The 72,089-nt window shown below is 37.7% G+C and overlaps 1 protein-coding gene across 3 annotated transcripts; it reads left to right on the plus strand.

The window, feature by feature from the left end:
- The first annotated feature begins 8,815 nt into the window (after positions 1-8,815).
- Positions 8,816-42,256, plus strand: BCHE (butyrylcholinesterase). Of its 3 annotated transcripts, XM_040567292.1 has the most exons (5): positions 9,149-9,177; positions 12,234-13,755; positions 33,182-33,348; positions 35,544-35,671; positions 39,738-39,865. In XM_040567292.1, exons 1-4 carry the CDS (start codon positions 9,159-9,161, stop codon positions 35,666-35,668), a joined length of 1,833 nt encoding a protein of 610 aa, XP_040423226.1. In that variant the 5' UTR covers positions 9,149-9,158; the 3' UTR covers positions 35,669-35,671; positions 39,738-39,865. The 3 variants fall into 3 exon arrangements, with proteins under 3 accessions (XP_040423227.1, XP_040423226.1, XP_040423225.1); XM_040567293.1 differs by lacking the exons at positions 9,149-9,177; positions 35,544-35,671 and adding an exon at positions 8,816-9,017 and having other exon boundaries at positions 39,738-42,256; XM_040567291.1 differs by lacking the exon at positions 35,544-35,671 and having other exon boundaries at positions 39,738-42,256.
- The last annotated feature ends 29,833 nt before the right edge of the window (positions 42,257-72,089 follow it).

Genomic DNA, 72,089 nt, shown 5'->3' on the forward strand with positions numbered 1-72,089 from the left:
ACACAGTGGGATCTAAAAGGACAGCGATTTGGGAAAAATAGAAAAGAGCTGGATCAGTTCACTTACATTCCCTCTGGTTATACATCTTGTTTCCTGTCTGTTCTGGTACAATTACCTCACAAACATTTCATCATTGCCCATCTTCTCTTGACATAGCTTCCAGGTTTCTCTATAAAGTGCTCTGACTCTGCTGCTTTTCCTGTTTGTGCCCCAGTGCTTAATGTTTGTACAGATTTATTGATTGTTTTTCTTACTGTTATTTTATTCTGCTATTTTACTGCTACAATTAACATTTATTAGAAAAAAATATTTTTATACCTTGTGTTTAAGGACATCACTGCACATTTTTTGGCAACAATGAGAGTAGCTGACTAAAAATTGGGGGTGAGAATAAAAGGAGTAGGAGAGACAAGGCAGCACAAGAGAGTTAGCAAATTGCCCTTCGCTTTTCGCATGGTTAAATCCTAAACACTGGTAAGTGCCCTTTCACTGGGGAGGAGAGTTCATATTTAAGTACAAGTGTGCTTAATCAGAAAGGAAACACCACAGGCATCTGCATTTCTTTGTGCGACATTTAAAATCTTAGGTAGTTTTCATCAGCTGCTGACAAGATGTTTTGCATGAACATGAAAGTTAAAATTACTTGACTGTCTTCACTGAGCAAACCTCAGCCATTGTACATCACTCCTCCAGTGGCCCTGGGAAATGCACTGACGTTTTATTAAAGCTATGTCCCTGCAGGCTAGGTAATGCTGGAGATGCTGAAAGGCAAACCATGTAAAACCTGCTTAGCGGTGACTGCCTGCCTACCTGTAGGTTGGTGAATGTTGTTTTTTTTTTTCTTTTCTTTTTTTTTTTTTTCCCCCCAATACAAGCGAGTTGCTGCTTCGGCAAAAAATGCAGGCTCTTAATGCCATAATACTCCATCTGTGCCTTTGGAATCCACTTCCAGACCAAATCATCACTACAACCTTTATTATGATTAATTATTGTGCACAGAAGATTCCCAGCTGCAGTGGTGGCTCCAACAACAGGCACTGGCAGCTCCTGGGCAGAGTGCTCAGAAGTGGCTCTCCTTCCCCGTGGTACATCCACCAGCTGAGGTGCCCTGGAGTAGTTGGCAGGAACTTCTTCTGATCGTTGCCTTTGTGACTTTTAGAAAATACAGCCTCTGAATCCCAAAGGATGAATTCTGTTTACTGTGAAAAATGGATGGAAATGCTGCTCTTATTCAAGATTGCTATCAAAAAAAAAAAAAAAAAAAAGAAACAACAACAAAAAAACCCACTTCAATTTTCAGTAATACTTTGAGATAAAACCTATAAAACTCAGGGATTTAAAACAAACCAAAGGTGATGTTTTAATGCTCTGTGTGTCTGGATGCAGTTCAGTCTTCCTTATGATCTTGGGCACATCTTTTAATTTCCAGTATCTCTGGACTGATAAATAGAAAGTCCTTCAGGTTGCAGGCTGTCTCTGTGCATTTTGTACTGAACCTGCCTTCAGGCAAAAGGGAGAGAATTAACAGAGAATCGCAATGTTCCTGTGACTGGTAAAGTGCCTCTTCTGCCAAACCAATGTGCACGGTGCCTGCCTGCGGTGCCACGTTCTGCCTGCGTGCACTGAGGTTTTCCTTTCCTGTTCAACTTGCTGCAACCCATGCTGAAGGAAAATCCACTTGCAGATTGTTTTCAGTGTTAAAATGCTATTGCATGATACGTAGGAAGGGACTGGGAAAAGTCAGCGCTGTTTCAGTCTTGTATGATTTCCTTGGTGCAAAGGTGAGAGGAAGAAGAGAGGAGTTTATCAGACAGGTTAATACACCAGGAAACTGTTTAGGGCAGAATAATAAGCAGAATATACTGGCAAGAAACTAATGGAGGCTACTGATGAAGAATAATTCATGTAAAATAAAGTTTCATAATAGTTGAACATCATTAGTGTTTCAAGAACATTGTTGGACTCAAAACTTTAATTTGTATCCCTACAAAGATGTAGGTATGTAACATCAAATCATACTGAACCTCATATTATTTTTTGTTTACTTTCTGTACTTACTATGTAGTCATACAGCAAAACCTGAGGGCGTTTGTTGTACTTCACCCCTAAGCCACCTGCTCTGACAACTCTGTTTTTCAAGCAGATGGTATTGTGATGAATTACCCAATATTCTCGAATCATGGCATGTTCCTGAAAAAAAAAAAAAAAAAAAGCACAGATGTTTATAACGAGGGTTTCATGATTACACAATGCTTGCACATCCACAGAGCGAAGGGGCCTTCTGTTAAAAAGGCACTCGGCCTAAGAAGGTTGCTGCTGTGAGAGGACCAACAGTGCTTAGCAGTGCCTGGGCTTTCAGGGGCGTAATAATCTCTGGACATGACCTGATGGAAGGGGTCAGTGCGTGCCTCTATGTGTTGTGCCATGGGGCAACAAAATAAGCACAGCTTCTTCCAGGGTCATCTGTTTTTCCTGAAGCTATATTTCTTTTGCAGAACACATAGACAAAGAGATCAAATCAGCTGTGAATTATGGGAAGTAAGCAAAAAAATGACTGGAATATTTTTGAGTTTTGCCCTGATGCATCACAGTGAGGGTAAATCCAACACATGACCTGATGCCAACTAGCATCAGTGCTTCCTTCCCCCTACTTGAGCAGAGCTGTGGGAAAGGCACAGCCCGACTGCCTTCAATAACAGGTGGGCTGCAGAAACCTCTCTCACCTCCTCTCCAATGCACTTCAGACCCATGCAGAGCAGTGACAGGTGGATCTGACGTTTTACCTCATGACAGACACCGAAGTTATTTCTACTAAAACCCATAGCTGTGACACATTCAGGTGCCGTGAACCATTTATTGAAGAGTGGACAAGGGCACACTGAGCTTGTTTCCTCTATAACTCTCCACCATCAGGTCCCAGCAGGTCCCAATGTAAGCCTCAGTTCTTTCATTCACATTTTCAGTGTTCTGGATGAAACTGAAATCTGAAAACAGCAGTGGCTTAAGCTAAACCTTTGGACACCCCTATGACTTTTTTCATGAGAGATATGTATCTCATTGTTACCGAAACTGAAAGATGGAAAATCATAGTAGTGATGAGGCCTAAAATAAAGGGTGATAATTGGGAATCGGGAAGAGTTCCAGCCTTCCCCATTTGAGTACTGCTTAACAGACCCAAATGAGTTAATTTATGCATTGAAATTCTTAGTTATTCACAGAGTTTCAGTCTGAGAGGATGGGTTATCACAGAGTGAACTTCATGCTGCTCTTGGAAGGCGATTACCAGTAGCCAACCTTAGTTTTCAGAGCCACACAGGTGTCATTTCTGCTTTTGAGAGTGGACAGCAAAGACAACTATTTTTATGTATTTAATAGCTGTCAAAAATATTTGATATCTGTTGAATATATTATCACAAGATAACACATAAAATGTTTTTTTTGTCAATGAAGGATCATGTAAAACAATGTCATGCTTTGCAAAACAGCATGCTCTTTACCTTGGGGAAAAAGCCAGCATTAACCCCTAGCTCAGTCCTTCCAATCTCCAGATCCTTTCTTCTTCCACCTGTACATTGGATGAGTTGGACCATTTACCTTTTTTTTTTTTTTTTTTAAACCATTTACCTGATTGAAGTCAGGAGAGGAAAGGCAGACTAATCTGAACTTCCTTGCTTCAAACATACCCACACTAGCCTTGGTGGTGTAAAACACATTTTTACGTAATTTTAAATAAGTAGAGCATTAGTATCCATAGGAAAGAAAACGGAAGCATAAAAATGTAAAACACAGTTATAGGCAATTGATTAATCTTCTTCAGAAATCTGTGAAACCTAGCACGTAATTCAATTAAACTCATCATGTTCACACAATATTTCAGCTTTTTTTTTAACGTTCCAGTTTTACCTGTTTTCTTACAAGCTAAACACCGGGGCTATAATAATGTTATGCAAGACATGCTGTGTATACGTTAATCATTCTTTACTTTCTTTATTGAATCTGATCCCTATATGAGACAAAGTAATGAGTTATGTAAGAATACAATAGGGGATTAAGAGTAAATGAACATTCAAAAAAATAATAATAACAATAATGCGTCTATCTTTCCACTGGCTGTATTTCCTCATTGGCTCAGATTTCTTCAAGAATTTTCTAAAAGTACAGACCATAACTGTGCTAATAAAGAGGAAATTATATTAACCTATAATTAGAGTAATAATAAGAAAGTTACAGATGATCATAACTGAAACAATAAGAGGAAAATATAATTATGTTAATGGCTTATATGAGTGTTTGTGTCTTCTGTATACTTAATAAATTGGTATCCATTTTCATGATATGTACCTAAGACACCTTTCCTAATATTATCAAATTTCCCTTCAAATCAATTGGGTCTCATGACTTTTCTAACTATTTGTTAATAGAAATATTGTTTGAAATTTCTGCTAGTCTCATACAGCAACTGAAGCCTCCTGAGCAGAGTGGACCTGTGTTGTGTTCACTGGCACAATCTGGAAATGCTCACCCTGGCACAGGGTGATGGCATTTCAGAAGGTTCAGACAGTGGAATAGCAGTCATCTCTGGAAATGTTGACTAGTACAGGAGATCAGCCATGTGGATGCTACTAATGTCCCCAGTGAAAAGCTTATGTTGAGACAAACCCCTGCCTCTCAATGGAGCACCGCTGTAATACCTGGATGGCAATAACTCCATCAAGGATATTTTAATCTCTGCTTCATTACTTTGTCAGTTCTGGCAGACACCTACTCCACCAGGTATTTTGTCACTGCCCTGGTGGCATCCTCTTTCTGGAAGCTTCTCTGGAGTGAGACTTCTCTGAATAACCAGAATAATGACAGAATTTCAGACAGGTCTGGTGACCAGCTACAATCAGCCCTAGCAACACTCAGTCTCTCAACAGGCTTCATAATGGTGTCAGTGTTTTACATGAACATTAAAATTTACATACAGGGGTGTCACGTGCAGTGCCAAGGATGAGATTTGCAGAAGAAATACAGGCAGAGCAGGAAGAAGTAACTGTCCTTCTCAGGGTCACTGTATATGGGCAACTACTGTGCAGAGATGCTTTGCAAGCAGGGTAAACTCAACTTAAAATCAAAGGCAATTATTTATTTCATAATATGCCCAGTCAAATAATGTGAATGTAAGCCCCAAAGCTGAGCATTAGTGGATCCATGCTGCTGCTGAGCCCCTGTCTTCTGTTTTTTCACCTGAAAATTTCACAGCTTTTGGCTTCAGTGTTTTTCCCACTGAGTCCTTGAGCTGCTAACTGTCCCCATCTCAGCAATCTTACCCCTGTCTGCAGTTTCACCTTTCTTATCTTGTACAGCTTGAGTTTGTTTTCTTCACAGCTTTTTCTCACGACATAGCAGTTTTCTCAGAAGTGCAAGCCAAGGTCATGCAGCTGCTCTATGGGAAAACTCAGCCTATGATTGGAGACAGCCAAGCCCCCCTAGGGAGCTTACCAGAGCTGGAGTTTAAATAAAACCTCTTCATTTTTTTCATAAAAATGAGATTTCATATAGTATAGCCATAATTTGCCTTTTGAATTTCCTCTCAGCAATTAAAAAGAAGAAAAAAAAAGCTTCCTACCTATCCATATAATTTGTATATATATATTTCCAAACACACTTCACATGTGATATCTTTTACATTGAAGTGACATTTGCAAAGTTTTTCAGCCCAGCTATTCTTATGGGAGCCCAGGTGCTCTTTCTGAGACTGTAAATGGCTTGGAAGGGCAGGGTCAAATCCAGAGCAGGGGACACTTCACATGTGAACAAACCTTGAAAGCCTAGAGGATGTCCTGGGAAAGGGGCCCACGCTTTCTACTTGGAATAGCTGAGGTGCATTATTTTTCAAACAGGTTTTTCCCTCAGAGATTCTCAGCTCTGTTAGGTGACTCCTGAGTATAGTCCAAAATGTGCATCACTTGGGGTATTCGTAAAGGTAAACATCTGCTTCTGTCTAGGTAATATCGTGAAGGGCAGTTTAATAATAAACAAAAACATAACAAAACCATTTGATATTTCTATAACACATATTGTTTAAATTCTCTGAGCTTCTTAGACTATTAAATGTCAATCTTTCCTAGAGCTGGCCTTTGTTTTCATTTCCTAAGAGACCTGGGCACCTCTTCCACCAAAATTCCTGTGTCAGTGTGAGATCTATTTCATATGTATGTGCTGAATGATGAAAAAACTCCTGTCTTTGGTGGCAATTTTTTAAGAACCTTGCCTTAAATAAAGATTTACATGACCTCAAAAAATAGTCTGACAGATAGATGGATAAGGATATATAAAAGTATCATCAGTATATGTAGATGTATATACATACATACATATATAAACATGCTGTTCTATATGTCTGCTGTTTTGTGCCTCCTTTCCTTTAAAACTCCCAAAGGAAAGCTGGGAAAATGACCAGTCTACACAGAATTACTAAAGGCATTAAATGTATTTAATCTCTAATTTTCTCTCAGGTACTTTTAGTAATCTAAGGAATAACTAATATAAGTGTTTCCTCTCGCAGCACACGGTGATGAAACTTTAATTTATATGTTAATTTTTTAATTAAAGGAAAATTAATAGAAGAGGGCTTACTTTTCTTAAAAAGTATAGCATTATATTCTAACATTGGACTAAAGTGTAGTAGTCAATTATAACAGTCTCCACAGTTGGCCTCAATGCCCCCCTTCCCTGAAGACAGCCAGGTAACCCCAAGGCTGAACAGAGAGCCAAAACCAGCCATCCACTTCCCACAGGGTCACCTTGTTGGAGCCCATGGGAATGCTCCACATTTTGCATTTATCAACTGAGCCTGCGTGAGGGTGTGTGGCTGCTCGCAGAGCATTGGGAAGCAGGGAAGAGGAGAAGAGAGAGAACAAGGTGGAGAAAGCAGATGTGGGACAGCACGGCCAACTCTGGAAAAACAATGAAGCCAGAAAGAGCATTTTGTGTATGTCTTCTGCTCATTGTCTACTGCTGAAGACCACAATGAGAGTTGAGAAAACAAGTTTGTCATAAGCATCCAAAATTCCTTGTTTAAAAGTGGCTTCTAACAAATTTTGGGGCTTATGATTCTTTCCTCTGATGTCATGGAAATGAAGCCAATATGTGTCACCTGGCAATGTTCCCAGCAGAGACATTTAAGTCAGTGAATGTGTGTGTCAGAGAAAATGGGAAACTGCCTTAAACAGCACAACTTAGTGTTTCCTGCAGGAAACTGCACTTGAAATGTTTTAATCAGCTGGAGGTGTCTCTAGACTTGATTCCAAATTAACCCTAGGATTTATTTAGGATTTATGTTTACATAAACTTATGTTTACATAACTGCAACCAACATCTTGGCTAGGAATTCTGAATTTCAAACTAGCAACCATATTGGACACTTCCATGCCAAAAATTCTGGGATTTATAATTTGGATTGGGTTTGGAATGGGATATATTCTCTCCAGTGGACATGTCCTTGCAATGCACCCATCGAATGTCTGATCCTGAAGGTAGATTGTAAAATTACCAGGAAAGACCGAATGAACATGCTTTCTTGAGCTTTTCCCTATTAAAATACTATTTCACATGCTAGCTTCTAAAAATCATTTGTAGTCTCCATGTTAAGGTCTATAAACTTCATACTTTTTATTTCTTCTTTATTTCTGTTCTACGTTTTGCCAAATATTGCTTTTGTGTAATTGAAACAGAGCTATAGTTTGATTATTAAACAGAGGGAAGGTAATTGTCTCGAGCTCCAGCAGGGGAAGCAAAGGCCTTGGTAGCAGCTAACCTTGCAGGGTGGGACAGTTGCTTTACTCAGAGCAGTGTTGCAGAGCAGATGCTGCCTGGGGCCAGGAGCCCCGGCCACCAAAGGATGGCCTTCTGGCATCACGCAGTGGCTCAGGGGCATGGCTTTGACAAGACATTTTGTAAGTGGGGTGTATATGATTTATTTATTTACTCCCCTCCATGTCTCTTTTCTGCCTTCATTTCTACCTCACAACATTGGCACTTTACATAAGCTCTCTGGAGCTGTCTCCGTAGCTTGTAGCACTGCGGGTCCTGTTCCCAGCTGGGGATGGGGCAGGCACAGATTCACAAACACCGTGGGCCCCTGCACTGTGTGACGTGTCCCCAGCTGGGCAGCAGCCCCGACAGCTCTGGCACGCAGTTTAGACTGGGTTGGCATCCCCAGCCTCGAACTCTGACAGAAACAATACTTTGCAGACTCAGGAAAAAGGAGTATACTCGTATACTAAAGGAGTATCCTCATACACTAAAAGGTAGGATGATTTATTTTTTTAACCCTAAAAAGAGAGACAGAACTGTGTGTGACGCCATATGGGGACCGTTTTTCACCCTAACATCACTACAGGACAACACAGACGTCTACAGTAGTCCTCAGATGGCCATGAGTCAAGTAATACCAGTGATGCTTGCCGGTTGTTGACATGTCTGTGCAGTGGACACTCCTCTTTTATCTGCCACAGTTGTTTATAACCATAAATAGTGACTTATGTTACAGTGAATAGAAAACTTTGAGATACTTTAACATTGTGCTAATCTTGTGCTGTACATCAGCAAAAAAGAACAGGTAGTGTCAGTGCTCTAGACGTGATGAAGGAAAGAGAGCCAGGATTTTACTATATTTGTAGTTCTGTTTATCTTCCCAGATAAAACTGTTGCCCTGTGCTAAAAACAAATCACTGCCTCTTCCCTTTCCTATAGAAGCTCATGCCTGATTTCCTCCAAAACGAGTTTCTCTCTGTAGCATTTCTCCAACGATACCATTAGCCTTTGAGCAGATGTCAGATACTACGGAACGGCTGCCTGCAGATCAAGTTGCTGCTGCCAACTCTCGCGAGCTTTGTGTCAGAAACAGTTGATTATAATGTCAGTACTGTCCAATTTACGGGCTTAAAGCAGCAGCTGCATACTGCATTTTCCCTGAAGTATTCAAAGAACCTGACTCTTAAAAACTTTGTAGTTCTTGTAATAGAATTGGGGTAAGTGATTCTCTATTTACACGTCTCTGTCTGCCAGGGTAATTTATAGTTCAGCTTGATTTGCACGGGGATTGTGATCTTTTAAAATGTTACGCTCTGCCCATTTGTTGCTCTCTTGGGAAAACTCACTCCGCTCTGCAAATGGAACGAGTAAGCAGGCGTGTGTATCAGACCTTGGTATTATTCAGGGGATCCTGGGCTAAGTAAATTAAACCGAGCCAGAAATCACTTATTAATTCAACCATCTTTTCTATTTAAATAGTGTCTTTATAGTCTTGTGTGTAGATTTTTTGGCTGGGTAAAGATTTGCAGGGAGAAGAAACAATCATTGAAATAAATTGTATTCCCTTGTGGAATAAGAATACAAAAGTGTATTTTGTTTAACTTTTGATGGAGAAAACTACTACAGAAGCAGTTTTTTAATGTACGCAAATACATTATATGATATACGTCTACTCAGTTAAGGTTGATGAGCTAAAGCACTCTTCTGCTCTTTTACTCTCATAGTAATGATAAAGGAATATTTGTTTTTCTCAGTGTGTTTTTCGTCGTTGAGTTTGTTTTAATGCAGCATTAGAAACCTTATTAAATGTAATATTAGTCTTACATTGAAGGTGTAATTATAATCCTCTGTCCCTTGCTACTTTTGTCAATATTAGCAGAGTAACTCGAGACTAGACAAACCCTTTCATTCAGTAGTACAAAACTTCTGCATTTTTCAAGCTTGATCTATTTCAAACTTTTTCTTTAAAATGGCTACTATCCTCTTGCAGAAACCATTAACAAGGTACAGAATTTAATTTGGAGTTAGTTTTTTTTTCATGTAATTCTTGTGTAAAACTTTATAGGATCAAAAGTTATGCCTGCTACAGTGTTTTCTTCCTGTCCCATTCTTTTCTAATTAACAGGGGAAGACAGAGCACAATTAATTTTAATTACTATTTAGATAGTAAAAGCTTTAGGAACTGTAACCTCTCTGTTTTTATTTAGTACTTTTTTTTTTCTCGTTAATGATGATGTTTAAAACCTCTTACCATTTCCAGCTTGTTGTTATTGTTCATTCCTAGGTAATGCATTAGAAGTGAATACGAAGGGAAAAAAAGAAAGTGTCAATGAAACAGCAAACATAGAAATTACTTTTCCCATCTGACAGTACTATGTAGTGGGTGCATGGATACCCAGCTAGGTTCTACTATTACCATTTCTGGGCTGACTGTGAGATAGGAGCAAAGAGCTTGGTTCTAACCTAATCTTAAAATATTTTTTCTCATCCAGCTCTTACAAAATTTTTAATTGGAATGAATGAAAAACCAAAAGGACTAGCACACAGTAAGGGGAGCTAAATAGCAGTCAATGGTGTGAGTCTCCCGCACGGGGACTGTGGGCTGCTGGAACAAGCTTCTGCTTAAACCAGCTCTGCAGGAGTTGCTGGACCACGTGGGTCGTCCAGATTGACTGCTCACATCTGTAAAATTTAGCATATATATTAAACTTAGCATTCGCAGGTTTCTAAACACCAAGCTTACAGCTGGGTGGAGCATTAGACCAGCTCTGAAACCTATTACCCCATTAACTGCTTTTTTTTTTTTTTTTTTTTTTAATAAAAGGACAAGAAAGTAAATGTTTATTTTTCTTAATTTTATCTATTTTCTATCTATTTTGATGAATGCTAAAAATACCATCTCTGAAGGTTCTTTTCTGCATGTTTGATGCTATCTCAAAGTCGGGAACTTCCTTGCACAAAATGTTCTTTTTTTTTTTTCCCTTGCATTTTCTTAGTTTATTTCTAACAATATGCAAACAAGCAAGAGGAGCTCAGATTAGGCGCACAGCTGTACTTTCCACAGAAATTAGCCTCCTTCCTTTTAAGGACACAAGTGCTTCTCATTAACAAAGAATAGCCTGTTTAAAGTAGCTGGACAGAGTACACTATGTACAACAGGGCAATAAGTAAAAAATAGAAGGAAGCTTTGTTGAGCATTTTCAAATATGTAATCCATAGAAATTAGTTTATGTAAATGGTATTTTTCTGGCTTTTCACTTTCAAGAGGATGATACTGGGTGTTTTTAAATAGTATTTGGAAAGGCTGTAGTAAATGGGACCATTAGTATGCTTAAATAGGGTATGTAATCAGTATCTGTACCTTTAGCTTTAAGATAGTATTAATTGTTAGTTTGAAAAGTTCTTAGGAAGCAAAGACAAGGACATAAATTTTGAGGCACCACCTATATATATTTAAAAAATCCTTTTTTTAACATTTGATTTTTTGTTCTATGTCATGGAAATATGACTGTTTGTCATGATTATGATGGTTATAAGCCTGGTTAAGTTGCTTTAGGGAAATAAGATCTTGATGTTTCATTTAGGTCTTGGCGTACCTCTGTATGCAGACACCCACAGGAGCTAATGAGCTGGCACTCAGTTCAGAGGTACTTCATGTACTCCACTTGGTAAAACACTTTCCGATCTGAAGACATATTAGCAATGAGTTTACAGCAATGCCATCCTAATGGTTTGCTTCTGCCCAGGCATGCACAGTGACATGAAAGCGTAGCTCAAAAATTACGTGGACCTGGAAATCCTTGGATTAAAACTTGGTTTCAAATTCTGTTGCACTGTTCATGGAATATGTGTTTATGTGTGGAAAAATCTGTGACTAGCGATGTTTATAATCTCCTGTTATTGATCTGAGAATACAAACTGCCAAAGAACCCCCTAACAGAATAATGGTTAATTGGGCACGGCCTTTTGTGTCACAGATCATAAAATGTTCTGTTCATCATGCCAGTGGAAATGCAAGTGCTTAAGTCACCTGCTGGTGGCATGAGACACTGCTGATATTTGGGAACAGAAGAGGCAAGCATCAGGCTCAACAGTACCCTCAAAACATCTCCCTGGTCACTGCTGTGGATTTATATCAATAAATGGCATGATATATGACTTATGGCCATGTAGTCAGAGACTACTTATTTTCTTTCTCTGGTCTGGCTTCCTCACTTCTATGTTATTTTAGTGACAGACTTTTTCTGAAACACTGTATTAAATACTAGATCCTAAACATAGCTTTTGCAACAAGGCTGACAAAAAGTCATGGTTAAAGACTGCTTGAGTTTTGTGCAGCAGCACTGTCTTATTTTCTGTGCCCTTGGGATGACCTGTATCCTGCTAATACATCAAAATAATAGTCCTGAATTTCTTTTTCTCCTGTGTTTCAGGCATCATGATTTGGGTAAATGGTACAAGTATCCATACCAGATTTCTTATGTGGCTTCTTCTCCTGTATATGTTCATCAGGAAAGTAGTGCCTGAAGATAACATCATTACAACCAAGAATGGCAGAGTAAGAGGGACAAACCTGCAGGTGCTTGGGGGGACTGTGACAGCCTTCCTTGGAATACCTTACGGAAAGCCACCCATTGGTAGACTGAGATTTCAAAAACCAGAGCCTCATGAGAAGTGGTCAGATGTTTGGGATGCCACAAAACACGCGAACTCCTGTTATCAGCTTATAGATACAACTTACCCTGGATTTCCTGGATCAGAGATGTGGAATCCAAAAACTAACCTAAGTGAAGACTGCTTATACCTTAATGTATGGATTCCTTCTCCCAGACCCAAGAATGCAACTGTCATGGTTTGGATATATGGGGGTGGCTTTGAGTCTGGGTCAACTTCCCTACCTGTCTATGACGGCAAGTTTCTAGCCAGGGTAGAAAGAGTTATTGTAGTTTCCATGAACTACAGGACTGGTGCATTAGGATTTTTGGCTTTGCCGGGAAACCAGGAAGTTCCTGGAAATGCAGGTTTATTTGATCAAAGACTAGCACTTCAATGGGTCCAGGAGAACATAGCAGCCTTTGGAGGCAATCCAAAAAGTGTGACTATATTCGGAGAGAGTGCTGGCTCGGCTTCTGTAAGTTACCATATCCTTTCTCCTAAAAGCCATCCTTTATTCACAAGAGCCATCATGCAAAGTGGATCTGCAAATGCCCCTTGGGCTGCAATAACAGCATCTGAGGCCAGGAACAGAACAGTGGCTTTGGCTAAACAACTCCAGTGTCCCACCAGCAATGAGACAGAGCTAATTCTCTGCCTCCAAGACAAGGACCCAAAGGATATATTGGAGAATGAAGTTTATGTCACAAAATATGCCCCTCTTTTACAAATATATTTTTGTCCAACTGTGGATGGTGATTTTCTATTGGACATGCCAGAAACATTGATTGAAAACGGCATTTTCAAACAAACACAGATCTTGGTTGGTGTTAATAAAGATGAAGGATCGAGTTTTCTAGCATATGGAGTCCCTGGCTTCAGCAAGGACAGTGATGGCTTGATAAACAAAACAGAATTTGAAGCAGCTTTAACTCTGTCCTTTCCAGAAGCAAGCCAACTTGCAATAGAATCAATCATTTTTCAATACACAGATTGGGAAAATGAGCAAAAGCCAGAACATTACCGTGATGCCATGGATGATGTTATCGGGGACTACAATATCATATGTCCTGCAGTGGAGTTCACCAAAAAATTTGCACAACTAGGACACAATGTCTTCTTTTACTTTTTTGAACATCGATCCTCAAAGCTCCCTTGGCCTGAGTGGATGGGGGTAATGCATGGTTATGAGATTGAGTTTGTGTTCGGATTGCCTCTAGAAAGAAGAGTTAATTACACCAAAGCTGAAGAAATCTTAAGCCGGTCCGTGTTGAGGTATTGGGCAAGTTTTGCGAAAACTGGGTAAGTTTACTGTAGTAAAGTTTGTTTGGTTCAGATGGTTAGATATTTTTTTATTGCACAGACAGAAAAACCTTAATTGTCTTGATAGTGATTTGATGCCTGATGAGAATGATGAGAAAGGATTAACTGTTCAGCTAGCCATAATTCCTGCGTTAGTTCCGATAAAAGCACCGTCTTAGTAAAATAAACTGTTGACGTGTAGCTTACTGTATTGAGTGAGCTTAAGAAAGCAATGTTTATCCACCTATGAAAATAAATACAAAACATTTTTTTTTGCCATGGCAGCAGTTGGTACAAATAAGGTAATGGTTTCAAGTTGTAGAAACAAAATATTTTGAATTCTGAAGACCTCAAAAAATACAAGTAGGAGCAAAAAGTCCAAGTTGCTTTCAGATGTAGTTTGCTCAGAACATGCAGGTATATAACGTGGAGGTATATTTTATTCACATGATGAAATGATTTGGATTGCTGGATGTTCTCTTCACAAAGCCTTATGTTCCCATATGTACTGTAAGTATAATCCGGAGTTTCACTGAAGCCAAAAACAAATCACTTGCTATTTCCATTAGGCTCATCTTTAAATGAAATATGCCTTAGCCTGCATAAGAAGCAAATAAACATAGTTCATTTGGACATTTGAAATGGTTTAAATAGAGCCCCTCATTCAGTCTATTTATCTGGTGTCTAAGAGAAGAGTGAGACAGCCCTTGCTCTGCGTGGAGAGATCGTGGGGCTCTCTCGATGCAATACTCAGTTTGAAATGAAAACATTTCAGTGTGGTAAGAAAAACAGCAGCTACCACTGCCATGTACAGAGTCTTAAGGCTGCAAGCCTAATGCACTGGGCAGCTATCTTTTCTTAGAAGCTCAGTTTGTATTGTCTCCTAATTATATGTATAAACACCTGCATTTGTGAAAATACAGAATCAGAAAATTAATTCATACTTTTAAAATGTTTATATAACTTAAATTTTAAAATCCTGCATTGCTTTGACTTCTGTGGTGGACTTTTCTTTTGACTTGTGAAGGATATGTAGCATTGTAAAGACTGAAATAAACTTTGGAACAGGATCTCATTATTTTTCTTAATAGATTAAGAGATTAGAAATCAGAAGAGGCCACAGTGCTTGTTTAGTCCATGCTACCTCATACATAAACCAAAACGTAGGTAGGACTTAAACATTTCCAGTGATAGAATTTGCAGCACAAATATTGGTAGGTTGTTCTAATGCTTAATTATACTTAAACCAGTTACAGCTATAAAGAGAAGTTTTGTGTCTGGTCTGGACATGCCTATTCTATTTCTCCATTTTCCAGATGCTATATTTTGTTCGACAGTTTCTAAGCTTTACATTGTGATTTGTGTTCCATACAGAGATAATTCTAGGCTCTATTCAAATAACCCTTAATCCTTTTTCTTGTTAAACAAAACAGGTTATACTCTTGAGTCTTTCACTATACTGCATTTTTCAAAGTCCTTAAGTAATAACTGTGCATCTCCTCTGAAACAGTAATTCATCAACACCTCGTTGGAACTTTCTGTGTTAGAATTAAACACTGTCATCCCCCAAAGAATCCTAATTACAGGTGTCATCTGTCCTCTATTTCAACCTGATATTCCCCTGTTTACTCCTCCAAGGAAAATGCTATTTTCTTTGACCATGCTGTTATGCTAGGAGCTGCAGTGTGCCTGTGCATGGTGTTTAACTGATCTGCCCAAGTCCTATGGTCCCCACTTCTGTGGTGGCTCTGCTTCGGCTCCAAAACACACTGCATGTCATGGCTGGCACCAGCTTGTGGGCAGCCGAGCTGCGGCACCAGCCCGTTAAAGCCCCTTTATGTTATTCTCCGAGGTGAACTAACAATTAAGTTTTATGTGCATCCTTTTTTTTTTTTTTTTTAACAGATTTACTTATGAGAATGTGGGATTGTTTATTCAAAGAAGTATTTTTTATGTAGATCTATTAGTTACACTAACAAATTCTATCCCTTTTATGTCTTGGATTTATAATATCCTTTTTTTTTTACCATAAGCGATAAGCATTTTAAAACTCAGAAAAATGACCATACATATGACTATACTTATCAGAAGCATAATATTTTAATGCAGATTTTATTCTAATAAAATAAAATAAAAATAATAAGAACCTAAGAGCTCTCCCTGCTTCTGTCTTAACTCGGAGCCTGATAGCACCACTCTGTATCAACTCAGAGTGAAAGACTAACACAGAGACAAGCATTCAGCAGGGGCATGCATTTTGGAAATGAGCTCTGCGGTTGATTTATCAATGCCAAAAATGCATGCGATAGATTCCCAAGATGATGTCTGCACAATGAGATAGGACAAAACTTGCTAACAATTCCCGCATCATGAAGACATGCTATGACAACACTGCTTTGAGGCTGGTGTCACTACGCCCTCAGCAGAGAGCCAACTGAGAGGAGGCTCCTTATAACATGCTGCAGCTTTACAGCCTATAGGACTTTGCAATCAGCATCTTATACCTCCCATCCAAAAACTGCAGACTTTTCCATTAAGCAGAACTAGTTATTAGCAGGAAAAGAGAAATTTAGGGCTACGCAAGATTTTGCAACACTATATTTACATCTCTGTGAACTACTGCTCCCACTGGATTTTCTCTCTCTGTATTTGTATATATATAAATCTCAATTACCTGCTGTACAAAACAGAGTATACTGTCCCTGTCACCCTGGCTAAAATTAGACAACATAAGATACATTCAGGTTTAAGTTGATTTTACCATCAGTCTGGTCATCTAGTCTGATTATCATTTGCACTATAATTAGATTAGCCTACGGATCAAATTTCAAGTGGTTTCCACAGCAAACAGCAAATAATCCCTCCCTCTGCTTCCACCACAAGTATCAAAAACATCACTATTATGATCAACAATGTAATCACTCAATTTACGTACCAGTAAAGGATCTGATCACTATTAACCCATTGTGTGCCACTTTCCTCATCATCCAGACCACAGATTCTATATTCATAGTGTACAAGTAGTGGGGAAATAATTTAAAAAATAATGTTAATAATGCCAAAAGTAATAGCCTATTGTTGGATTAAAAATGGATTAAAAATGGTCATATGAAAAGTCAAAGGTCCAAATGCTCTGCAGGAACACTTTCAGTTTCTTAGAAATACCTAATATGAATGGGGAATGCAGACAGTTGAGTAGGAAATGGGAAAAGACATCTCACCCATGTGGCTTGAAGTTAGATGTGGGAGTTTTACACCAATATCTTCATTCAGCACCCAAGGGAATAGTGGCAATTTTAGGAATCTGCCGTATATTTATGTGTTCTGTAATATCTGTGGAGGCCTTGCTGAAGTATCCTTCACTGACAATAAGACACTATTTGGCTTGGGAACTATGGATATAGTAACTACTTCTGTTACTGCAAAAAAAGAAACAGGCAGTGATATTTACCAACATAAATACAGTTACTAGAGAGCACATCATTTGAGATGAAAAAAAAAAAAAAAAAAAAAGGCAAATTTCCTTGTGGGTCTGACAATTAACATGGAGTAGCTTGAAGAAAGGACAGACTGGGAGGCCCATAATATTCCTGGTAGTGATGTTTAGGATCAGCCCTTTGGATTATTTCCAACGACTGCTAACCCTGATGCTGGCAGGTAGACCACAGGACACAGGTGGGCAACCCCTGGGGAGCTGTGGCTAAGTGGACTGGCTTTGTGGGTAACTTCCCCTCCAGTTCTACACTCACAGCATCTCTTCCTCTCAGAAATATGCTTATGATTTATTTCAAGAGCAGATCTAAGTAATCAGTGGTACAGATTAGCTTTTAGACTCTGCAAGTATGTGCTGCATGTGGAGAAAAATACCGTGCTCTGATTCACAGTGTTTAGAAGAGCCTGGCTCCAGTAATCAGTCTTTTATTCCATGAAAGGTGCAGCCAGTTACTACCCTTCCTGGTCGGGTTAAAGTGCCTCTGCCTTCCAGTCCTGGGCATTCCCAGCCTCTCCAGCATACTGCTATTTGAAGTCTACTGGCAGCTGGACTCTTGCATCTTCCAATCTTAGGGTGGATGCAGATGTCCCTTAAAATGCAGAGAAAGTCAGTGATTACCAAACTGCCAATAAATCACTGGGACTGGAAGTCAAAAGCTTCCAAGCAAGGCAATTCCTTTTCCATTACTTGGACAATTCTGCTGCTTCATTATCAGTACAATTTTTAATGATTGAACTTTCATTATCAAGCATTCTGACCAAGTATCCCAGACTTTCCTAGTGCTATTACCATAATTTTGTAAAACACTTTTTCTTGGCATATATTTGAGAATTGAGAGAACAAGACTGTCATTGCTTCCTGAAAAATCTCAGAGAAGTGAAGGAGGAAAGAGGGTTATTGCTGGTGCTTTCTCAATAAATCAAGTATAATAAAATTTTTGTATTATGAGAAAGAACAGATTCCAAAATTGAGCTCCTTGATTTAAATTTTGACTTAAGATTATTCCATTTACCCTGACCTAAGAACGCCTCATCTGATTCTTGTTTTAAGACCAGTGGCAGTTGAACATCGTTTACTAGTCTTAAAACATTTGATAGAATTCCAGCTATCACCAAATTGAATATTGGTGATAGCAAAGAAATGTGGCTGAATTTTATTCAACTGTAAACCAAAGTGTGATATTAACATTATATGGAAGGGGGTGAATCAGGCTCAGTATAGTTATGTTTGAATATAGGTAAAGTTCATTTTAAAAATATTGTTAGTTTTCAGTGACCTTCTGAATGTTTTCCAGCACACTTTATTTTAAGTGAAGTCCATGGTGATAGAAATAATTTTAAAATATCTTTTTAAGTACTTTTAAAATTCTCTGCTGCATTTTTGATGTTGTTGAGAAAGCTTTTGAAAGTAAGCAAGTGACACTAACAGGTACTATCAATCATAAACAGCAGAATGCTCTGCTAACTCTAGAAAGAGGAAGTTTTATTTATCAGGAAAAAATATATGGCATCCCAAATCAGTGGTTGCTAGGTTATGCCTTTTGCATTACTTTATTCATTAGATTTGGTAACTGTATTTTTTAGATATGAGTGACGTAAACTGACAAGGAGATGGACAAATCAGATGAGATGAAAACTCATATAAGAATGTAGTGGAACATACAGAGATAATATTTTTAAGGCTTTGTGAAAAATGTTTCAGATAAAAGGAAACTGGCAAAACTTGTCTTACTGCCAGTTTTACAACTGCTGAAACAAATCTTTGCAGCTTTTTCTCTAAAGTGAAGCCTTTGAAATATTTCCTCCTATGTTTTAGGGGAATTTGTGAGGCTTTGATTGTCCCACTAAAGCTCTGAAGCACTTTGCCTGGTTATTATTGCCTTTCCCTGATGTTCCACTGGTAGACATATAATAAATTTCAGTGCTTTTGTTACCAACTTATCACAACATGTTTATAGATAGTAGTTTCAGAACAGTGAGAACAAAAGCAACAGCCTCATACAGAGTCCAGACGAGAGACTGAACTGGGGAACTATATCATCTATGTATGGAAAGGAAAGAATATACTGGAAAAAAAAAAAAAGATAATATAAACCATCCAACCACTTAATTTTCTAATACTTCAATAACTAGGATGGTTTACTTACTACCAAGCCATTTTATAAGAAATTTACTGTGGGTTGTATCTCTTTCTGAGACTAGCCTACATTTACAGGGAAACAGGCTGAGACCTGGTGCTGATCCTCACAGGTTCCTCAGAGAGACGAATGCTGAAGCTCAGCAGGACCAAGAGAAGAGTTTCCCTGAGGCTTCTGCTTCTGACATCTCACAGTTATCTAGAATAAATCACTTGTCATCTTAATGAGTGATTTGACTGGATCAGGTTAATAAGAAGACTTCTGGGTGTGAGGTAAAAGCTGAAGGAATATAAACAAGGCATGAGGAGGGTTTCTAAAAATATGAAAAAAGATATGGAAAGAAAGGTCTTACCTTCCCTGTGTTAGGGAAAAGCAAAGCTGTTATTTTGACCCCAAAGAGCACATGCATTCTCACACTCTTTCATGGAATCATTTCTGAGCCATGAAAAAATATTGTGGAAATTGTATTCATGAACAAAAAAATGGTCAAACTTTAGGAAAGTTCCTGTTTTTCTGTTTCTGTTTCTCTACCTTCACTTTCATTTTTTGAGTTCTAAAAATGACTCATCACTTTTCCAGTGTCCATATATATTTGTTAGATTCAGAAGCAGTAATGGAAACAAGCAACACAATACATTTGGAAATAGTGCATCATGGAAAAAATCAGTAACTAGAGACTCACTTTTGGTACTCATCTCAGTTTCTGGCTTGCAAGCTGACAAGCTGTCATCGAATTTCAAAACTGAAAACAGGAATATTTGATTCAATCATCTTTTGAAAATAGGCCTGGGATACAAATTGTTTAGATTGGTTTAGTATTATTGCAAATATTGCAAAATTACACAAAGATGTCTTGTTGCTTTCCATATGTGCAGCAAATGCAATTCCATCCATACAGATTTTGTTCTCTACAAAAGATGAGTCAAATCATTATTTTCAAACATGAGATGAGAACGTCTATTAAGGAAATGTCCAAATATTGTAGGAGTAATTGAATGAGACATAAAACTAAAACCTAAAACTGTAGTGCAAAGCTTTGCCTTGGATATAGCACTGGCAATTCATTATAGAAAAGGGTAAGCTCTAATGCAATTGTCAGGAATGGAGCAGTAGGTAAAGAATCTCTTCCTGATGACGGATGGCCTAAAAAGCCTCATGATTAAATCAGTGGATTTCAATTAAAAAAATAATAATAATCTGCTGCTATAAGATTTTTTTTGCTTTGTATTAAAAGCTATATTAGTATAGTTCTTTTTTTAGGATGACTTCATTGGGACTTATCCAGCCGAATACCTTTGTGTATCTGAGACTCCTAAAATGATTACTAACGTAGCTCTCTAACTCAAAGATAAATTGCAGGGGCAATAAATCAGTTTCGGCATGTGCTCAGTTACCAAAGTGGACATCACAGCTTGAAAAGACAGCAGATACTTTTTAAATACTGACAAGGTTTGCAGGGTCAAAACCACCAGTGCTATCCACAGTTCTGAGACTGAAGAAGGTGAACATCCTGTGTCTGGAGACATGGGCAGAGACACGCCAACATGAACATACAGGCAGAAGAGAAGAAATGATAATGGGGATCTCTTTGAGGCGGGCTTTTGTAGAGCTAGGCTGCCTTTGGCTGACCCTGAACAAGAAGAGAGGGAAACATCTCAGATGTGGCTTTTTCCTACTCTCGTGACAAAGAGATAGGTAGAAGAACCTGTACCAGACCTGCTTCTCTGTTGTGCCCCAAACCCTGCAGGAAGCCTACCACGAATATTTTCGGGGAAGGGAGAGGGATGAAGAGGTACGACTATGCTAAGGGTTAGAATAAAATTATGGCATGCTTTCTACCCTCAATTTGGAGTTGGAAATAAAAAGCCTGGGTGGAAATTGTTTAGCATTTGTTGGAAAATATATAAGTGAAGAAGATGGGAAAACAAGAAAGGGAAATGCTAACGGATGCAAGAGGCTAGGTGAACAAGGAAAGACACAAAGCAATACACTTCAGAGATTATTTAGGATTAGGGATTACTTTCCCTAAATCATAACCGTGTACACATAATTGAATGATTGCAGAAGTCACTGTGAAGTTCTAATTAGCGTTCACCCATAGTTAACCCTCTTTTTAGAACACTTTTTCTGTGCTGCTTTTCTACAGCTTAGTCCTTGTTTCATCACCAAAAGACAGAAATTGAAGTCTGAAAGGTCTGCAAACCCCATTTTTCCAAGTGGCTCTGGAACATTAATCTGAAGTCCTACTGAGGAATTTCACATGAGGAATGGAAACCTTTCAGTACAAATTTTAATTTACTACCCAACACAAGAGATTGGCTTGTTTCAGGGAAGTGGCAAAGGGGAGAAAAGAGGAAATGAGGAGCAGCAGAGGTTACCTAACACCATATTTTCAAAGGTAGCTCGATATAATGTTTAATTTTTTTTCGATCAACTGCAAGAATAGTCAGTTGTGGGTAAATGTAGTTAGCAATTTAGTCACAGGATTTGTGATCTTCCCTCCCCACAGTTCTAGAAGCTGCATAAGTAGAAATCAGACATTTCATGCTCACAGTTAGTGATGTTACACAATTATATGCTAGTACAGATGTAAAATTAAATCTGCTGCCATCATCTTCCTTCCCAGACATCCCTGGCCTACATCTGTATTCTCTACCTTTCTATGAGGGAACATAAAACAAGTTCCTATCTTCACACAATACAAACTCCAAGGAGTGTTGCCTCAAATTTACACCAGAGAGATTTTATTTTATTTTATTTTTATTATTATTATTATTATTATTTTTCCCTATTGGAGCTGCTGTTATGTGATTTTTATTTTAACTAATGAAATGTTAAGTATCTGTCTCTCATGAATGGTATTCACTGTGGTTTTCTCAAGGAACAAGTGAATTTTCTATGTAATTGGAAATTCTTAGAGGTTTAAAAAGTTACTTTTTTTTTCCTAGGTATGAAGTAGTGTGAATACTATAATTCCACAAAAGCACCCTCGATTTTAAAGAGAAGAACTTTAATTATCAGATATCCTCCCCTCTTCACATACTATTTCTTTTTGAGATCATGACTTTCATGATTCTCAATCCAAAATTTTCTATTTGGAGATCTCCCATTTGGTGCCAGGATGTAGTTTAAATCAGATTCAGAGGATGTTATAATGCTGGGACATAATATGAATGTGTTGAACGTAAAAAGATACATATCTCAATGTGTAGTTGTCAAATCTACAGCAAATTTATAACAGATAAGAAAATAATTTTATCATATATTTTTCTATTTTATTCTTAAGTATCCTAATGGTGGACTTATGAATACTATTACTTCTTATTTACATTTTCCATCATGAAGTATCAGTAGTTCAGTTTCAGGTGAAGCAAGAACACATATACATGCTACTGAAAATTGCCTGAAGGTTTCATATATAGCACTCTTCAATTTGACCCAGATTTCATGGCAGTTGAAGTTTGTGACTTATGCTTTTCCTACCATTTACAGAAATAAAGTAGTGGCAGTAGTGGAAAATATCAAGAAAAATGTTACTATGATCAAGTCCATCAGGACACAATGAATCTAGACGATTTTACTTGGTTCGGGGCTATGTGGAGTATCCATCTTGAAAAGAAATCATGATTAAGGCAATTACAATTGAAAACAGATCTCAAATATTATATTGTAGAATAACATCCACTACACAGCCTGTATTGAAAATGTAGTCTTTAGAGATAAGAAAAGCATCAAGTCCGTTTATCTAACAATTTCCATGTGTTTGGGAATGAACTCTATTAATGGCAAGGAGAGTGAGAGATGGAAACAGCAATCATATACATATAAGTACAGCATTTACTCTTCCTTACAACCAAAGGGGCTGACAAATTTTACCAAAGCCACTGGGAATTTTAAACACAGTATTAATAGTTCTATGGAAATAAAAACATTTTTCTCTCCTTTTATGCAGTTTCTTTAGATTTGTCCCTGTGAGCAATTCTGGTTAAAATACTGTGTAAGTTCAAGTTTTCCCAGGCCATGAGAAGGAGAAGTGAGGGTGTACAGGAGATATACCAGTTTCAGTGGACAACTAAAAGGGCAAGTGCCATGTTCATTTCTGTCTACTTATTCTTTTATTTACCTTCGGTGGAAATGACTTCCTTCTTCAAAGTCCCGGTAGGGTTCAGCACATTCTTCCATTTCCAAATAGCCCTCCTCTTCAACTTCTACAAGTAAGACTAAAAACTATTGTTTCATCTGAGTCCCTGCTGTAGCCAAGAGTATAAAAAAATAGCATATTTGAAAAGTGGTCCGTGAAAGCTGAAATTGATATTGTAGGAAAGGTCATAAAGGTCTTAGAAAATACTTTGCAGGAACATTAAAGAAAAAAAAAAAGTTTAAAATTTTCCTTTAGAATGAAAAAAGCTGAAGTCATAGTGGGACCTTTCATGTCTATTCAAAAATGACATAAACATGAACTGTGAATATTCACTCTAGAACCTGGAGTCCTGGAGAAGGTAGGAAATCATCATAGTAAACCCTATCCAGAACGAGAGAAGCTTCTTTTGTAAAGAACTGCAGGTATTTCTCCTACTGGGACCTGATCCAGAGCTTTCTGAAAATAAATCTCTTCCATTTATGTGGATTTGGGTCAGCCCCTAAGTTACTGATTCACCTTGAAGTGTTGAACTGGTCTTCAAACACCATCCAAAATAACAAATCAGATGCAAGGCATGTTAAACACAAGTAATAAAATACTTCTGAAAAAATCTTTACTGCTTTATCTCAATATATAACCGAAGAAGTATAAAGGACTACACTTAGGTGGTGTAGGTATGTTGTGTTAGGTACTTGTCACATACAACTTAGTGGGACTGTTAGCTAGAGTGAATGATAAATATTTATTAAAAGTCAGAATAAACCATGCTTTTTGTGTTTTAAAACTATTTCCACATTAATTCCAAGATTTCATCCATTTTCCTGAACTCAATTCAACTTCAAATATTTTTTTCTTCCTGACATCATGCAACTACGTTGAAGATTATTCTGTGGTCATTTCCAGGCTTTCCTTTCTTTCCTTTGGCCTGAAATAATGCTCTCAACATGGTCTCAATCTCTTCTTTACACCCTCTTTAAAACTCTGCAGAACATGCATGCATTTGGGATATACCATCCAAGATACTGTGGGGTCTCTGAGCGTCAGGGGTTTAGGACTGTAGTAGAGACTTGCTGAGAAGCCAGGAGACACAGGACTGACAGCTCTCACTCAGAGGGACTCAGAGGATATCAGGACAACAGTCTGCTCATTTAAATCAGTACGATTCAAGCTAAATTTAGAGAAATATCTGTTCAGGTTTATCTTCACAGTTGCTCAGAAAAGGACATTTTACCTCACTTTCAAGTTTCTAACACTGATAACTCTTAGGCAGAACACTGGAACTGCTCTTCCAGACCTTGTATAATAATTACATCTCATCACATGCTATAAAGATAGCAGAGTTTGGGGCAGGGGTTCCTGAAATAGCACCAAGCTTTGCTGGAACATTTTCACAATGCAGGAGACCTACATGCAGGGGTGCTAGCGTGGGCCCAGGAGGTTGGAAATACTCTGCTGGTGTCTGAAGGGCTCATTAACTCTGGCTCGGCTGACCTGGCTTATTATTACTGCTGATACCAGAGCAGAGTCCAATCCTGGAGCCAGGGATTTGAGGGACTGAGCTCCTAAATGCATTGCCAGCGTGCCCAAAGAGCTAAGACAGAAGATCCCGGATCCAAATGTCTCAAATACTATATCATCTATGGCCAATATCTCAAGACCTTCCTTCCTTGTCAATCCTTTATATATAGCAGGAATTCACAAATAAGCATGAAGACATGCACAAGCAAGAAGCATTTTAACTGGATGGGTGCTTCATGAGTCTGTTTTGAGCAGAACACAATAAGACCAAAAAAGAAGCAACAGCTTGTTGCTTCATTTCCTGAAACCGATATCATCTGTAATAATGCATACCAGGACAAATTATAGTTTAAGATTTAAACACACCACGGCTGTCACCAAGCTGGAATCTGGAAGGAATATCCTGAGCTTTATTTAGCCTGTGAAGATGTAAGAAAGCCTAGCTGCAAAGGTCTTCTCCAATTTCTGTCAGTTAAAAAGCATGCCAGCTGGATTCTACAGGTTTCTTCAAGGATCAGCAGAAGAAATAATGTTTATCTTCAATATTACTTGCAAAGCAGTTTCCTTTTGCTGTGACTCAGAGGCACTTCATAGTCACTAGATAATGAACTCATGTTTGTAATCTGTGAGTGAGAGCTGAGAACAACAAAAAATAATGAACTTTCCATAAACAACTGCTTGAGAAAAGCAATTTGAAGGATTCAACCCCACAACCTCTCTCAAATTTGTAGTACTTAATCATCGGACTCCTTTCATTCAGTACCGTGGGAATCTGAGTAGGGCTCAACGATCACATAATCGGGACAAATGATTTTCATGCAACATTAAGAAACTATTAAATAATAAAGTTTTAATTACTACAGATTTTCAGAAGCTGGTTACTATTTTCTTGCAAGGATTAAATTCTAATAAACAAATCAATGTTTTAAAACACAATCAGGATTTATTTATTTTCCAAACTCCCCTATTCTTCATACTGCCAGAGGGGCACAGGCCTGACATCTTGAGATTGCTGAGGCTATGAGGCTGCAAAGAAACTTAGTGTATAAAACAGATAATCGTGAATGCTTTCCAATCACCCAGTATTCCACAGGCTGACAATAGCCCTGTCGGAGTTGTCACCTTTCAGTATGGTAGTTTTTAGAGCTTGGTTATTATAAATGGCACCACTCAGACCTTTCAGCTGATAGATTAGGTAACTGTTGTCTTTCCCATTAGTCTAAAAGGATAAAGACCTTAAGAGGATATTTAAAAATAAAATATTAAGCATGGCAGGACATTTGCAGATGTTCCATCAGTTCAATAGATAGGATGGTTAGTGATTAGCTGATATTAAGGAATACCCTGGAGAGCTGCCTCAATTAAATAAAAACTAGCAAGGTAAGTTGTTATGCAGTCTTATGGATCAACAGTACCAAACAACATCAAAACTAATGTGTGTATTTGTGAGGTGATAACGTCAGCTTTCCAACTCACTTATTTAGGAGTGGCACTTCCCCTTGGCTTGTTATTGCAAATGACCCAATCTGTAAACTTTAGATAATGAACAGGAAAGTGCCTCTGTTGTCTTGTCTTTGCTTTGCAGTTTCTAATAGCAGAAAGCCCCAAAGTGTATATTTTAATGTAAAATATTTTGGCATAATACTGAGATTTTGTCCAGGGACTCCATCAAGTCCTCTTAGTGGAGGGTAAATGATTAGCTGACTTGGGAAAATGTTCTGAATAACTGTCTGAATTTAAAAAATCTGAGAGTAAATTCATTATACTGAATCACACATACGTGGCCCCAATTGGCGGTGATATTTGTATCAGATGCAATCTACGTATTCACGCAGTGAGAGCCTTTTGGATTTATATAGCCTTCCATTGCTGAATGGAAAGTTTATGCAACAGTTTGAGCTTCAGGGGATGTTTTTACAGTTAGAATTTTTTTTTACGGGTGTTACAGATGCTTTTTATCCTTTCCCATGCTAACCTCTCTAAGAATAGTCTCCAGCACAGGTTCATTTTCTTTGTTACAATAGCTAGGCCTGCTCCTCAGTTTAAAGATTTTGAGTTTTCAACACTGTGGCCCTCTCTGGTGTCTAGTTAACAGCGAGCCATCTGAAACTTAACAGCATGGTATGAAGACATCGTCGTTAAGCCAAATTGTTTGAAGGTTTGAGAAGGTACTTAACAGTAAGCTGCTCTTCTTTTTAATAAGACTGGGCTGGAAAGTATCTGTTAAACTCCCAGCCAAAGGTCAGGAGTAAGGCCTTACACAGACTATTCCACCACCACCCCCCCCCGGGGACCGCACCACCACCCAGAGTTGCTGTTAACCTGGCAGGGGTTGTGTTGTGACAAGAAAATGAACACAGGTATAAATATCATGCATTATGGTCTTCGGAAATTATGTGAGATATCTGGAGACATTTGCCTGACTAATACTGCAAACACTTCCTGCCCCTTGACCCTGAGCTCCAGGAGCACGTGGGCAGCCCGGCACGCCTGGTGCACCTCTGCTGCTTGCCAGCTAATTAGGAGTGAAAAAGAGTGAAAGGAAGGAAAACAACAACATGTTCTCTTCCAGGATGGAGGGAAAAAAAAAAAAAGTCATCTATTTGTTTCAAATGCTAGGTACTGAAAGGTATTTGTTTGGGTGCTTTGTTTAGTGCCAACATGATTAATGGAGGAGTTCTACACAGCATAGCCATTAATAAATCAGTTGTAAAACTAAGATATATTTTTAGGATACAGATCTCATGGCCTTTCTTCAAAATGTACCATATCCTCAATGAGATCACTCCTTGACTGAGGCATCGGCAGGAGGGACTCAGGCTTTGTCCCTGTTACAGAAAGAGTAAAACGTTTGCCATAGCCCATCCCTTGGAAGAGCAATGAGTTGGAGGCCAGAGCTTTGGTGGGGACCTATCTCACGGTGATCTTATCCGGGAGCACTTCCCACCCTATCATTTTAAAAAAATCTACCAATAATTTCATTAAAGCAAATGGATATGTTTACTCATGGTGCCATTACAGCTTAGTCTGTGATATCACTTGTTAGGTGGGAACCTTGTTTCAGTTAGAAACAGTTTGACTTTGCTTCCCACCTCTTACTCATGGATATCAGCAGCTGACACTATAGCCCAGTTGATGTTTTCTTATCCTTTTACTCATTTTGTACCTTAAATTTCTCTGCCCTGTGCTATCTTACTTCTCTTTACCTGGCAGAAAATGCATTAGAAGAAAACACAACCACAATTTACAATGGTACAGAAAAATCTTTTAGTTATGTAATTCTACAAGTGCAAGCTCAAAGTACATTATTAATTTCATTCACTACTATTAGGTTTAATATCTATACTGGGCTGCTGCACAAGGGCATATAGGAGTGGAAACCATGCTGCTGCCTCGTCTGTGTTGCTGTACATGTGGCCGCTGAGAAGCTACCTCAGGTACCTCCACACGAGCTTTCAGCAGCTCCTTCTGTTGGCAGTAAAGATGTGCAGAAGCATCCCCCCTTCCCAGAGCGGCCCCAAGGTGAAACAATGACAGTGTTTTTCTTACATGGTGCTGAACTGCCTGTTTCCATAATTCTTAAAGACTTTGTTATACCACTGTAGAAAATGCACGAGAGTCAGGGTTACTGCTGCTGTGGCATTCGTAGTTATCCGGGAGGCAGATCCCCCTCCCTGTTATCTTATGCCCATGGTAACACAGTGTAAAACGGCATCCCATGAAAAACAGCTGATTGCCAGTCCTGCCTGATAGCTGCAAGGAGCCATGAAAGCTAATAAAAATGATTCACATTCACTCTCTCCTCCTTTTAAACCAACTGTTAAAAGAAAAGGGGGCAAAATTGAGAGTGAGCATCAGCAAATACAACCCTAGTGAAGTCAATAAAGTTGCACCTAGCAGGAACAGGTCTCCATTTGATTTCAATTCTTACTGCACAGGGGAAGCAGAGGGTGCAGCGGCATTATCATAACCTTTCATTAATCTCAGCGGGCAGTTTATTCAGCTAACGAGACACATGCCAGCAGAATGTCAGTGTGGTGGTAACCTGCAGAAGGCACCGAGGAAGAAATTGCCTCACCGTGCACTGTCTTTGGCTGGGGTGGTTGCTGCTACTCTGATGAGAGCAGCAGAGAGGTAAGCTGTGCATGGAGAGGCCACCTTCCTACTGCTTTGCAGATCAGGGAGGAATGGGATATTCTCTACGGGGTGAACTGGAGGCAAGCGAGCTTGCTGCGCTCATCTCAGAGAGGGTCGGATGGAAGCCAGAGGCAACTGAAGAGACAATTAAGAGCAATAACATGCTGCTCAGGGGAAATTAGTATGTGCTTCCTCTCAGGGAGCAATATCTCTATGAACAGCTGCAGCCAGGCAGAAGCAGTATTTGTTTGTCTGTGGTCTTCCAGGCAGGCCTATCTGGAGGAAGGGGCTACCAGGGACTGCAGGCAGAGTTGTGTTTCAGCTTCTGAATCTCTTAGTGAGGTTGGGTTGATATAATTCATCTGTGTTAGATAGCTAAAAGGACGTTTTCATTATTGTTGTTTAGTTGTTGTTGTTGTTTTCTCTAGAGAAACACACAAGGTGTTAACCTGATCCTTTTACAGAGCAGCCAAATAGGAATAGAGTGAAAGCCTGGGACAGTCTAAGCTAGCATGTGGTGCGGTTAGTGTTTACAACACTCATTAAGAAGGTAAATTATGCCTAAACCATTTTCCAAAAGAGGTAGCACAGAGGTTTTTTTTTTTTTTTTTTTTTTTTTTTTTTTTCTTTATGGACTATATCAAAATATAATGTAACAGTACAAAGGAACAACTCTGTTAAATGGTGATACCACAGCAGAGTGAAAACGATTCAAAGTTCACTCCCCAAAATAAAAACTGTATTTTACAGAGACATTATATCATGTGTGCTTACAAAATAATAATAGTAAGAAAAAATAGTTAGGTGTTGAATTAATTTTTTCTGTATGTGTTTGAAAAGCCATCTGTAAAAATGAATATTATGTTCTGCCTAATTTGTGAATATTAATAAATATTCAATGAAGTAGTATTGTTTTCCAGGCTATATTGATCATATTAATGAGAATGGTAATGAGGGTATGCTTATTATGATTAACAGAACTCTGTTCAGGTTATTGCATTCAATCTGCACAAAATTAACATTCTCTTTCTGAAGTTTTTGAAGAAGAACATAAAATATCCAGAAATGATCAGTGAATAAGCTCCTCTGAAACCCTCTCCACTCCTGGTATGTCAAATCTCGAATGTTTACTAGGAATGAGTCTTGAGAATTGAATGTTATTGACAGTTATGACTGTACAATACCCAAAGAGGGAGAGTATGATCTTAGTAACAGTAAACAATAACAAGCAAATTCCACTGAGCAGAGGATTAAAATAAGGCTCACGAAATTCAGTGGGAGCATGTGTATGTGTGAAGGTAGTACATGACAACAACTTTAGTGGAGATTGAGCCCCCAAAGTACTCTGTTTTTCAAGTTAATGAGAAAAGAAGTTTGGCTGCCTTAAACACATACCTTAGTGAAATAACTGAGTGAACTGCTGTACCACTGTCAGAAAGTAGAGAAAGTCCAGCCTACAACTTCGGGGCACATGTAAAGAAGAAAGAATAGCAGAAATATTGAAACAAATTCTGTTTACATCAAAGTTTAAACACAAGGTTGTTCTTTTCTTCTTCTCTTCTCTAGGAGCAATTCAAATAATTGCACTTAATTGTGTCAAGACTCACTCCTGCACACATTAAAAGGTGTATAGATAATAAGCTAGTTTCTTCCTAAAATATTCAGTGAAGAAGCTTGCATTCTCTCTGAACAAAAGGAAGCTCTTCCCTAACTAGAGCTTACAGATAGGGACAGAAGTCTAAGAAATGATATTAGTGTTTGAAGAAGTAGATACACAAGATCCATCCTAAGATGTGTAGCCCAAGCCCTGCACGATGCAATTTCAGAGGTAGGGTTGTGCAGTGTATTGGGTCCCTTTCTGTTTGGTGAGAATATTCTCACATATATTTTTTTTTAATAAATAATAAAAAAAGAACATGATAAAACTTTGAGCTTGGTCCAGAGACCATTGAATTTTACTTTTTTTTTTCTTTTTTTTTTTTTCTGTGCACTGCAATTCTCATCACGAAGTTATTAGCAAGAAGGAATTAGAAGTAATTGTGATAGGACAATGAGGTTATAACCATAACTTGTTCTTATCAATTAAAAATTATACTCCTGTGATATCTCTGCTTTGCTATATATGAGAACTGCTTTTTAACTCTGGAAATTTTCAGCTAAGAAGAAAATTACTGAACATTTCTTTGGACAGTAAGCATTCTGGAAATGCAGACAGAATGTCATAATCAGCAGGTTCACGTATTTCAAAATGCTCTCATATTTCTTTCAATAATTTTTAGTAAAATACATCTGTAGCCATTGTATAATCCCCCACACACCTGTAAATTACAATGTGGAATGTCATGATTTATTTCATAGCATAAAAGCTGTTAAATGAATTCTGACAGCACCATTAGCATTCTGATCTTGAACTGAAGTGCAAGTCAGCTCTGTTTAAGTCATCGTTCTCGTGAGCCACAAATAAATGTGCAGTTAAAAAGGGTTCCATAAGTTAATCAGAACAAAATTAGTAAAGAAAAATCAGTAAAGAAGTGAGCCAATCGGGAAATGGCATGCTAAATCTCATACTCTAAGGTGATGTTTCTGTAAGTGGCGGATACCTGGTGCTAAGGAATCTGGAGTAAAGCAGAATGCTAAAACATGGGAGTAAAGCAGAATGCTAAAATATGGGCCAAATATTTGACTCATTCTGAGACGTGTCCATATTATTTCAGTGGCTGAATCTTGTGCTCTGACTGCTCCCACCTATGCCCAGTACCTTGTTACCATTCTTGGCAAGCATCTCTCAAGTGGGCTTCACACATATTGGACTCCTGTCTGACCGCTGCCTTCTAGGAACTCTTGGTGAAAAGCAAAATGGAAATAACCAAATAAACTCAGCTTCTACTGTTCCTTAATTTATCCTGCCAAAGATCACTGACTACTGTTGTTCTGCTCTAAAACCCATTCCTTATATCATCTTCTAGCAAAGAAAATGAGTTCTGCTTGCACTGAAATAAGACGCTTAATTTGTCTTCTAACCTCTTCAGAGCTAACATAGATTTATTTTTTAAACAGTCCCAGATCACTTTTTCTAAAAATCATATTCTGTCTCATTTGTTCCCTAATGCAACATTCCTCATTTTGTTCTTCTTCTACACACTTAAACCATTTTTTTTTTCTCTAGTCATGCAGATAAATCCTATAGGTGCTACATGTTGTCCTTTTTGGAGGAAAAAACTGGATCTGTCTGTCCCTTTGAATGTTAATCAGTCTGTCCCTACAACCTTATGAATTCTATTGTGTTATAAATATTTATCACAACTATTTTAATACTAACAGCTGTGATCCTTTAATGTGCGGAGTGTGTGTTATAAAGAGCCAAGTGCTCTGTCGCTCTTCCCAGTTTCCAGAAGATTTGAGATTGTTCATGTTTGGCACTCCACTAATGGAGTTCAGTGCACTTCAGGGAGGAACTGTTCCTTCTTAAAGAGAAATAGTTCTTTTCTCTTCCACTATAGATACCTCTGATACAAAACTTAGACACTTCTGCACCTTTACTTGTATTTTTCATCTGAGTCATCTAGTCCAATCTGTTTGTCTATCTGAAGTGGTCAGCATCACTGAAACTAAAACATGAATCATTCATCCCCCCCAAACTAGTTTATTTGTTCTTAACTCACCCTCAGTAATGTACAGCTTCTGTGAGAATCTCCAAATTCAACATGCGTAGCTTGTGTATGGTAGTTTATTAACTTTTTCCTTAGGTAAAGCGTTTAAAATACAAACCATAATGCTTATATATATATATATATTTAATGAACTTAAACCAATTTTTGCTTCTTCTTTTTTTTTTTTTTCCCGTCACTTACAAAAGTGTACTTCAGTAATTTCAAGCTAACATAGCTAAGCTGAAATAACTGTTAAGTTAAAAGCCAACCAACCAACCAATCAACCTACAAACCCTCATGTGATGTGATAATTTCTCATTCAAAATGAAATGTTTCTCTTTCTCATTTAGAAATCCAAATGGGACCCTGGTTAATGGAACAAGATGGCCAGTCTTCACCAGTACTGAACAAAAATATTTAACATTAAATACTGATGCTTCAGAGGTGCTGACAAAGTTACGTTCTCAGCAGTGTCGATTCTGGAATATTTTTTTTCCCAAAGTTCTGGAAATGACAGGTAAAAATGGTTTTGTAGATACTTTTATTTGAACTGCTTTATACAAGGCTCGTCTACTTGGTATTAATGTGGTAGTTCAGTTTAAATCTTTACATTTCTATTTGTAGCTCTATTTCCATGAGATTTTCAGATGTTGGACAAAACTTCCAATGACATAGATTTTCTTGAGAAGCCTGAAGCCACAGTTTTTGTAAAGCCCACCAAACAGACTAAGCATTTGTACTTCTGGACTTCAACAGGAATTGCTTTTATAAAGTGATTTTGCAGCTCTGGAAATGCAATCTGTAGTTTGGAGTAAAAAAGTCTCACTTCAAAAATACGATACACTTTTTAAAGGTTAATTAGTAATTTACAAGCTTTCTGTAAGATTCAATTTGAATGTTAGTCTTAAAAAAAAATGTAAACTTTCATGGTGCACAGATGATTCTTTCTGAAATAATTTGTTCCTTCCTAATTTGAGCCTATAACTGTGTTATGGCTCAAATTTTATCCCCTCTCAATTCAAGAGATGTTTCTAAATTAAATCAAGAGAAGAAAAATCAGGAGGTGAAATGAATAATTTATAAAGCCTATTCTGTGATTTTAAAATCACGGTATTCCAAATTATGGATGGATTTTAGGGAGGTTTCTCCATTTCTGACAATCCCTTTATGCTGAACCAGGAGAAGTGAACAATTTTATACATTTCTTTAATCTGGCTGTGAACCCCTACTGAGTAATGTGTGCCTTAAAAATGGACTGTGCATAACCAAATGCTCCATGCCAGAGTAGAAAAGAGCACATCACCAGACATAGTTCAACACATCTTGTCAGGACAGCAGAATTGTTTTGCATGATCCTGTGGTGTGAGAGATGATGAAGCAACACTGGATCTGCTGGGAGACATAAATACATCACTTTATCTACCATATTCAGTAATTTTACAACATAAATCTACATGGTTAATTAACCATGTGTATTCTTAGCAAAAAGGAAAGAATCATTTTGCTTGGATTCTAATCTAGAAATAAGACAAGAGTATGGTTAAGTACTGCTGTTTTGTCATGTATCTACATCTATCAGTCCTTGAAATATTGTAGCAGAAATACTGTGGTTTTATATTTTATATGTTTCCTACACAATCTCATATAATTCTGACAAAGAAACATTTAAGTTTCTACTTGCAATCATGATATAGTACTTTGTATTGTAATAATTTTCTTCATGGAAATAGTATTTTGCATTTCCTTTTATGCTCAAAAGAACTGACAGGACAGTGAGTGCCATAAATACAAGTATTTTTTTATCTTCTGAGGGACTATCTCTTCTATCATTTCTTCTATAGAAATATTCTTAGATGAGCTGGGTTACTTTAACATGATATAAGATGACAGAAAACAAGATGCAAGGAAATTTTATGTCATCATTATTGAAAGCTGTAGTTCAAGCTGAGTTCAGATAGACAAAATAGGACTACATCACTTAGGACTTGAAGAAAGCAATCAAGCTGACTTATTTTGCAGATATTGAAAGGGAATTTCTAATTGATCCAAGTGGTCAGGGTTTGACACGGAGGCACTTGCTGGTGAACCACTCACTTAGTCAGTGAGCAACTCATTGCACAAGCCGTGCTGTGCCTTCGGTATCTTCTCCATATGTCATGGCCAGGTCCAAATGTATTCCAGCATCTGAGCGAGCCTGCTCCCATGGCAGACTTGTAAGACTGAAGCATTTAAATATACAAGAGAGGAAAATATTTAGTTCCAGCCATCTTTATGGTTAGATCTTTTCCTCAAGCAACAAAACCTGATACCGTCCCTCCTTCCCACCCCCCTGCCCCCCCTCCAAAAAAAAAAAAAAAAGAAAAAGTCATGGGGTTGTGAGCTGAGAAAATTAATAAAAAATAAAAATAAAAAACTCACACACTAACAGTAACAGCCACATATAATACCAGCCTTTATATTTCTAGAACATTTTGTATGATTTTGGAAGATTTCTCAATGTCTTCCCCTTCAATTTCAATGTGAAAGAGTATAACTGAAGACACAAGTCCAAACCTGTGGTTTCAGGTTAAGCTTGTTAAGAATCACAACCCAGACAAACCATACTTAGATATGCCTTACGTGGGCTCTGAGTTCCAAGTTGACACAATTGCTACACAAATTTCCACCCTATTGAAAAGGGCTAACCGCACTTAGAATACCCTCCATTCACAGTCAGCCACAGACAAGCCGGGAGCATCCAGCATTTAATGTTTCATTCGAGGGCACAAGCACCGGGACAACCACCACACCAGTTTCTGATGACTGCTTCTAAAAGAAACACACTGGAGGGACAGTAAACAGTAAGTGACTCTTAAGTAGCTTTTAGAGCAATCATATGTTAATTATAAAAGCATCTACGTAAGACTCTACCTCCTTAACACAATCTTTAATGCATCCAGAGCCCTACCTATTTATATACCTGTTTCGTCTAAATTATAGAAAGCTGCAGGCAGCCAAGCCTTCCATTTGTGTTCCATTGCTATTTTAGTGTCTAATATATATAGTACATAAATTTCCATCTTATTTGGCATTACTGCATTATATATCTTCTAGAAAAAAAAATCAAACTTCAAAGTAGCTAATATAAATACATTGTATTAAAAAATACATAAACTGAAAAGATTTTAAATATGGAGACAGAAAAGTTCAACCTCTTGACTAGTAATAATCCAAATCATTGTATTTGCTATGATCCTCTCAACAGCATCTGGGTTCTATAGACCTAAACACTCAGGGTATTCAGACTATTAAAAATGTGATGAATTAGAAAAGCCACCGTCACAATTAGTTTTCTATTTCCATGGAGCTATGTGCAGCACTCTTTATGCACGCAGAAAAGTGAATTAGTCAAAAGTAACCTCACCAATAGTAATGCAGCTACTGACAAAGTAAAATCTTACTCAGTGTGCCTATGGCAGCCATCTATGGACCTCTATAATCTTAATTCTTTCTAGCTCCAGCATCTTGCATCCTGAGTCATAAGAGGGAGAAGAGTCCTTACAATATTTTGCCTCCCAGGTAGAGCTATTGCCTTTTAGAAGATGATGATGATAATGTTGAAGTCCTTCAAAATACAAATACAATGTTTTGATTTAAAAACAAAACAAAACAAAACAAAACAAAAAAACATTTATATTCAGTGTGTGTGATTAAAGAACATTTAATACAGAGATACTGAAGTAGAGATACTATTTGTTTTCTCCTTTCTGAAATCTTGTGTGGAAGCTATCACCATGAGCGACTACAGTATAAACCTGTAGTGTTTATCACACTAATGAATCAAGAAGTTTGCAGATACCAGCATCTATGAGCTGCTGAGGAGGACAGAAAAAAATAATTCCTATTTGTCATCCCTTATTAATTATACTGTATTATAAGAGCTACATGGCCTTTGTCCCAAGCTTAATGTTAATACTACAAAAATAAATTCAAGATTAGCACTTTATTGGCGTATCTAGCAGAGCAACAAATGATGGTATGGATATAAATTTAACTCTGCTATAATGCCATTGAACTGAGCGCTGTATGCCTATGTGGAAAGAAAAGAAATGCCAGCTGTCTGTGCTGACACTGCTGAAGAATAAAAACAACCCTCTTTTTTATTTTTATTTATTTTTATTTTTATTTATTATTTTTATTTATTTTTATTTTTTTATTATGATTTTTTTTTTTTGTTCTGTTAATCTGAGACCTTTCTGAGCATTAAGGTATGATTCACTGCCTCCTGAAATCTCTCCTTTTCTCCTTGTAAACTTCACTACATTCTGTGTTAGGCTAATTGGTATTAGTATAAAGTTTGGGACTATCTTAAAGACTGCATGTAACTTCACTGTAGTATTAGCTGACTACCAGAGTATTGCACCACTCGCTACTCTGAACTGTAATCATCAGTCAAGTTGAATTCCCTAATTCTTATCCTTTTTTATTTTATTATTTTATTTTATTTTATTTTATTTTTATTTTATTTTATTTTATTTTATTTTATTTTATTTTATTTTTTATTTTGCCTTCTAGCTGTCAGCTCATCTAAGTCATAGGTGGTTGCTTCAAAGAGATTGATGATGTTAGTGATAATGGGATGCATTGACTTGTGACTTCAATTTGGATCTTATCACTGAAAAAAGCAAGCAAATAGGAATCCAAGTTCTTATTTCAGTGTTTTCCTTTCTCCTTTTTGTCTTTTAGATTCATAATGGTGGATAGTCTGAATTTCTCATTGTCTGCTTTCTTTAGCTCCCTTGCTTCTTCACCAAGAAGCACTGAAATGTCTCATAATTTACACTCTAGACCGGTGACTTTTAATTGAAGATGTGTGTATGATAGAGCTATTCCAGTTTCTAACGTCTTTGGGCAGAAACACTTTCTGCACATTAAGACTTCAAACACATTTAAACCTGAATAATTAAAGAAGGAACAGTTTTTTGAATTCATAAGTGGAAGCTTTGCCTGTATAAATAAAACTGGGAATCCATAATCCAGAATAAGACAAGAAATAAGGTTTAGGTACTTTTCTCCAAGTAATACCAGTAATGGTTCATACATCAAACTACCAATCCATCTGATATATGTAGTGAAAATTTGGCTCTAAGACCCTGGATAATTCTTTAAATTGAGAAATGTGTAAAGATGAGTTCCTAGGGTCAGGAAAGTAAAATGACGTAGATATCTTCTCTCTATAGTTCTGTGAATCACATCTGCATAGTTTAGTAATCAAAACATGCTTTTATTGTTACCAACATTTAAAAATGCTCTTTGAGTTAATCACAACTATGGCCAGCAGAAAAAAAAAATTAAAAATGATCTGAAGTTTTCTTTGAACTCTGATATAGCCAAGCTTATTTACTTCTTTGAACTGAGAGGAATTTGGTTAACTTTTTAATATTTCTTCCTATGTTTGTTCTTCACAATTTCACTTCTGGCTACAAAAAGATGTACAGAACCTCCCCAGGAAAAAGTATCTTGGTTTTATTTCTGGCCTCACTGGAACAAAGTAATGTAAATCTCATTTCAAAGTCTCATTAAATTGCCATCTGGATTTCCAGACCAAAAAGGTTTGGAAATGTTGAGCTGAACTGCAGATAAGCAACCAAATTACTGGATGCTTCTCCAAACTAAATCTCTGAATCTGTTAACTCTCTTTCCAGAATATTTTCTCTACTGATGTATAAAACACAAAAGTATTTCATTTTCACATAACCAGCTAAACTTGCAGTGCTGGCAGATCATAAAAAAGGGGGGGAAAGGGTGTTTTTATGGTGGAAAAGGGCCTATGCTCTATTGCAGCAGAAGAACATAAAGTCAAAAGAGCATAAAGAAACCACGGAACTGTTATCTCATGAACACAATTACCACATTTTTTTGGAAGCAAGCTATGTCAATATGGGATACTGAGATAATTAGGTGCAAAATGAATAAAGGCAATCATAGATCATAAATGGTTTCTAAACTTTAAGAAAAAGTCTGCAACTGACCCAAAATAATAACTCACAGCATGTAATGGACCCTGTATGTTTTATCTTTCCTTTAGTAGTTGTATGTGTTGTTCCTGCAAGGTCACTTCATTCCTCTCTAGGGTTAATTACCTTCTGGGACTGGAGGAAGTGATCCTTCTCCATAAGATACTCTGGATACCTTGCAAAATGATATATTTTTATTATTCTTCTCATCCTCTCCCTCTGCTCTGAAGGCTGTAACAAATTTGGCAATAAATATTGCCTTGGGACACAGGATTAGTCAGCAAATGCTTTATATGGGCTAGAATGAAAAAGAAAAAAGAAAATTTCACATTGACATTATGCATATCTTACAGTGTCCTTCTCCAAACTTGTGTCTTTTACACACTGAACATGCAGATTTATTTCAAAGTATGGTGAAATCCTGGCCATCCATTGTAATCCATTAAACTAATGGCAATACTGTTATTGCCTTCAACAAAGCTGTGGTTTCAATGTATCTTTGCAAGTACCTATCTCAGTTTGCATATCACATACTTTTGGGAGTATGTAGGCTTCACTGTGGAGTGTATTGAACCAAAGTAATACTTTGAGAATTAAAAAAAAAAAAAAAAAAGTAGCTTTAAAATGCTAAGTTTGATGGACAGAATATTATCCAGAAGCAACAACCCCGTACATAAACACCTTTATTACCGGAAGTGTGCCTGAATGATGTCTTTGCAGTCCTTCCTTCCTGATCTAAAGATAAAGTGTTAGTCACTGAATTTCTGTCATTCCAGGCTTGAGAAAAAGAGACAAAAGACCATCCTATAATATATTTAGAGCAAGTGACATTGATAATCAAAATTATTTTTCAATTAACATATAAAGAGATTCAAATTTAGATTAATGTAACCCATTTCATGTTTTACAGGAAATATCGATGAAGCAGAACGAGAGTGGAAAGCAGGATTCCATCGCTGGAACAATTACATGTCAGACTGGAAAAATCAATTTAATGATTACACCAGCAAGAAGGAGAGATGTGCAGGCTCTAATTAATATGTTTACCCTTTCCAGTATTTCTGTATTACTGTTCATCAAGGCAAGTATACAGGTAGCTTTCTAACACATCTAGCATTAAATATGTTATGCAGACTGAAAAAAACGTTATGGATATAATTTTGATTCCCCAGATCTTTCATTTATATTTTACCTCATATCTCAATAAACAATATAAGGCATCCGTACCCTTTGAAGCTTCGGTGTGTTAAATAGGACTATAGAGATTAAAGTCTGAAGATTAATGATGTACATATAAACACTAGCTGCTTAAATTCACACTTCAAAGATACAATGTAATCTGTTATAGAAAAATGGATTTTTTTTTTAGTAGAAATAGCAGTGGTTTATAGCATTGCCATGCAAAACACAATCATTTTTGATCTTTAACTGCAATGCCACAGCACTTAAACCTTGCTTCAGACATAATTTAATTGACATAAATATAAAGAAATAACAAATTTGCTGGACACACCAAATGATATTTGCTTGTTAGACCAAAAAGTTTTAAGATGCTCATTAAAGCCTGAATCATTGCTTCTTTATGGCAAAATCTGTAGGACTAAGCCATAGTAAGAGGGTATTCAAACTATCTGTTGAAGACTTGGAGACTTAAATCATCTGCATTCTGTGCAAGTGCAAAGGTGAAATAAGCCAGAAAAACTGAGACCTGTGCTTCTGCTATCCTTTTTTTTTTCTTTTTTTTTTCTTTTTTTTTTCCTTTTTTTTTCTTTTTTTTTTTCTTCCACGGAGCTAAAAACTACAGATTTACAAAGTAATACATTCACAGCTTTCCCTGCTCAGGCACCCAATTGTCTTCACCCTGTACAAGTCTCTGCAATGGAGGTAAGCTCTAATTATGAACATTTTTGTTTACTGAGTTGTCTCGCAGTCAAGGGACAGGCCCATATTTACTGGAACGTGAAGGATAAGTTTTTATACATCTAGAAGAACATCAGTCTGTTCTTTCTCAATCTAGCAAGCTCATCAGAAGTCAGCCATGAAAGCCCTGCTAAGGAAGGCTGGGAGGAACCTCACTGTAGAGGGACATTGTGATGTGGTGGGAAGGACGCGGCTCTTTGACATGGTCAAATCGGCTCCAGTTGTCACACACGTAGATGTCTCCTCAATGGCTTTCTACCCACTCAAGCTGACTCTATCAGACTGTCCTAAAAAAAACCTTGGATAACTTTTCCTCCTATTTCTCTACTTCTGGATGGAGTTGCAAGCTGTATGCTTCAATAATACTTTAAATAGCTGTTTTTTACTGGCCCATCTGGGAAGAATAAATGTCAAAAATTTGATAAACATAAGGAGTATGTAAAAGCAACAACCCATCTCATAAATAAATTATTCTGAAGCTTTCTGTAAAAGTAATAGCCTTTCAGTGGATCTATTTTCTGTTCTAGTGATTATGAGCTCTTGCAAAATTCCGTCTTGAATTTAATATACTGAAGAGATCTAGATAAGAAACAGAGGGTGGTCTCTTTTGGCAGTTAGTTTGACCACATGGGATCCCTACACACACACACATGAAGACATATTTTTGCAGAAAAGCTAAACTCTGAAACTGATGATGGCTTATCATCTTTTCAGTTGTTTCTAAGAGAACACAATTATTTCCTGACTTTTTAATGGAAAAACATCTTTACCACAATATTTCCAAAGACTAGAATTCATCCTACACAGTAAAAAAAAACTGGTCATTTTTGAGCAGGCTAATTAAAACTTGAATGTATCTAGGATTAAAAAGCCCTCTTCATACACCACTTCATGTCTATACCACAAGTAATTAGCTCACTACATACATTAGCATAGTTACTGCTATTAATAATAGCATGGAGAGCTGTGTCATTCTGTGGTGTATTGGCTATTTACTGGATATTACATACTGCTGATAAGCTTTTGAAAAAGTGACAGAAGGGTAAACTTTCTGTCCAACATTGAGCTCATTCTGGATCTCCCAATTTTACTCACTTGGTGTACTTCATAGGTATGCTGGGTACTCATCTGCCACAGTGAGCCTCAACACCTGCGATAGCACATAAGCATATTTAAAAGCAACATTTTTCTTTTCTGATATCCTCTTTTTAGTTATATTTCACTATCTATCTGTCTAATCAGCCTAATCAGTGAGAAAAAAAAATAAAAAATCCGAGCTAATTAAAATGTACAAATAACCTTTGGGAAGGGCAGAATGCAAAGAAGTCTATAAAATATTTTGCTGTGAAGGTGTCTTTATATGTGGTGTCAGCTAGGATGTATAAGGTCTATTTGAAGACTAATACTCTTTCCACAGTATTTATAACATGTCTGTACCGTGTTCTTAAATAGGAATAAGGATGGAGGGAGGAAGAAAGAAAAGCAGGGTAAAATAAAACTTAAAACTACTTTGAAGTGTTGTTTTACTGATTTTCTTGGTAAGAATAAATTGCTAACTTTGTATTTTTCATATGCTGGAAAATAATATCTCAATTTGTCGTTCATATGAAATCAATATATTATCTAGTCATATAGTCATAACCCACACTTACACAAATAAAGTAAAGCCTTAAATACTTGGATGTAAGTGGCTAAGGTAATAAAGAGCACAAAAAGACCAGTCCCCATTGTGGAGAGCTTAAAACTAAAGGTCAAACAAACCTGTGTTGGAAATTGTTTGAGGATACTATGTCATAGCTTAAAACAATTACATACTAGACAAATATTTCATCCAGACCTCGCTGAAGATGTAACATTGCTAATTAATGTTTTCACTTGGCTCAAAAGAGACAAGAGACTAAGGCTTCTCTGTGAAACCAGAGAAAATGTGTTGATCCTTTCTTCCCATTCCTGATATCTGAAGCAAGAATTCTGAATTTAGTCCCAGAGTTGGTGAAAGATTATAAGAAAATGAACTGCAGTGCCAACAAAAATGTTGGCATTAAATCAGTTGTCATTAGGTTTATAAACCAACAGCATGCTGATTAAATTACAAACATTTCACACCTATTTTGGAGATAGTTATAAGAGGGCTGAAGTCAGAAATTTCCCAGCAAAATTCTGTTTAATTAAAACTACTGACTTTTGCATTTCAAATGTTTTGTCTAAAGGATTTTGGGTTAGATAAGCTTTCAGTAAAGTTAAGTGTTATTCAAATGAAATTCCATCTGTGCCCCTCCTGGAATTTCAAAACCAAAGGAGTTGGGGTGCTCAGGGTGTCTGACCTGGGGGCTCTGCAGAGCTGGACCAGCCAAGGTTGAAGCTTCCTGGCTTGGAACAGTGGCCCTCAGTCACCCAACATTGTCTTTAGCAGTAGCAAGCCTCCTGAAAGATTTCCAGGCTTCCTGACAAACACATTTTACACTTTTAACTTGGACTTTTGGGACGGACATTCAGGTCTTGCCGTCCTAAGCCCTGGCTGTCACTCGAGGTTTATCATACTGATAAAGCCAAATTCCCTCTAAGTGGAAGCCTGGCTTTTTGGCCCTCTTTGGTCACTAGACGATCAGCTATTTATAGACTAAAGATTACTGCTCTATAAATATATGGATATATGCACAGAATTTAGCTCTGCATGAACAGACAAGTCAGATGTGTCTGCAAGGAACAGAGGCAAATCTCTAACAGCTCATAGTTGCAAATGTGTCTTTGCAACATAAGTCCATCTTTTATTTTAAGTAGAGTGCTGGAGAAAAAATTATCTCAGGTTCTGACAGAACTGACAGAAAAATGTATATTTATTTCACGATGTACAAGCTTAATATGACCTCCAGCCTCTCTAATGTTCCTATCAGAATGGATCATCAGGAAGCGATCCGGCCCATTGTCATATGCAGATATCACATAGATAATCTGAACATAATATTAACAGTGGGGATATATACATATTTGTCTCTGTCAGCATCATAATGCTTTCTTTTTCCCAGGCATGACTACGTATCATGCATTTCTACTGGCTCAGCACCAGTTCTGCAGCATCAGCGGCAGCTATTTAGAGGGGCATAACAAACGTCACTGTGCTTCAGTTACACCTGCAGCGTGTCCAGCTAGTAAAGAGCAGCCACTGCCAAATGCCAGCCTGTCCACTGAGGGTTCCTGCCCTTTCTTCCCTTGCAGTGGAAAAAACACAAACATTTTTGCCCCAGAATGATATAACTGAATGGCTTCATGATGGCCACAGTGGTCCTAAGCATCACAGTGTCTCTGTTCTGATAACTTCAGCCAAAAAAAAAAGTCTTCCACTGAATTGCAAAATGGGTTTAGGAATTTGACAATGATTCAGAATATGGGGTGAGGAACGAGACCACAGCTTTGGCTCAGGCTTGGGGGCTGCTATGGAAAGTGCTTGTGCCAGCTGACTACTTTCTCACTATCTTTTCTCTTCCAATCAGTGGAATGATGGGCATTTGCCAAAAACTCAGACTGCTCTTGGCTAGCCAGCAAGTCTAAACCAAGCACCTGTGTAACAGATATGTGCAGCTGTATATGTTTACCACAGCTGATCCATCTGTAGTACGCACCACATGCCAGTTGATTTACTCTGGGTGGACTGAGAGCAAGACTCCATTAGAAAAAAGTTCCTGGCTGAAGGACAAATATTTCTCATGGCTTTGTTTTCATTTCTCCCCATCTGCCTGAGGTTCTAGGTGGGTTTGCTATTGCTAGCTGATTACTGCTGTGTGAAAGTAAAGAAACTTCTTTAAAAAAAAAAAAAAATCTCTAGCAAAATGGAAAATTTTAGGCTATTTCAATACCGTGTCTTAGGGATCTACAAGAGTTATTCGGAAACAGTGTGTGGACATGGTTAATATTTAACTACCTTGATTCTATTTTGTGAGCTGAGAAGACCATTCCTTTAAAATTCTGTTACAGATTTCAGATAATATGCATCCACAAACACGTAACATACTAATATAGGAAATATACTCTTAGCAGTATATTTCCAACCTTTGTAAGCAACGTGGACTTGGAGATAAAGGCTTATGTGTTACAGTTTTTGATGTTTTTTGTATTTTCAACATGTACCTTTTTAGCCTTTACAGAAGAAAGTGATCACAGGACTTTCTGCTATAAATTAGCACCTCAGCCAAATTAGTCATTCACAGTTAAAAGTTCAAAAGCTTTTATTCTGATTTCAATTGTTTTAGAACCAAATTTTATGAACAAACATAATTAGCCATTTTTAAATGCTTCATAAGACAAGATAATTCCTTCCTGACCCCTGCTGAAATCTTGAAGTATGAATACTGATTATCTTGTTTTAGCACGTAAACCTTCCAGCATTTCGTTGATAAACTAGATTAGTTGCACTCATAAAAACTTTAACTCATAGACTTAATGACTACAAAGCAGTGATGTGAATCTACAATTAGCACAGGTGTGAATTTGAGAGGCTTTTAATTGGATTGCAGGTGAGATTAAATAAGGCTTTTAGGCATGCTGCAAGCATGAGCTGGGTTAGTTGTATAATGCTTTCAGTTGGTTTGGGGGGAGAGTTAGGTGGAAAAAGGAGGCTTGATTCTAGCATGGAGTCTGTTACATGAAAGTCAATAACGAGATGTTTCCTTCCTGATAGCATTATGGTGGTACGAGAAATGATTATATTGGCTTTGAGGTTCTGTCTTTTGGGATTTACTGATTTAAGCCATTGTGTATGTAGCCTTGTTTTTAAAAATACTGTCATTCTGGTCAGGGATCTGGAGGTAGCCTGGAAATTACTGTTGTTTGAAAGGTACGTAGTCCCTCAAAATTTACATATGTGCTTGGAGAAGAGTATCACCTTCTGATCTTTTCAATTCTGCTCCATTTGAATATATGCCACGGTTGCAGGAGCTAATGTTTTAGCCACTATTATTAGAACAATGTACAAATGGTGTAGGTGGTTCTTGCAGTTTGGGAGTGCTGTGGTTAATTTCTTTAATTTATAAAGTATTTATAAGTCTTCAGTTATACTGAGTAGTGGTAAAAGTGTGTAGGCAGAAAGCAGTTATCTCCACACCTCTCAATCTTCCAAATTAAATTCGCTCTTGCAGCATGTCTAATCACTTCAGGGTACCTCATCATCCTCTCTATTACAGGCTATGCAGCACCATTTCTTGCAAAATAGATACATTCCGATGGAGTTTTCAGATTGATATTATTTTATTATCTCATACGGGAGACGATTAGGGTATTAACCCAGAGAAAGAAGCAAAAGATGCGACCATTTATCGAGGACTGTTTAGAAAGTAATTCAGGTGGACTTTATTGAGGACAGTGCAAACCAGTTGGAATTACACATCCAAAGTGATACTTCTGAAATATTAAACTTTTCCCACTCACTAATTACAGACCTACGAATTTTATAGATACTGTTAGCTGAAGTTCTATTAGCCATTAAATAACATGTTAAATATGTGTTTTACATGAGGAAAAATGAAACATGGTTAACTTTTTTTTTTTTTTTTAATTAGGAGTCAGAATTACAGAAAAACATTGCTTAGTTATCTTTCAGCATATTTTTTATCTGGGCATCAATCCCATTTCACACTTCATTTTCAGTGCTATGGTAATTTAGGTAGTTTGGGGTTTTTCCCATTTCTGATCTCTGAAAGAGACTTGTAGCTCTCACTGCAGTTATAATTTTGGTTTCAAGACTGATTATTAGAAACCAAAACTTCAACTATATGTTTATATATACCTGGATACCTTGGTACAGTGGTATCTGTATGTTGCATTTCTCTTTGGGAATGACCTCAGTACTCACGGTATTAGACTGTTGGGTGACTTTCAGTTAAAGTTTTGTCATTGCCTTCAGCAGAAGTACAAGACCTCCTTTGACTGACACCTTCAGTCTTCTTTATCACTTACTAATCTGGGAGATATTTACTAGATAAGAGGGAGTTCTCTTAGTGATGAACTAAATGGGAGAGTGAAGCTATGGACAAACTGTGCTTATATGCTCCTCTTTGCAGAGGAAGATTCATTAGATGCTAACTGAAAACTCCAACAATTAATTCACTTTATATTTTACATATTTACATTCTTTATCTCACCTGAGCATCCTCTTCTCCCCACCAGACTACTTTAATTGTAACGCAAACCTGATCTGCTGTAGCAGTTCCCATCTTTATCTGCACTGAGATACAGTGTAGGGATTATTAAAAATATTAAGATCGGTAAATCCAAGAACTCCTTCCTGGAGAGGGGCACTGACAACCAGCTACTGCAGAAGCTCACAAGCTGTGACAATCCCCTGTGAGTCCACAACTGCAAAAAGTGATCTTGGTTAAAAACTCAGCCTACAATGCGCTACCCGTACTTCAAGAAACTCTTTGATTGGGTTTGAGCAATGTAATTTGACAATACTTCAGAGCAAAGAGAGCAATAATGGAAGGCTCTTTGTATTTTCTTCCCTATCCCTGGGCACAAAAACACTGGATTAACAGTGCTTTAGTTACATCAAACAGTGGTAAGATAGCAATGCGCCAGCTGTAGCAGGACATGAGGACTATAGCCCAGTGGACTGATGGAAACAAGACTGAACTCCCCATTCAGGCAGAATGGTCCTTTGGCAAGACACTACTTCAGGGGATGCTTGGAAGCCCCTGGATCCCTGTGAGCTTTTCACTCATTCAGTCTTGCCCTTGTTACCGGTGATCCAGGTGTGCTGTAGTATGGAAATAGATGGTCTGCTGTTGGCCACCTTTTGAACCCTTTGAATAACAGGGAATACAACTTGCTCAGAGCAATGGAGAGGATTCATGGAGGGTTTTGTCCAGGATATCTCCAACTCCAGAATAAGCTATATAATTTTTGTTGATATAATAACAAGTCTTTTGCAAAATCCTTGAAAATCACACAATATTTTATTTTTATATTCAAAGAAAGCTGCTTTGAGCATGTAGCCATCCACTGAAGCCTGAATTCCTTCTAGTTCCCTTTTGTATTACAGTTAGAAACTCCTAAAAACTAGAGTACTATGGCTGTACCGTGATTTCATGGCATTTGATGTTCATAACTCATTTATAAAAATAGATTAGTCCATTAAAGACCTTATTAATAGTGGTTCTAGCAAAGCATACCTTGTCTAAAGCATTATAATTATTGGTCAATAATTCCTCTTTAGCTGTCTGTATTACTACTACTTTATTTCAACTCTTGGCTTCTTACCCTTTGATCTGCTAATTATCTTTTTACCCTCTGATCCTCTTTGTGATTCCTTGGCAATTTGATCCATTAATTACAGTACACATGTTCCGTGATTTCAGTAGAATGTGCATTTCTTCTGACCTTCTTCACCTTTCTTCATATAAACACCATCTTTCTATAGGGTATATCTTCTGTAAGTATGTATTGACGGGAAATGCTATAGTTAAAAGTATCTTTACACTTTTGTTGCAATCTTTTGGACTTTTTGAAAATTTCTTAATATTTTGGTTTTGACAAATTTTGATGGAAAGGGGCACTCAACTCTGGTAAATTCTCTGGCACTCTGTCTTCAACAAAGACTTAGGATTTTATTTTTTTTTTTTCAAATGTTAATAATTGTTGGTTGTATTTCAGTCCTGGAGACTATCAAAAAATAGATTCTGCTATTTTTTGAGTATGTAATATAAAAAATGTATTTTCTGATATAAGACTTTTTGCATTTTATACGAACACGCAACTTGTGAATTGCTGAGTTGTCTGCATTGCTAGTTTCGTAGTCCCTTCTAAGACAAATATAGACTTTCAGTAAAACCTAAAGATGTTTTAGAGTGGTAGAATTGTAGCAAGTTAAACTCAAGCTCTTAACTTCTGTAGTACAGAAACGATAGTACTAGGGGATGGGGAGGTTTCTGAGTCTGGGAAGTGACCATTTGACAACTGGAGCGTCACTTCTGCATTCAAAACCTATATTTCTTTTGTTTGCTGTGATCAAATTGTCTTATAAGAGTTAAAAGCAGTCACATTTTCACAGGCATTGTCTGATACTGCACCAAAGTCAGGGCAATGTAGCTGTGTTACAGGCAGTACTGCAGCATCTGCTTGTGGGGGGAAGCAGGACTATGTGAATAAGGGTTTTACATTCAACATGCTCCATTTTAAGATACAAAGCAGTGCTGCTGGTCCAAATGGAAGCCCTTTGGGATGGCTTCCCACTGGGCAGGTTGGGTGATTGGGCTGACTCTGAGACTGGGAGCAATGAGAAGGCTCATGTTGGGGTCCTTCCTCCTGCTTCTGCCTCACCCAGACCCACTCTTCCCATGACCATCACAGGTCACTCCGGAAGCTCACTCACATATGCATCGTTCAGTGCTGTGCTTTTCCTGTGAAGTTTTGTTGTTGTTGTTGTTTTTTCCTCCACATTATCCATTTTGCAAAGCTCCTAAATAAAAGTCTGCTTCACAGAGAAAAACAACCAAATGTAAGCTCTTTTCAAAAATCACACAAAAGAAGGACACATTTGGTTAAAACTCCCTGTGTCTCACTGTGCCCATCTGTGTTGTGGGAGTTCATCCGTTAATATTTACCTACCTTCTTAACCTCAGAGAGAGCAGATTTAGTTCAGTACTGTGGGTTTGCGAAATCTTAATCAATAAAATGCAGCGAAACACAGGGTCTACGATTCTAAGTTTTATTCAGTTTTTATGCAGCACTTAGCTGCAAATGCTTATACTTAGTCCTTCAGCCAAAGCTACCAGCTATTTAAATGAATGATCCTGTGGTGTGTCCACTCAAATTAACTCAACAACGTCTTATTCCAGAGAAACCTCTGCAGAGCTGCCAAGTAGCCATCATTTATGGAACGCTTTTTTTTTTTCTCTTTGACCTCATTTCTGCTTTAAAAATGATGGATTTAATGTGTTTTTTCTTGTATAAATAATCTGTGCAATTGTTAATATGGAGGATTCATTTTAGCTTCTTCAGTGAAGAGGGGGAAAAAAAATCTAATTTTCTGTGCATCTAAATCTTTTTGATCACATTACTCTTATGAACTGTAGATATTGCAGAGGAAAAATAAATGTTACAGAGTAGAGATATCTCCCTCTAAAATCCTAAGGAAAACCCCAAGAAATAATATTCTTCTCTCACAGTTGTGAGAGTAAACACACAAAAGTGTGTTTATTGAGTACAGTCCTAGCTAATCATACTGACTTATTCTTCCTTTTTCCTTTAGACTTACCAGATAGAATGTAAGTTGCCATTTTTTCACATTAGTTCTCAAATAGTTCACACTTCCTTGCATCACAAGGCATTTAACAGCTTTTCAGTAATCTGATTGTTCAATTGTCTGAATATTCCTTGACATGGAAAAGTGAAGTACAAGAGAAGCCTGAAATATCTTGAAATACAGTAGGCCATTTCACTGTAACTGAAGCAAGTAATGGAGAATTTGTTAAATAAAATGTAAAGAAATGAATTGTGGTTTGCAATAAATACGTGTACTGCTTCAAGGGTATTTCTATTTGAATTATGGGATTTCTCATTCATTGTTTGGGAATCAGGGCTTATCTGCTTGACTTCACTTTATAGTCCCCTAGCCAGGTATCTTAGCTGCTTCTGAGACACACTATAATTCAATGCTATATAGAGAAGCTCAGTTCGTTGATTGTAGATCTCAGATTTGCCAAACATAACCAGAAAGGTGGTCAAAACTGCTGACAATGCTGTTCTTCATTACCATCTGTATTGTGAAGGAAAACTTTTTGCTGCCTCCTTCGGTGAAACTCAGTCCCTTCAAGTATTTCAAACAGAGCAAAAACATCACCAACAACTAGGTTAAACAGCTGCTGAAGCATACCTGAATTTGTGTCTAACCTGAAATGTAAAATAGCAAAAGAAGAAACTGATTAATCAATAAAGTCTTCAAAGTGGAGAACTGCTATTTCCCCCTGTCAAATACCCTCCTTTTTTGTTTTTGTGTAATACTTATCTCATTCAATATTGTGGTTATTAAAATTCAGAAAACTGCGTAATGTGAACATATACTTTTTTTTTTTTCTACATCAAAATTAACCTGTTATACTTTCAATCTCCAGTTTCAATCCAAATTCACTTAACCGAAACACTTAGGTCATTTTCATAGAATCACAGAATGGCTCGGGTTGAAAGGTACCTTAAAGCTCATTTATTTCCCACCCCCCTTCCATACGCAGGGATGCCACCCACTAGATCAGGTTGCCCAAAGCCCCATCCAACCTGGCCTTGAAGACCTCCAGGGACGGGGCATACACAACCTCTCTGGGCAGCATGTTCCAGTGCCTCACCACATTTACAGTGAAGAATTTCTTCCTAATGTCTAATCTAAGTCTATACCCTTTCGGTTTCAGACCATTCTCCCTTGTCCTATCACTATCTACCTGAGTAAAGAGTCCCTCTCCATCCTTTTAATTTTTTTTTTTTTTTCATTTGTTATTAACTCGTAAGCAAGTAACCTTTCTCTTTTCCTTTTGTATCCCACTAGCAAATTGCATCAGGTAGTTATCAGTGACTCAGTTATTTTCCCCCTTCCCTTTCTCAATCTTCCTCTCTATGTTGCCTGTACTGTTTATTCGGTGTTTTGGAACCTTAAGAAATCCACAGGATTTCTCTGTATTATTTTGCTTTACCATTAAAAAAAAAAAAAAAAGGGTAATTTTCCATAATGGTAGCCAGCCAGAGTGTTTCCAAACACAGAATTCAGCTGCAGTCCATTTCCTAATGAATACCATTTTGCCTTTCATACCACTCCCAGTTGTTTATAACTATTAAAGCTTCAGACTATCAGAGCTTACCCCAGCTCTTGTGTTCACCCTGTTAGCTCTGAACAGCAATTAAAACCCAAGATTTCAAGAAAACTTTAGGATTTTATTTTCAGACATCTTTGGATTTCATTCTCTAAGATTATTTGCACCAAATAGGTCAATATTTTGCACTAGAAACCTCATCTAAAAGTGACTGAAGTCAATGAAAGTTTTTCAGCTGACATTTGTAGGGTTTAAACTGAACCCTCATTCAGCAACTGAGCCAGCCCCTAGTCTTTCATCAGTACTCAATGTACAGGTTATGCCTTGATACACATGCACAAAAATAAATAGTAATAATAAAAAATAAAATATGTATTTATAACTAAGATGAATATACAAGTAATATCATGTCACACATGCCCCAAAATTGCAAGGCTTTGTTGACTATAACCTTCACTGCAAGAAGATTCAGAAAAGCCAGATGCCAGCTCCAGTTTTGTAGCATGCAGAATTGCATTTCTGACTATCACTGGGCACAGACTTTTGATATTGTTTATCAATGAACTGGTTAGATATCTTTCCTTCTTTTTCTTCCTATGTTTAAGCAAGAAGCTTTACTTGAACTAAAGAAGCTCTTTAACCTTGGCACAGTAGTGTTTTTCTCATTACAGCTTTCTTATTCATGAATTTAAGATCCAGTGATCTTGCTGCCTCTGCCCTGAGATCAGCTAATATTTTGTCTTTTGCTGAAGACAGCTAAAGAGGAAGCAGTCTTCAAATGTGCCCATTAGTTCAGTGCCTCAACATGAAGCACACCAGAACTGAAACATGGCTATGCCAAAGTGCCTTTGAGGTCACGCTAGAGAGAGCGTGTAGCTAAGACCGATTAAAAAATTGGCATAAGTCAGATCAGATTGGGTTCCCCACATCCAGTGGGGGCCACAAACTGTGTAGCACCCCAAATATCATAAGGTTTTGATCAGTTTTTAAAATCTCTTTGCTTTCTAGTCAAGCCTTTGGTCTCATTATTCTATTTCTACACTAAGATGTAAACATATAAAATAATTTCTGTCAACTGAAAAATAAACCTATAACTTGGGAAATACTTGGAAATGTTTACAGATGCTTGGTAACCTCATGAAGACTATTGCGTCCCTCTGAACTTAATGCAAGTTGACACTGAATTCAATGAAGTGTGAATTTTCCTCTCAATTCCACTAGCACTTTTCCTGGATTTAGTATGTCTGTAATTTCACACAGTGTCTGTAAATAGCATTATAATACAGCCACCAACTCAGCCACAGCATTTCAGTTGAGAAGGTAGAAACCAAAGTCTTTTGTCATTAGCTGCCTTCGGTTCGCATCTGCAATGGATAGTGTGGATCCAATCCTCTTGAGACTTGTATTTTACTACTAATTGATTTAATTTATTTTGATTTAATTTATTTATTATAATCAGAAATGGCCAACCCTCCCCCCCCCCCCCCCCCCCCCCCCCCCCCCCCCGGGAAATATTAATAATATAAGAAAAAATTAACTGCTGTATGAGGGCCTCATAAACAGGAGAAATCTCAGAAGCTTCAGCTTGCTCCTGCAGGGAGAAGCAGCAGTGCGGTACCCGGCCTCACCATGGGGTGATATACCCACTCCTCCGTACTTCATCTTATCTCATGAACAGTGACAGAGACACTGTGGAGTCCAGTGCGTTAGCTGGCAATCCTATGGAGATCGCCAGATTTGCAACAGTTTCCACATCACGACAAATGCTAAGATTGTAAATTGTAGCTGTGTAACAGTAGATTTAAGAATATGATATTTTTTTCTTCTTTCTTTTACATTTTAGTAAGTAACTAACCATCAGCAGGATTACTGCAATCCAGGATCATATGTGGGATGGACATTTTTGGACTTTAAGGCCCCCTAGTTCCTTCAAAACCAACCTTGCAGATCAGGAAGGATAAGGTTTTAGCTTGTTATCCTTCTAATCCTATTGCAGTGCTGGCTGCCCTTGACAGTTTTCAGGCAAGCAGGTGCCTGGAAGGAAATGGAGTCAGATATCTAATTACTGGTTCTGCTGTGCTCTGAGGTGTGATGAAAAGAGTTATGCTGGGGTGGTTGCAAGTGGGAAATGGAAGGTAATAGCAGAGATGCCATTGCACTGGGTCATGTACCAGAGTGAAGCTGCTCTGATAAAATCATCTCCTCCCCAGCCTAGCACAGTGACAGACTGGTCCCTTGGACAGCAAATGAGACAAGGGTTCAGAGAAACATGAAGGTGCTGTGCTGGCAGGGAGCAAAATTTCAGCGGTGCTTCAGAGTCTCAAGACAAGGGAGCTCATGTGGAACTTAATGTCTCCTGGCCTCTGTCAGGAAAACTTGATGACCCTCACTAAACTGTTTTTCTGTTTCTTAGATTCAACAAGCAGCAAAGTCATATTAAAATCAGCTGACTTATGTTGGTGCTTAAAGCTACCCACAAAAATAAGTGCTTTGCTCAAAAAGGATGCGCTTAAGCTGAAGCACTTTGCTGTGTAAAGTTCTGAGTCAATATTAACTGGGCTGTGTAATTTCCCATCCTTTAATATGAGGCACCTCCTTGTGCCTTCAGTTCAGAATAGTCTTTTACATATCATTGGAAAGACTGCTCATTCTATGCCTCACTACATATTATTACAAAATTATAATGCCACTCTATAACCTTGCTGTAGGGAGAGATTCAAACTAATGCAAGAAAGCTGGCCTCCCATACCGATGAACAAATATTTTAAAGTAGATATCTGAATATCCATCCAGTACCATGATGCAGCAGCCCTCAGAGGATTTCTGTTGTTTATCTTAAGAGAGCTGGAGTTTTAATGTTTAACTATTACCACCCAGTTCCAAAGGCTGCTCAGAATTTTAGAAACTTAGTTCTGGCAGCTTTATCTTATATGGCAATTGTCATTACTGCCTAATCACGTTGTTTACACATTTCATACCTGATATTATATAAGTTTATGGACTGTAGAGCAATCGATGGGAAATATTTTGCATGTTTGTTTTTTGATAACAAAATTTGCAAAAACTTCAGACCCACTTCTCATCAAAAAGCATTACAATATAAAATTAAAGAGTCAGCGCTTTTTAAAAGCCCAGACTGCTCTGCACTCTTCAAAGCATGAGAACTTCTTCAAAAGTACAATAAACAGTCAGACTTTCCCTCTGAGCCTGATAAAACCTACTGACGTCTGCAGGGAGCTATGCTACTGTAGGAATATTGTACCTACTCCATCACTGCTAGCATTACATATACAGTCCTAGAGCCAGCTTGAAAATGTTCAAGCAAGATAATACCGGTCTGTTTGACAATAACCACTTCTCTCATGTAAAATATCTATGTAGAGTGCACTACGTGCTCATAACAGATATATGCGCAGCAGTTTCTTTTCCTACTCTCAAACAGTCAGTGTGTCTTATTATCTGAGTGACTACCAAATATGTGGAAGGAAGGCGAGAAGAAAAAACAAGGAAAGTTGTAAAAACATTACATGCAGTCTCTGAAGAGACAGAAATAATTCTGTAAAGATTATTCTACCTTGCTTCATGCAGTCCCGACCTCTATATTTCAGTGACAAAAACTATATTTGAAAAGCAAACTGGCATAATTACAGTACAGAGGAACCTATAAGAAATGGCAAAATGGCACTATAAAGAGAGCCACTGGGAATAACACCAGCAAAGGCAAAAAAAAAATGGTATTTATATATTTATACAAAGAAGAATTTGTTTATAACAAATGGAGAAAGAAAACCTCTGCAAATTAAATTCACCACAGAACTCTTCTGCTGCTCCGTGCTGTATATTAGGAGTTTAGCTGGGACATTCACAATGTGTTCCATATTATTTGCTGTGTAACAGCTCTCTGGGTATGCAGAATTTATGCAAGACTTTAGATTCTGCTTAGAACTTTGCAAAAAAAAAGCTCTGCATTATTTTAAGGGGAGAACTCTATGGTAATGTTAGGGTTTGCCTTTGTAGCGATTGTTTGAAGGACACTCTCCAGAACAAGTGAAAATAACCAAGCAGGCTCATAAAAACACTGAAAAATCCTTGGAATTTGTATAGCTCTGATTCTCATTCCAATAATAAGCAATAGGAAACATCAAAGAGGAGAAGAAGATACACTTTTCTGAGAAAAGAGTGTTGGTAATGTGTGCACTGAGAAACCAGCCCTTCAGGTTGTGCAGACGCAGAGCCAAGGTCAGGCTGGCCTCTCAGTTACCCTCCGATCCCAGTAACTCAAGAAGCTGTAGGTTTTCTTAAAGTCCTTTCAAGCTAAGATCAGTTACCCCCACAGCTCCTTTCTGGAGTGGTTTCTGCCCCCCTCCACGTGCCGTGAAAGCCAGCTGCAGCATTCCTGCTTCGACACAGCCCTGTCAGGGACAACCCCGGCTGCCCTTCCTCCAGCCCTTTGGTCTTACAGAGGACACTGAGATACAGGAATAGCACGTCTCAAAATGCACAAGGACACCTGGGGACCCTCAAGTTCCTGCATGAGCTGTCACATCATCCCCATGGACACCACCCCTGCTTCAGTCTGAGACAGCAGGAGCGGAAGAAATAAAAATAAGATTTAGTATTCCTAAAGTGCCATATGCATGGTGTGAATACCACATGAATGTTAAAATCAGAGAGAAGAGGGAGTTGTGCAGGTCCTTTATTTAAGAAGTGGCAAGAAAGGGCCTCTCCGTGAGTCTGCCTGTCCTCCCAGCCAAAGCCTAGCTCTGGTGGTGCTGTGGCATGGCCCGCCCTGACGGGCCTTGGCCCTCCCACTGCAGGGGAAGTCCTGGTACTCTATGACCAGGCCTCACCAACAGAAATGTGCTATCACTGCCCCAGGAAAGGCCTGGTAGTGATGATATTCTCGATCTCTCTCTTTTTTTTTTTTTTTTTTTTTAATTAGCTAAAGCAGGCAAGAAACAAACAAACAAACAAACAAACAAAAATATAACTTTAACAAAGGCGAATATGGAAATAAATTTTTTGCTAGCCACTAATATGTAGCATTATGTGCAGATCAGGTATATCGTTGTCAGAATTGTTAAGTTAATCATTTGTTCTGTGATTTGTGGTTATGGTCGGCCCTGTGGTGGGCAGGAACAAATGCTCATCTCTGCTGCCAGCTCTGACAGGGCCTCAGCCTCTCCTTGGCCTTCTGCTGTCTGCAGGGTTGTGGTAAAGGGGTAAATATTGACCAAGCTGCAAACAGAGGCAAACAGAAGCAAGGAGAACTTTGACTGTCAGAGCATGCATTGAATTGAACTTATCACAAGATTTTCCAGACGGGCAGAATATTCATCATTCACAAATTGTCTGTACGCAGCCTGGGCCCAGTTCCCTTGATATTTATGTATTCCCGTTTCTCTACATCTTGACAGATTTGTTTCTGCCTACTTTTCAGGCATTTCAATTTCCATAACATTTTTACATTATATATAAGCTATTCATAGTTTGCAGCAGGATAGCTAGATCAAGAAAGGAACAGGATTATCCTTGTTACTCCTCAAAACCAACAGAAATAACATTTCTCTCTCTCTCTTTTTTTTTTTTTTTCTTTATTGTGGACTGACAATGTAAGATAAAAACAGAAACACAGCAAGTATATTCATTTTTCTCTCTCTTAAAGCTAGATGGAGTTCTTATGAAAAGTCCTCAATGCCTTCTAGCTGGTGGAGCAGTTTTGTCTAAAATATATTGGAGACACTTGTTACTATTAAAGGGAAAAAGAAAAAGCAAAGGCAAGAATAAAAATGCTGACAATAACATAGTGCCTTAGTCCACTGAGATTTGGCAATAATCAATATGTAGAGCCCTCTCTAAAAATACTTTGCTTTTTGGCAGCTTTAAAAATGTTATTTCCTATAGGTTTAGATTGTCTAAGATTTAGGCAAGTTGAAAAAGTTGGAAAAAAAAATTTGAAAAATTACTGAAAGAACAATGAATATCTAAATCTTAGAAATTAACAGAATGCCTCCAGCTGGGCATGAACAGACAATATTCCAGATCTGCAATAGCATAGAAAATCAATAAGATGGAATGCATGGTTATTCCTGCTGCAAATGCAGTATCAGTTGCTCTATCTTAAGGCAAGAAGCAAAGTTTATTGCAAACACTATGACCTTCTTTTTTCACAGCTGTATGAATAAGGGGTGTCTCCACTGAGACCTAGAAAATTATTTCACTCAGTTAGTGAAAAATCAACTCCTATTTTTACAGAAATGATGTTTCTAGAATGTCTGTGTTAAACTTCAGTAGGTCTGTTGAAGCACAACATTGCAACATGTTTGTTTTATTTCCTGTTTGGTACAAAGGGTCAGAGAGCATCATCATAGATGTCTAATGTCCTCAATTAAGTACAACTAACTAGTAAGCGAAACTAAACAGTACTGTTTTGAATTACTTACTATAATTTAATCGTTGTTTATAAAAGAAGATTATTTGAAACATTTAGACTAATTTATCAGTTGTGGTACAAACATTTCTCTTCATCCTTTTGAGCCTCAATATAATCTTCACTTTTAGAGTACCAGAAACTTTTCTTTGCTATATTTCCCCATAGGGAATCTATGAAGATCTGCATGGGATCTTTCTTCCTCTTAAGAACACTTAATGAGTATTTCTAGGAGCTCCCCCCACACCCTTACAGAGCTCCCTTGTAGCTGTGATGAGAATGATTTTGCAGGGGAGTTGCAAAACTGTTCAAGGAGCACCTGAGCAGAAAAGCAGAAAAGAATTTAAAATACTACAAGCTGCTGCTATCTGAATGAAAAGCTTTATACCTCTAAACCAAATTGGGAAAGGAAGAACATTCCTTTTGAGTCTGTTTTTTTTTTTTTTTTTTTTTTTTTTGTGTGTGTGTGTGTGTGTGTTTTGTCTTGTTTGTTAGGTTGGTTTGTTTTTTTAATCTTTATTAAAATTATGTTTAATCAAGAGGAAGAAGAGATATATGATTTCCTCTTCTTTTGTGAAGTCCCCAGAGCTAAATTTCTTCCTACTGAATGCAGTAGCTGTCCCTATGTATTTTCATACTTCTCTTTATAATTGGTTATAAAATTTATCTAAATTAGGTTTGTTTTAAACAGTGTTTGAGAGTGGTGTGCTAAACCTTCTCAACAGGGTTTTGGGTGAGCTCAGGAATTGCCCAAGCAGAGTTTATTGCGGGGATTGCAGGCTGAAAGTGTCTTGTCTTCGTGTCCATTAGTGCAAAATATCATGTATATTCAAATGATGATGATGATAAAACTTTCTCTGACAAATGCAGGATAGGAAACTTAGGTGAAAGTGGCTTTAAATTACAAAAAGAGGAATGTAGGAAGAAAGACATGGCTATTTGATCCTATAAAATATGACATTCTTTTTCATACTTATATGGAACAGCAAAAGTTTTTAATATTCAGCAATTCACTTGTTGGTTGTCAAACGTTCCAAAATGACCAATCCAAAATCCCTAAATGAAGCATCTGTGTACAGTTCTTTAGTGCACAGTTAGTCACAAAGATACAAAATATGATGGGAAAACAGGATCCATTAGCTATCAGAGCAATCTATTTTATGTTAATGCTTCAGTTGCATGCCAGGATACTGATACCTTTGCTTCAGATAATGTTGTTTTACATTTATATTAAATATTTGTTTTCATCAGATAAATGTAAGTAATATAGACAGTGAAGACAATGAAGGCAACGCATTGGTACTTTCCATATTTTTTAATGCAGCTGTTTTTTACCCCCTTTTTTTAGACTGTAAGGATGAAAGGTGAAGAAACGTGGGGTCTTTGGGAAAACAAAGTTCCCTTTAAACCTTTTCCCACTACTTCCCATATGACGGTGATCTTCTTTTGGTTGTAATGTTATTTAGATGTAACGTAACTTATTCTGGCAGTAACGCCAGTTCACTTGTCTCAAGGGCCATATACTTCCCAAGATGCTGCATACAATAAATACGTTGGCCTAGGTATAGGTTATAGCAAGCACAGAAAAGCTGCCATATGTATACCCTACAGTTGCCTCTAGCAGGCAGAAGTCTAAGAAAATAGGTCCTTTTTCATGTCTTGATATGTCATCTATTTCCAAAGTCAACCTGGCAACACTGGAAAAGAATACAAAAGTTGAAAGATTAAATCCATATGTTAAAAAATACTACTAATAAATAATTGAACTTCCATTTCAAAAGCATGAGTTCTGTGAAAGAATTTGTCTTCATGGCTCAATCCCAGCACATTTAGGAGAAATTCTGGATTGCATCCTCCTCTCTAGACCACCTCTCCTGAACAGCTTTGGAGATTTACAATTAAAGTGAGCATTTAAAGTGCCTGCAGCTCATTTGGGAAAGAGAATGAGAGGGGGAAGTGAAAAAGTATTACTCAGTTGGGGATTGTGTGTTCATGCATAGATAAATTCTTTTAACAAAAAATTAATTGGCATAGAGTTACACTAAACAAAATGAATAATAACAGGGTTTATGAGGCCAACAAACACCAAGTGGCAACTACTGTTTATTGATATTTCCTAAAAACTCCTAAAATCACGTGTTTTATTGCAAGATAAAATGCAGAAGATGCTATAATTGCTACTTTTAAAAGAGATATGGGAAGCACTTTGCCGCCAATTTGTCAGAAATGTGAGCTATATAACTATATAGCTACAGTTACCATGGCTGCCATCTTTACAGTGGATGCTCTCATACTGTGGCAAGCAGAAGAGGGACAAGCTGCTAAATGGTAACAAATTCCCTCCACATCAGGGAACATCATGAGAGGCTTCTGGCTCCAAGCAGCTGTAATGGAGTGGACACATCTTCACCTGCGCACGTGCACCTGGTGGGGAAGGGGTGAAGGGCCAGTGATGGGGCCCATGGAGTAGCTGCAGTGTGGGGGTTGGATGGGTTGTGCATCTCATGCAGATCCTTTGGAAAGGATTTTTGAACTTGACTCTACTGTTTCTGCAGTCTGGATGATCTGTACCCAAGTCTCTTTTGTGCTTTCACATATAAACTCAGTGAGTTTTCAAGTCTCATTGCATTCTAATCAGTTTTTTTTTTTCCTTTCGTCACTTGTGAATTTGCTAAGTAAAAAAAATAAGCTTATTCAACTGTACCCAAGACACTGCAAAGTGTAATTGTTGTCCACTTGACATCAGAGAGACTGTTCAGTGAAAAACAGCAAAAAAATAAATAAATAATGGTTTTATAAAATCCACTGAGATTAATGATATTGATTGACTTTGTCATATACTTAGAGTTATACCAAAATATTTGTAAGATTTGCAGAAGATATGCTAAAACCAATTGTTATTCTAATACATTCCCGGAGGTAGGCTGTTTTCCAAAATAGAAGTACAATTAATCATTATTAACATAAAGAAGCTACTGATATTGTACATCAAAAATATGTTAATGTTAATAAATAAACACTGTAATGTTGATCTATTGAATGAAATGTGGTGAATAAATTGTGTCTTACCTAAGGAGCGAATATGGTTTACCAACTCATGCATACAGCACACTATTTGGGGATAAAACTATCATTCTTAGCAAAATGGAAAATGTTTTCCTGAGATGATATTTTCACCATCGTCCTTTATCTTCTTTCAAAAAAACAAGTGAGAGGCTGTGTGTACAAGGAAGAACCAAAGATTCAGCTTTGGAAGAAATATTACTGGATGATTAGCAATGAGAAATAGTGTAACAGTATCGTGTGTCTTTACTGTACAAAAATACATTTCTCATAATAACTTTAATAAATTTACATAGGACTGTTTATAGGGATAATTCTGAGTAAAATGGTTATTTGGGATTGTTCACCTTTATCTCTGTCTTTCCCTAGCAGCTATATCTTTCTGCCTGATTAATTTGAGCATGCATATACTTCTAGTCCCTGCACAATCACTCTTTTTATCTCCAAACAGGTTTCCTGAACGCCGATAATTTCAGAATTGTTTCCTTACACATTTGTCTCAGTAAAACATTAGTCAAACACCAATAGCCTCTATGCTAAAAAAATGAGTCCTGAGGATCAAGCAATACCAAAGCAAGCTTATTTGAATACAACACTTAGCAGAACATTTGCCATTCATTTAATGGTGCTTTCAAGGATCTTGGATCCATGATGCCATCATGACTCACTACTACATTTGTGGCGTAATGATATTAAATGACGTTGAAGTGTTCATTTAGCGTGAGCCCTTAATTAAATCCACAAATTCAAGACGAGTCACAGATGGGGCTAAAAACATAGAGGGGAGGGACCTAAGACGAAAAAAAAAGATGCTGATTTTTACACTTAGCTAGTTCTAAGAGATTATTTTTTGGCTTTTGAGCAGTTTCTTTAATCCTCATATTTAAAATGACTCCTTACCCTTTTCCTTCCCAGTCCCACTTGTGATTTCTTTTCAAATAGACATAGATAAACTGCATGTTCTAAAAACTCAAAGCAATGGTGAAAAAAGCCAAGGGTGGGTGTTGTTTTATCAGTTTATCCTTTGGTAATAAGGTTGAGAAACAGGATTTATCAGCTAAGCTCTTGTCGGCTCCTATTTGATTCCTGGGTTGCATATGGCATGGAAAGATTGGACAGTTTTTTAGTAATCAGGTTTGTCACAATTTTGTGGAAGGATTTGCAGTCTCTGGCCCTGATGCTGATGAGTGCTATAGATGCCAAAGGGCTCTGGCTTTGCATCCATTATACACAGAGACAATGTTTGGTTTTGAAATAATTTCTGTGCTTTGTGCATAATCTCATGACATGGAGAAGATTGGAGGTTCAAAAGCTTCTATTTTCTTTTATTACTTTTATTTCAGGCCAGAAATTTTGTATAACCAAAAAAATTCTTAAACCATAGTAGCATCCATGGATAAAAACACCATGAAAAATAAATCAATATTTTCCAAAGTTTTGTAACATATTTAAAACATAAGAAAGTAGATTAAGTAGTTGATGGGCAAGATCGGGAATATCACGCAAATACATCAGTTTAAATCTCAGTAGTTGGGCGGCAGTGGTTTCTGCTGCAAAATACAATAATACATCATTCGGTGACATTTTGAAAAGTGCTGGATGGAAAACAGTCTCTGTGCTTTTGCCAGATTTTATTTTATGTAGGCCTATTTCTGATTTTGCTGACTATATATTAAGCAGTGTTGACAGATAAATACTGATGTTTTATTTTCGTGGAGATTATAGAGTGGCATGCTCTAAGGTCTGGTGAAGTAGATTACTTAAACCACTATTACTTCTAGTGGATTTTTATTATTATTTGGATTTTCCAGAATCATCACCTTGCTTCGGCTGTCCTTTCCCTTCTGTCAACCCTGGCAAAAAAACTGATAGCCAGGTGACTTGCCTGTATAAAATAACTTTTTCACTTCCTAGGCTGTTATTTCACTCTAACTTCATGCTTAAGAAGAACAAAGCAGTTTGGGCTGCAGACACCTGTCTGTGACCACTGACCAGCAGCACAACAGAGGTTGTTTCTTGATGCCTTTTCATGAGCTGGATAAAACTCTTACACTGCTTATCAGCTTGACTCCTACTCTTTAGAGATAAAGTAAAATAATTAATCACTACAAACTAATGTTATTTGGCCTTTTAGACGAAGGCCAGTTATGATAACTCTTTTTTCCACAGATGTTTTTTGAAAAACTGCATAATGAGGTGGGCACAGACCCCCCTTTGAGAAAGCTGGTTCTGCAAGTGCCTTTCTTACTGCCTTTTGCTTGAGTTGGTCCTTTCAGATCCCACCTGAGAAGTGAAACTATCATGCCAAAGCACTGCGATAAAACTTTTGCTTGTGTTCTCTGCGGTGGAAATGTTAATATTCCGATTAAATCCTCCAGCTGAAATAGCTTTGAACTAAATGGATAAACATTTGAAATGTTCTTATCTGGTTAAGGAAACTTTGACATAAATTTCAATAAGGAAAAGGTAAAGCTCTGAGGCCGTGTGTGTGTCTCTGTTTTCATCACAAAAACAATTTCCCCTCTGAGTCCCTGGTAACCATGACTGTGTTGTGGCCTTCTCTGCCGGGAACAGGCCCACAAGCTCCCAAGTGGCTGTGGAGTATTTGGTTAATTTAATGGCACTTTTTCTGAGTTCAGTTAAATTGATGGGGTGTGACCACGTTGTCCCTTCCATCAAAAGCTCGGTATTCAAGGACTATGCTGAAGGACTTGCCTCCAAACCAGAGAGTTGTATAAAGCCAAAAAAAAAAAAGGTAAATACCATAGCAGATGGTTTATATCAGCTTGACAGCATCGTTTTTGGCCAGCACCCAAAACTACAAACTTCTGAGTTAGAAGTTTGAGCTGCTGTTGTTTGAAGTTAGGACCAGAGGCTCGGGAGCCTCTGTAGCTGATCCACACGTACATGGCAGGGACATCTGATGGCAGGTTAGGGCCGTGCTCCAGGCAGGTCAGTGTCAAAAGAAGGTGAAGAATGACTTAAAAGCAGAGTCTATATTCAGCTAGGGAGGCAGGAATGGTATTTGAAATGAAATACCAGAATCCAAAACAGGAATGGACTGATTATGAAGGGGTGCCTAGAGAAGTTTCATTTACACTAATCTTTTGAGGAAAGACTAGTTAGAGACCAGCTGCAATCACACTCATACCGAAGTTGTTTTAACTTACTGACCAAGCACATGCTTGTCCCAGGGTGGACAGGTTTTGAGCAGTCAAGGTCCTTGCATTGGATACAGCTAACCACATCCTCTGAAAAGAAAGGAATCTCTGGCAGATTTGATCTTTTTTAATCCTTAGTGAGTGCATGGAGAGGAGAAATATATTTCATTTAAGTTCTCTCACCAGAAATGGCTAGATAATAAAACCAACATAAAGGAAACCCAAGTTCAAGTGAAATATATACAGAAAGGGAAAGGGCAATCTCAGATTTATGAGCAAAGATTTTCATTGGAAAATAAGACTTTGTCTTCATGTCTGAGTCTTTTGCTGATCTGCCTCACACATATCACCAACATTGTACCAAAAATGTTGTCATCACTGAAGCTTCATTGAAGATGGAGCTGTTTGTATTTCACCTACATTTAATTTTGTCAGTCTTATGGAATAACTAAGTAACAAGCTACATGGGAATTTAAAGGTTTTCCATCTTGAATTGCAGATATTGGTGTTTAACTCCCAAAGGAAAATGTCGTCTTTCCTGTAAGCTTTTGAGGAGTTTTCTGCAGAACACAACCAAATACAACTCTCTCTTTCTTTTTTTTTTTTTTTCTTTTCTCTTTCTCTCTCTCCTTTTTTTTTTTTTTAAATTATTTTATTTTATTTTATTTTATTTTATTGTATTTTATTTTATTTTATTTTATTTTTTAAGAGATCAGGGTGTCAGAGGAGTTTCTGATATACACCTGCTTTAATTCCAATATACACCTGCACCTCATACATGCAATGAGGCATGAACTGAGCAGAGTTCTTTACTCCTCTCTTCTGAACAGTGCTCTGAACTAACACTGATTATCCCTGGCTTTTATTTCTGGTTCTGCCACTGAGCAGGTTCTACCACCCCTTTGCCCACTTCCCATTTTATTCTTTCTCTATCTTGCTTTTTTTTTTTTTTGACTGTCAGCTCTCCAGGTCACCCTTGCAATTTATTTGCACAATTCCCATCTTAACCACACCATAATTTCAAATGAAGTTATAAGCTGTGACCATCATGATAGCAAAGAGTTGAAAATGAATTGAGCTTTTCTAAGTGATATTTCTTGGGTGAAGCAGAAGTAGCCAAATTTGTCTGCCACTGCTCCGCATAGGACACCCTAAAAATTTGAGGCAAAACAGTATAGGTAATATTTATAGTTCCAGAGCACAAATGTAACATTATTGTTTTCAAATACATGTGGAAATCAAGAACAAATTAGAACGTACTGCTTGAAATAGGAATGAGCCAGGTATTGTTGCCATTACCAGAGTTTATTTTCCAGCACTATGAACTTGGAGTAGTAAATGACAGTTTGTTAAGGCTATTACAATATGTACTACACTGCTGGATTCATGAATGCATTGTGTTACTATTAATTTCATCTCTGTGAAAGTTCCTTTTCTTGTTCGTTTTATATATTTTTTTAGACTTTGCCAGCAATTAATTTTTTAGTCAAGATTCAGATACAGTGTCTGTCAGATACTGGATCAGGTCTAATAATGAGCCTTGCATGACTACCAAGAAAAACGGCTGTTTGCTTGCCTTGTTCTTCTCCATTCATATTTGCCAGGTTAATATTGTGTATTCAAATTTTCATTTGGACCATATTAGTGTACAATCTTAAAGTTAAAAAGCCAGAATGTTTTGAATTCCAGTAATCCTCAACTGTACTCAATACAATAGGCTTTCTAGTTATACATTAACTAATTATCTCTGTGCAGCACTCTAGGTGAATTTCAACACAAGCACTCTAATAATGTAATTAAAAATGTATAAAGGAATTAAAAATGAATTAAAAGGAGATCATACAAAAACTTGCAAATTTGGACTAGATTTACGCCCCTCAGTTTTAAAGGACCTGCAGTCGGAAGATTAAGAATGTTTGAGATGCCACTAAGACCTCATGCAAAATAATGTAAGCTTCAAATCAAGCAAAAAATAATAAAAATTATTCAAATCTCCTGGGGTCTCATGCCCTGAAAGGCCACTTTTACCTTGCAAATAGAAATACCATGCAAACAAATTTTGCTGACAACAATGATCGGCACTATTTAACAGGTAGTTGAAGGTGGTAAGAAATTTGAATATTTTGTATCTGAGGTGGAGTCCTAGTGCAGGAGGAGATTCAGATGTTGATTTGCCCTAATGCAGGGTAGTTTTGTGTGCAGGCAGGCAGCTTGGCTGATGCAGCACCCAGCAAAGCTGGCCCTGCCCATGCTTCCCATCACTTCCAGCTCTGCAGACATTCCCCCCGCAACAAGCTGGAGCCCTCTCACACTCCAGGCATACAGAAAAGCATGGTGTTATGTTTCATCCTGCTTTTTACACAATCTTCTGCTCCTGCTCTGCTCTCCTCTAGGAAATTTTCAGCCACACATGGAGCCCTGGGGCACCCCACATCCTGCAGACAGCTCTGGGGAGCACAGGCAGAGCATCGCAGGCTCTCCTGTCCTCCTACACATCCATCCCAGCAGGTGTGGATGGAGGCACAGATGTGGCTTTGACCTGGGGACACATTTAATGCCAGGAGAGGCCATGAGGAGAGAGATTGCTGCTTTTCTTGACACTGATTGCCAGGGAAGCCTCTGGAAAATAAAATAATTAAATGAGGATAAGTCAACTATGCTAAGGTATCAATTTATAATTTGAATATTATCAAATATGTTCCTAAAGTAAACACAATGACTGGCTTCCTCCCGTTGTAATCTGCAGTAATTCAGACACGTCTGGTTTGAAGAAAACTAACAAGCTATTTTTTAATTCTGCCAGGCTCCTGTCTCAGGGCTATATACTTCCCTTCAGTGCTGTGTGTGCTGCATTGTGAATTGAGGACAGTGGATGACCAGCATCATGTAAAGGACCACGTATACAAACAGTTGGATTTAGTGAGAAACTGGCAATAATACCAAACATCTGTAATGAAACATTGAAGTCAAAATGCGCTCTAACTGATGTGTTCATGGAGAACAACATGGACAGTATAGAATATTATTTAGCATCCTGGCCATATTAGTTTTTCTGTTGCTGCTCCCTTCCTTCAGGTATCTCTGTGAATCCACTGATTATTGTGTTTATATGTTTGCTCCTCCTTTTAAGATATATTCAGAAAGGTCAGCCCCTTCTCTCTGCTTTTGTTTCTGCTCACACTTTTTAAGGTACCTGGCATATTCAGGCTGAACGTCTTACTATGGTTTTGGTGCATTGGTACACCTAATTGGATTAGGGTCATTGTGATACAATTAATTAGTAATCTAATTAAGAAGAATATAGGGACACCAACTACAAAGTACTTACTGCAAGTCAATACTTCTCTAGCAGACCTTTCTGTGTAGAGTCACACAGTGTGGACTTAGTGCTAGGTGTCCCTCAGCAGTGTTTCTCCTGGATATTGGCAACCCACCCTTCCTGCACAGCTTTTCCTGCCTGTACTCCCTTTGAAGAGTCCATGACCTCTTTTATGCTTCCTTTCCTACTTAGACAGACCCCTGGGTGTATGAAATACAAGTCATTTAATAGATAGCAGATAGGCTCCTAACCTTAGGGAATCAATCCTAGCCATGCAAAATGATCTATTCCTCATGTTAAATTCACCCTGAGGAGAAAAGCCCCACAAATCCTCCCAAATCGCTTCCTAATCTGATAAAATGTTCCTGTCACGGACTTGATTTTGTGTCTTAGATAGTAAAGAGTGCTCCAGATGGAAAGCATTGCTAAATTGGCTTACTTAGAATAATGATAGTGATAATGAGACCTTGGCTCACCTGGAGGAGAATGCTCCAGTGCAAAGATGTGGCAGAAACAAGCAGTGAAATCTTGGAGCAATTTTATGTTATATATATACATACAATGACCTTTAAAGACTTTGGCTACTAGGGAGAAGTTATGTAGCTAAGCAAGCAGGGAAAACATATGAATCTGAAGAATTTTCCTCTGGAAATAGCTAATACATTACTGGCAAAATAGGCCCACCACTTTTCAGAACGTTATTCTGACCATGTTCCCATTTTGTAGCTAGGTAAAAATCAGCCTGCCGTGCATTAAAACAAAATGTGAGATAAATCTCCTTCATCAGGAAAATAGCAGTGTTATTGTGCAGGCAAAAATGAGTCTGCTCTGAAGACGATAAAATTGACTGAAGCACAAAGTAGTTTGACAAGCCTTACTGTCAAAGGGTAAGACTTGACTTACTGTCAAAGGGTAAGACTTGACTTACTGTCAAGTGTAAGATCTAGGATAAAACTTGAAAGAAGAAAAAGGGGTTATGCAAAGAGGGTTTATTATAAAGCTGTGCAGAATATTTCTGTACCAAATAAATAATGAAATCTGTAAAAGGATGTAAGCGGTGTTAGAATTATCAGTAAAATGCTGAAGCAAGAGAAGATGTGTTTGAATGTTCTGGAGAAGATGCTTGAATGAGGAAAAAATAGGTTCTGACATTTCCAGCAACCTAAATAACTCTAAGCATGAAATATCAGGGAGGCAAGTGTAGATATCAGGCCGTGAAGACATGAAAAGCTGATGTGGATAGAGAGAGACTTGGGGATGATCAGAAGTAGAAATGTAAGCAGAGTTCTGTTATTAGCTGTGGTCAGCTCTGGGCAGTTTGTCTGGGCAAAGGAGCAGCTGACAAGAGGCTACAGGAGCTGGCTCAAACAAACAAGGAAGGGAAAAGAAAAGAAAAACAAAACAAAACAAAAGGTGGAAGAAATCGGGCTAAAGGAAGCCTGCTGATGATGCATTATCTTATACTTGAAGGATTTTTTTACCTCAGAGATAGTTCTTCGAAGTCATCTTCAATGTTTCTTCCATTCTTGCATGAAGTATGATCATTTAAATTTTTACTATTTAGTATTTTTAAAAGAAAAACAGTAGTGAACTACACATTGCTCTAGACTGACTTTCTGACCTTTTATTGTGGTGCTTAATATCAAATTAAACAGTGGCTCATAGTGAGTACTTTGCCAAAATCAATGGATTTCTGAGGTATTTCTTTGGACTGTTCCAAATTCTGTAATAGAAAAAATATTTTTGTGCATCATGCATACTGCTATGCCATTTCCAAAGTTTAATTCAGTGAGAATTCAGAATTCCTGTCCGGCTGAATGGCTAGGAAAAATCATGGGAAAAAAGCTTAGTAATTTCAAATATCTGAATTATTTTTTTTTTTTTCTGATATCTACTTTTTGTTCAAGAGCATAGTTGCTGGGTGCCTTTACAGGCTGAGCACGCTGCCCTTTCCACAGTAAAACTCTTTGTCTCCCACTGATGCTAGGTTATATTTATACATGAGTTTGTGCCGGACATGCTCCCAGTGCAGAGAACTTCTTCCTTTCTCTCAAGTAACAGCATTTCATGACTTCACATCCCGAGCTCACTGCTTGCAGACAACTCAGCTAGATGAGTCACGATTATGCAAAGATATTGAACCTGCTGCCTGCAACTTTTATTTGTACACCAGGCATCATTTCAACTTTATTGCTCCCATTTGCTTTCTATCTCTAATAACAGGCCTGCCTGCAAAACTGACAGAATCCGTTAAAACACACAGTTCATTAGTTCTGTTTTGAAAAGCATTGTAAACACTGAAAATACATCTCAGACTTAGATGTCTGGAATTGATAATGAAATTATGGTTCATTTTAGGGCAGGGGGAATCATAAAACAGCTGTGAATGTGGAACTTCACTCCCTGGCTTCTGCGATATTAAGAAAGTTCTCGGATAAAGTGCCATTAATTAGGAGTGGCTTCCTTTTTGCTTTCTCTGTAGAAGCCTCTCAGAAGCAGGACTGTTTATCCCAGTGTTACTATCCTTTTTCCCTCTTTCAGCTTTAAAAGCTAGGCAGTTTGTATTGGATGACAACCTGAGAACAGCGCTACTGCCTCAATATGTTATAAGAAATTAATTGCCACAGGTTGCTGCATAGTTTTCTGTAGGTTTCTACACAATACCATTATTTGATACTCCTGGTTTGGAATACAAGAGAGGTATACAACAAATTTAGACTCAGCTAACAAAAACCTAGAGAGAATTACTTAAACATATAATTTACAAACAGTTGATATTTCACCTACTCAAAATGCAGTCTTTGTGCTTTGTCATTTTGGAGAACAAGTCTAAGATAAAATGAGCTTTACTGCATTTACTGCTAGTAAGGCTTTTTTCTTTCTAAGATTCTTGGAGAAATAGGAAAAGGTTGTTAATATGACCAAGTAGAAAATCATTTTTAGATACATATGAACTTTAATAGAGAGAAGTTATCGTATTCTATTCTCTCATCAGGAGGTTTCCTCATTAGTCACATCAAAGAGTTTATGAAAGGGAAGATCTCTTCTGACTGCTTTCTACATCATTTTTAACCTAGTTTTATAAACCTCAATAGAGGAAGTTAAGCTTGCATGCTCATCCCTCTGTTTATTTGTCCATCTATCTGTACTAGTGCCTTTTTAAACCATTAAACATTTATAATGAAATTTAACAAAGAGATGGGGTTCACAAAGTTATTCAGCTCCTTCAGATTTCATAAAAGCAGAAGCTGGAGCAGAGGGGAGATATTACTGCCTGCACTGAGAATGAAGATGGCCCTTTATTAGACATCAGAGAGTCCAGGTGGGTGTAAAATCCCACCTTTACGAGCTCAGCTGCTCCTCGCAGACTCCTGACCGATGTCAGGAAGGATGGGTTTTAGCCTGGCGTTGTTACAGTTCAGTTAATATTCCAGGAGGGGAACAAATCTCTGTCTGTAGCTAACTGAGCACAGAGAGCAGCACTCATGTACCTGCAGAGCCTGCTGCACCTTCGCCCTGAGCTGAACAGGAGCCCCCATGGGGTTGCCTCGGGCTTTGTCTGAGAGATTCCCACTGAGAAGGGATGTCAAATGTGACTCAGGGGCTTTTGTCTACTGAGGAATTTGCTTAAATGAAAGTATCCAAAAGCAGCTTCAAAGTACTTCTCAGACCACATCTTCACACTTTATCATGTTTGTCTACTTACTGCCTTCATGTGAATTCCTGTAAACTAATTACAATAATTTCATTTCAGTACTAAAAGGTTGACAAAAATATTTCTTGAGTGCTTTTGAGTCTAGGGGTTTGTTTTCCATATATCTTTGCAGTGAAAAACAAAGATTCCGTGACCTTGAATTCCACTGAAGAAGTGTTAAATCCTCCTCTTCACGTGAAGACTGCCATGTGTATTCATGATACAGGGCCGCCACAGGAATAAGCACTTGGTTTCTATTCATCCTATTTTATGCTATATTCCCAAATCCCTTGTTCCCAACAAGTTAAAGTGTCTTACAACAGTCTCAGAACAGCCAAACTGGAAGTGTCTGTTTTTCTGGGGATGGACAATAAGTGTCCGTGAGTCTAGATTTGCGTTAAATTGCTTGGATTGCTCAAATGTATCTGCAGAGTAACCAGTCTTTCTAAATGTGGAAACAGTGATCATAGGGTTATTTTCTCACTAACTATCTGTATGGATGGAGTACTTGATTGTAAGGTAGGGTACAAATAAATACACCTCATCAGGCTTTCTGGAAAAATGGTATCATTAGAAAATTGAGTTGATTGCCTCAGCTCATATGTTATTGACCAACAGTCTTCCTACTAAAATAAATACAACTTGATAAAAGTTGCTATCAATCTGTGCCTAGAAAAGACAAATGAATAGTCAGCAGGGAGAGCAAATTGCAAGCACATTTAAGTAATAAGACACAGCAGGGCATGCTATTGTTAGGGTAGACACCCTGAAGTGTCTTAATGTGATTATAATGTGACTTCCCAGAAAAAAAAAAAAAAAAAAGTTTAGATATATAACTATTATAACTATCTTAGATAAAATATTATTATCAATATTCTACAGGGT

The sequence above is a fragment of the Cygnus olor genome, chromosome 9, assembly GCF_009769625.2.
Source record: "Cygnus olor isolate bCygOlo1 chromosome 9, bCygOlo1.pri.v2, whole genome shotgun sequence".
NCBI classification, from domain to species: Eukaryota; Metazoa; Chordata; class Aves; order Anseriformes; family Anatidae; genus Cygnus; species Cygnus olor.

What these genes read in the sequence shown, in the direction of transcription:
- BCHE (XM_040567291.1), top strand. An exon ending in GCAAGTTTTGCGAAAACTGG is followed by an intron (nt 13,756 to 33,181) that starts GTAAGTTTACTG and finishes TTTCTCATTTAG; the next exon opens with AAATCCAAATGGGACCCTGG. An exon ending in CAAAGTTCTGGAAATGACAG is followed by an intron (nt 33,349 to 39,737) that starts GTAAAAATGGTT and finishes CATGTTTTACAG; the next exon opens with GAAATATCGATGAAGCAGAA.